Source organism: Balaenoptera acutorostrata, chromosome 9 (genome assembly GCF_949987535.1).
Source record: "Balaenoptera acutorostrata chromosome 9, mBalAcu1.1, whole genome shotgun sequence".
Taxonomy (NCBI): Eukaryota; Metazoa; Chordata; class Mammalia; order Artiodactyla; family Balaenopteridae; genus Balaenoptera; species Balaenoptera acutorostrata.
The window spans coordinates 32,363,368-32,435,456 of NC_080072.1; positions in this window are offsets into that span (position 1 = coordinate 32,363,368).

Genomic DNA, 72,089 nt, shown 5'->3' on the forward strand with positions numbered 1-72,089 from the left:
AGAAAATATCACAAGCTATGTCAGTGGCTTTGTATGTTGTGACCATGATAGATTGGAGATTAAAATACTTCATCTCCCACTTTTGGGATATTTACCCTATAAATATCCAAGATCCTACATACCTTGGAAGGGGAAGAGTTTCCCAAAATGATAGATAAAGAAGTACACAGACCTGTGGGATATGGGTGCAGCATATTGACAATGGATATTGATAATGGGGAAGGGTTGAATTTAGAACTAATTTAATTTTTAGAAAATAAAGTTACTGCTTCTTGCACACTTTGAGTTTGTCACCAATGGCATGTGCCATAGGAGAGAGATGGGGATATTGATGAAGGGCATCCAACTTAGCACCCAGAGTCAGGCTGGTTGTTACCAAAGACATCCTGGGGAAATGACCCAGAGTCATTCGTATGCAATGCTATTCTGTCTGTCAATATGTCTGTAAAACAGTCCATAATTTTAGGCAAATTGTTTTACTGACAATAGTGCAAACGAGGAGTAAATTCCTGATTATGTGCTACTTCTAATTTTAAATATTGTTGGAAAGGCTTTATCTGATAATGTTTTACTTGAGCTACATTCATAATAACAGTCTTGAATATAATAAGCCGTTCTACTAAATCAGTGAAAATACATTTCATGTTTTCTCATCTTCAGCAGGAGATTGTGACCTCCTTGAGTGCAAGTCTCTAGAGTTTTAAATTTTAACTTACTTATTTTTGCATTGCAAGGAACAGTGCCTAACACTAGTGGGTGATTGGCAAAACCACAAAAGGAGAAGAAGAGCAATCAATATTAATAGAGCAATCAATATTAAGAGGCAGAGAGAGATAGAAGAAAGAGCTACAGGTGATGGAAAAGGGTGATAGTAGAGAAAGAAAAGGAGAAGAAGGTCAAGGTAGGCGGCAAGAAGAAAAAGAAGAGGAAGGAAGGTGAGAAAAGAAATGCGAGGATTTGCCAGGGAGAAGGAAACAGGGAACAGGCCAAAGTGGTTAGTCAATTTCTCCAATTTCCCCATCAGATCAGAATAGGTTGTGGCTTCCAGGCCCCTTCAATATACACTTCCGTCTTTCTTGGAAAGAGCGACCCTACTTAGTGAGCAATTTCGTAAAGCTTGGCCATCCACCAGTTTTTCTTCACTGACAAGTCTGGAGCCTTTAAGTGTAGAGTACACAAGATTTTGAGGAATGTTCTTACTTCCCCTCTGGTTGTTTTAATATTGGACAAGGTTGTGTTGTGTTCAAGCGGAGAGAAGTGCTTAAGCTTTTGTGCTTCTTGCACAGAGCTGAGCCCAGGTGTTCTAACTGGAAGCGTCTTCCAATGATATCATGATTATCATTGAAGTGTATTAAAAATATGGCAGGTTTTCTCTTCCTGGAAGTGTGAAAGTAAGCTTTTCTTGTTGCTTCCTGGGAAGAATGTTTTTTCTCTAAACACATTATTGATTTTTCTCTGTTTCTCCAACATAAACCCAAACAATTGTATCTTGTTTACTTTTCTCTTTTCATTGTCATCATTCGTGCCAGCAGGAAATCTCAACAAATTGTGCTGCTCAAGCAGCTGCCACCAGGCTAACAGACATCGCCATCACCAGGCACTGGCAAAGTCACTATGGAAACAAAAGAGGAGAAAAGATAGGTATCTACTGGAAGAATGCAGAGGAGTAGCCAGAAACTGCCATTGGCCAGATGTGCTGAATAGTGTCTTGGAGATGAAATATATACCACTTTACAGCTACTGCATGTTAGTGCATTAAGTTTCCTTAGAAATGAACAGCAGTGCTTTTTAGGTTAGGCACCTTTACAAAAGCTTCTTTTCTGTATAAATGATTTTTCTCAGAGTTAAAATTGTTCATTTCAATCCCAAGACTGAAAAATGTTAAGTTTTGGTATCCAAATACGTATTCTCTACCCTTTGCCTTCTTACACAGGGAATACTGAACTTGTAACAATTTTTCTAATCAACAAGGATCAGTCCTCTGGGCCTACATTCTTGTATTTGATGGTGATAAAAGCTTGTGTTGCACTGCAGTTTTCTGTCTTCTTCTTCTATGTTAAATAATAAACAGTCATTTTCAAATGCCTCTCTCTTTTTTTCTCTCTCTCTCTGAATCTCTCTCTCCTTCTCTCTCTCTCTCAGACTTTTCTACTCTTAGGCTTATTCTATAAGCCTTTCAAGGTGTATGGTTTTGGTGCTTGAGCTTTCTGATGGCTATTTCATGAGGTAAAGGGGGCATTTTTTGCTTAATTTAAAGGCATATTTGGAGGATTGAATTTGCTAGAAATATGGCCTGAGGAAAATGGAACATTGCTTTATCAAAATTCACACATTCCTTCTTAACCACTGCAAGAAACTCTCCAAATAGTCATTTGTTACTTTTAATCACACAGGGTCTTTATAGTATGAACTACTCATCGAACCACTTTTTTAACTTTCTGCCAAATTACTATTTTGTGCAGGTACAAACTGTTCATCCTAGAAAAACACACTGGTCAAGTCCTGAGTGACTGTGTGTGTGTGCGTGTGTGTGTGTGAGAGAGAGAGATGAGAGTTTGTCTCTCAATCTATTCTGCTCTTTTTTAAAAAAGACAAGTTTTGCACAAATAAATTGAAGTCATTAGGATGTTTTTGACTTAAACTTATTCTTTTAAGGCCTCCATTTGGAAATAACAGGGAATAGAACAAATTGTGCTTTTGTATTAAGTATAGAATGAATGCCTTCTATATACCAGTTACAGACATTCTGTCAACCAAGGCTGATGTTTAGCAGGAAGAGATTGGAATTATATTCACTGCAAGCTGAATTTCTGTCATTCATCATTGGTCATCCATGACTTTATCCTGAGACTCAGTTGATTCTGTCCCATGAACACAAGTAATTATAGCTATAGAATTCATAGGGTTACCATATTCACAGTCTCTTAACATCAGCTTTTTAATATATTGACTATGGCTAAACAGTAGTTTAAAAAATATCTTCTTGTGTTACAAATGTCTCACATGACATTCCCTACTCAGCCATGTTGCAGCAGAACATGATACTCAACTGCCATGTGTGTTTCCAGTATAAGGCCACTGTACCTTGGCTCCAATTTGACCAAATTCAGCTGCTTCCAGGACACTGTATGACAACTTGGAGAGAGTCTATAATCAGCGGAAGATTTTTGTGGCTTGCAAATGCGCCCCAAATTGCCAATAATGAATATTCCATAAGCAAGAAGGCTTTTTTTACTTCCAAATGCTATTAGGGAAGCAAAGATTTCTGTCAAAAAATACTTATTTTGCTAAATACTTTTGAACTTAGCAAATGACTTTAGAGATGAAGCAGAAAGACTCCAAGCATGAGTGCTATTTACATCCAAAGTGGGATTTTCATGTACAAGCTGACTTCAGATGAAACCCTCAAAATCATACTCATCTTCCAAAAGAGATGAGAAATACGATCATATTTTCCAAAGGCTCAATCTCTAGGTGCAATCAATTTTGTTTATATTACTGGAAGATTCTATTTATAAAAGATTGGAAGCGTTCCTGCCAGTGACTAGGAAATAAATTGTTCACTGTTTGGAAGACGATCGACTTTCTCAGGTGGCTAGATGATTTTAGTATGCTTTGGGGTTTTGTTGAAAAAGTAGAACTGCATTAAACAATTTGATTTCAAACAGATATGTTTGGAACATTTTAGAGCTGAATGGGCCTTTGAGAGTATCTAGTTAAGAGGCATGATTTTAAAGATGAGAAAACCAAAGCCTAGACGTGAAAAAAATGTATCCAGATTTATGCTATAAATTAGGTTGATCTAACTCTTCTGAGTTTCAGTCCCTCAAGTATTCCATCACATTAACGTATCATCATTTTTTCCACATTTTTAATCAGTCAGTTATTTAGGACATGCTGTATACAAGACACTATGGAAGGTTCTGGAGATACAAAGATGTATAAAAGAATTTCTGTATTCAGGGAGCTAAATGATGCAGTGAGGGCAAAAGAACAACTACAAAACCAATAGCATATTTTAAAAAGTTGTTATATTCAATGTACTATGAGAACATGGAGTAAAGTATGAATACCTTGATAGCGGAGGTAAGAGGGGTTAATAAAGGCCAAGAAGGGGGTTTAAGAAATAAGTCTTAAAGCCTCATTAGGATAGAGGAGAGAGGAGAGCAGGTGCTGAGAATATGGTGCATTTGAAGGACAGCAAGTGATTTAGTGTACAATGGGATCAAAAGGAGATGAAGCTGATATGATAGACAGAGGTCAAATAGTGAAAGGCTATGTATATTATATAATGGTTTGAACTCCACCACTAGCTTACAGGAAGATACTGAAAGATTAAAGTCAGGGCATTATGTGATACTATTTGCAATTTAGAATCACAGAGATATCAGGGTAGAGATTATATCGGAGAATAAAAAGACCAGAGGCAAGGAGAACATATCGGAAGCAAGAGCAGCAGGGGGGCAAGAAGCAGTGATGGTATGAACATCATGATAGTGACAATGAAGAGGACAGAAATGCAGGGATGGATCTGACAGGTCTTCATAATTGATTGGATATGGGAAGTCAAGTTGGAAGAATTGGGGATAATGCTTAGATTTCTGTCTCAGGCTCCAGGTGGATTAGTATCTTTTACCATGATGGGAACTCCAAAAAGAGAAACAGGTTTGTGATGGGAATTTAAGGCATGTTGCATTTGAGATGCTACAGTGTACCCTGATGGAGTCATTCAGTGCATCTGTGGTTCTAGAGGTCTATTGGGGCTAGAGTTAAAGATTTAGGAGTGATTAATTCTCCCAACCATAATAGCTACACAAGGAGTTCTGCTGTAATAGAATTTGACAGAATGAGCAAGTATATCCCACCTAAGTTATCAAGAAAACTTCGTGGGCCTCATTGTTCTTTCTTCATTCTTTTCCTTCTTCCATTTATTTTTTTCTTTAAAAAATTACTTTGACTCTGGAGCCATAAGCTTGAATTTTGGGCAACAGCTCTTCCAATGTTCCAGCCTCGTAATTCTGTTCAAGTTCTATACGGTCTGAGAAAATTAGGTTTCTCTTCTGTAAAAAGTCAATGATCTTCCACAGGGTTGAAGTAACTCTAAAATGAAGTAATGAATGTGAAGGGATTTTGAAATGAAATGTAGTATGGAAGGTTTTGTATTATTTTGATGATGAAAAAGCCATGGCTCCAGTGAGATTTCATAACCTGAGGCTATAAAAGTGCATGTGCATGTAGGCTTGTGCACACACAAACACACACTGTGTATTGCTGTCTTTTCACTGTGTTGGGCACTATCCTTGTTAAGGTCTTTACTATCTTCCATTTGGATTGCTACAGATTCCTATTCTTTCTTCTTCCTGTTTGTGATTCTCTCTCCTAGTGTCCTACATGCTGCAATAATTTCAAGACTGCTTTTCTTTTAGTATTTTCAGCTTACTATTTAGTAACCTGCTAGATCTTGGTCAAGTCACTTTAGCTCTTGAAACCACAGTTTATTCTTCTTTAAAATGTGGTTAATAACACTTAACCCCACAGAGATGTAAGAAGTGAAGATCATGTATATGAAAGACCTTCACAAAATACAAATCATCATATATTTATATATTTTATTCTTAAATATTCTATCATGTCACTTCCATAAAATTTTAAAAAACCTTTTTCGGGCTTCCCTGGTGGCGCAGTGGTTGAGAATCTGCCTGCCAATGCAGGGGACACGGGTTCAAGCCCTGGTCTGGGAAGATCCCACATGCCGCGGAGCGGCTGGGCCCGTGGGCCACAATTGCTGAGCCTGCGCGTCTGGAGCCTGTGCTCCGCAACAAGAGAGGCCGCGATAGTGAGAGGCCCGCGCACCGCGATGAAGAATGGCCCCCGCTTGCCGCAACTGGAGAAAGCCCTCGCACAGAAACGAAGACCCAACACAGCCATAAATAAATAAATAAATAAATAAAATATTTAAAAAAAACAAAAAAAACAAAAAAAAACCTTTTTCTACAGCATCAAGATTCAACTCATCTTTTTAGTTTTGAACAGCCACTTTTCTGATTCCAGAAGAGCTTCCTGATGCTATATTCACGATCCTCTCTGATTCAGCGCCTCCCCTCGCTATGCTCTGATCCTCACCCTTTTGAAGCCTGTGACCGCATTGCTATGGTAACGCTCGTCTTAAAAAATACTCCCCATTCTTCTTTAGCTACCTCCCCCTTCCTTTGCTTACTTTCAGAGCACAACTCCTCAGGTATCTCTATTAGCTCTCTAAACTTTTTTGCCTTCTACTCTTTCCACAGCATTTGACAGGGTTACTCACTTGTTCCTTCCTGAGACACCTTTCTTGCTTGAAATCTATGAATCTGGAATCTCTTGGTTCTTCTTATGATACAATCACTGCTCCTTCTTAGTCTCCATTGTTAATGTCCTTCTAATCTCCTGGTTGTGTAAACATTGGAGTGTCTCAGAGCTCAATGTTTGAATGTCTTCCTTATCTCATGCACTCCCCAGGTGAGCTCATTCTGTTCCATGACATTAATTACCACTTATATGCTAATAAATCAAACATTTACCTCCAGCCCCAACGTGTCCTTTAAACTCAAGACTCACCTATTCACTTTCCGTCTAAACATCCACATTTAGACGTCTGATAGTGATCTCAAACTTAATATGTCTAAAGCCTAATTTTTAATTTTTCTCTCCTCCAAACCTGTTCCTTTCTCAGTCGTCCTCATCTCAGTAATTGCAAACACTATCCCTTCACTTCATCAGGTCAAAATTCCTTAAAGTTATACTAGATCTCTCTCATCTTTTATACACCACATCAAGTCTGTGTTAGTTTCATGAGGCTGCTGTTAACAGATTACCTCAAACTTAGTACCTGAAGACAACAGAAATTTATTCTTTCACAGTTCTGGAGACCAGAAGTCCAAAATCTGTTTCAGTGAGCCCAAATCAAGATTTCAGAGGCTCTAGGCTAGATCGAATCTGTTCCTTGCCTCTTCCAACATCTGGTGGCTCCTGGCACTCCTTGACTTGTGGCTGCATCCCTCTGGTCTCTGCCTCCATGGTCACATTTCCTCCTCTTCTTTTTTGTACCTATTGCAGGTCCCTCTACCTCTCATCGCACTTATAATTGCACTTAGGCCCACCTGGATAATCCAGGATTATCACCTTAGCTCAAAGTCTTTAACTTAATTTTACCTGCAAAGACCCTTTTTCCAAATAAGGTAACATTTCCAGGTTCCAGAAATTAGGACCTGATATTTTGGTGTGGCCATTATTCAGCCTACTGCAATATCCATCAACAAATCCTAACAGTTCTGTTTTCAAAATATATCCAGAATCTAACCATTTCTCACCACTTCCGCAGCCACTACCCAAGTCCATCACCTCTCACCTGGATTATCACCTAGCTGGTCGTCCTGCTACAGAGTTTATCCTCTTCAGTTAATTGTCAAAGCAGCAGCCAGGAAAATCCTTTAAAAACTTCAGTCAGATCGTGTCACTGTTTCTGCTCATAACATTCCAAGAATTTCCACTTCCTCAGAATAAGATTCAAAGTTTTAACTGGGCTTTACCAGGCTCTCTTTAATCTGGTCTCCTACCACCTCTCTGACTCATCTTTTATTACTAATTATTTTCTAGGTTACTCAGTGAAAAACATGCTAGTCTCCTTGAAGTCATCAGGTGTGTTCCCACCTCAGGCATATTAGTCTGCCAGGAAGGCTCCTCTTTAAATTATCTTCATGTTTTCCTCCTTCGGTTTATTCAAGTTCTTACTCAAGTACCATATTTTCATAGTGACTTTCCCTGACCACTTAGTATGGAAAGCAACCCTTTTCCCTGTATCACTTTCAATCCCTAAATGTGCTTTATTTTTTCTCTTTGAAACGCTTATCACCTGTAACACACATATCATATGTTTATTTATTTACTGTCATTTTCCCACAATACAGTGTAAGGTTCCTCAACTGGAATATAGTCAGCACTCAAATTTTTTAAAAGGGGCTAGAAGACACTACGATACAATTGCAATATATAAAATAAGATACTTAAGTATACCCTGCTGATAATGAAGAACAGCATTTATTTCCTTTTTAACCTATACCAGGGGATAAGCTATGCATATTTAACAGAATGCTGTCATGAGATTCTTTTGTTTTCGTATTGACTGATACCCCAAAGTCTGAGAACAGTACAAGAAGTTCTAAGTGCCCTCACATTCCTGAGTGAGGTGTTGATCACCTATGCAGATCAGCAAAGGTCATAGTTGAGAATCAGTTTTGTGATTCTCAGTTCAACAAATTTCTCAATAATACTTCAAATGTTGGAAGGTGGGAGAGGCCCTTTTTAGAAATAATTTCTATGGAGAAAGTTGTTGAAGTTGAGTAATGTTCTACTTTGCCCAACCTAATCCCATACCTCCCACATGAAGTTGAATGTGGTGGGCTGTTTATCTTTCATTTCAAGCCAAGTGAGAATGGCTTCAAAAGAACCAGGCAAGGAGTTTGACCTGTATCCTGGAGTTTGTGGGGTATGGAGACTACTGGTAGCCTGGTGCCCAGAATACTCTAAAGGTAATAGATTATAGCTTTCTAGTATCTTAGAATAGCTGTATTGCATAATAACTTTACTTCTACCCATAGTAAATCCAAGATATATATTTTTTATTTTATCTTATCTTATCTTATTTTATTTTTTTGGCCGTGCCATGCATCATGCAGGATCTTAGTTCCCCGACCAGGGATTGAACTCGTGCCCCTTGCTCTGGGAGCACAGCGTCTTAACCACTGGACCGCCAGGGAAGTCCCAAGATGTATATTTTACTGATGATTCATTTTATTGATGGTTCTACAGATGGAGCCAACTTGGGGTCATTTTGAATTCTTCTCCAAGGAAAAACTAGAGGGGAAACAGAACCCCTATCCCTGCCTAAGCTGAAAAAAACCCCTCACCCCTTGCTGCTGTTTTATTTTTGGGGCTTCCACAAGAGTTTATGGAATAATTTTGTATGGCTTGAAACACCAGCTTGAAATCCACTGATCTTTTGGTGCAGAAAAACAAAAATAATCACTGCACAGTGTGATAAATATTATATATTCTGTTTAGAAGGTGAGAACACCAGCAAAGAAGTGGAAACAATGAACTCTTCCTGAAGAGGACTGGCAGGGTGTTTTTAAAGAAGTAAGCTTTGAACTGAGTTTTGAAGGAAGAGAGAGGCAGAGAGAGGAGAGGGACATTCTGAGTAGAAGCAACACTGTGTGTAAAGGCTCAGAGGAAAGAAAGAAGATGTAAAATTCACAGAAGAGTCAGAAGTGTAAGACTTCTGTATGGGTGTGGGTTTGAGAGAGTGGTAAGAGATGAGGTTAAGAAGAAGCTCCCTGGAAAAGGTCACAGATGAACATGCCATAAATCAAATTTTTCTCATAGTTAAGCTCTGGAGTATATTCACTGGTACTATTGCATTAGCCTTCTAAAGTGTCTCCCCTCATTTACTCCTAATGCTTTCTAATCCATCTATGCAAATACAATAAATGACATCTTTTTGCTTAAATCAAGCTTGTTATAATCCTCAGGATGAAGTAGTAAAATCCTTAACATGGTTTACAATGTCCTGCTTGGTCTCACTTCTGCCCACTGCTCCAACCTCATGCATCTCATGCTGCTCTCCATTCCCTGCACTCCTCTCACAGTGATGCCTTCTTTCATTTCCTTTAATGCGTCATGCCACAGGGCTTATATTGTTCCTTGCACCTGGAATGCACTTTCTTTGGCTCTTTCTTCCTCCTTGACCCTTGACACCTAAAGTGACTGCTGCATTCTATCTCTTACCAGCATCATTGCCTCTTCACAATGGCACCTCCAGAAAAAATCAAATGCCCAGAACATATAGTCTCACTGCATCATGTACATTTCTCATAGTTGCCCTTGTGCATTATCTGTGCAATTTCTGTAAACTCCCTCAGGAAAATTAACATGTGTTTTCCTGCTTGCCATTGCATCTTTAGTGCCCAATGCTCAGGCTCTAGGACCCTTACACATAGTAGGTATTTAATAAATATCTCTTGAATTAATTAGGTATTCAGTTATGTAGAAGATAAACATGGATAATGATTTTTGACTCTTTAAAACAAAAAATATGAAGTGATAGCTATTGATTAATCTAATATGTACACCCAAATCTAACTCTAGCATTTAGTATCTACATTTAAAATTTTTCTATTCTCCTTATGCATGAGGAAAAACATGAAACTGTCTCTGAAGTAATTTTTATGAATCAGAATTGAATGCATTGCAAAATATGTAACAGAGATGATCTGCTGTGACAATAAAAATAAATACTTCCACTATGACTTTGAGCAATTGCAGATGTTTTGGTGTGGCATTTTAATAAAAATGTCTTCTAAATTACCACTGTCAAAAAAATTTGCTTTATATAAAGCTCTGGTATATGTTATACGTGAAGCATACAAAAGAAAACTGCAAGGTTTACAATGGCAAAATTTCTAAATAAAATATCACATATGGTTTGAGTAATTGAATCAGAGTTTTTATTTCAAAACCTGAACATAATGTTAAGAGCCAAGCCATCTTCTCTAAATGAGGGAAAATGCCATCACTTAGTGATAATTTTTATTATTTTGTGGAATTTAAATATGTGACTGTTTTAGTCCCATAATGGTTTTAGTTCCAACAGTATAACATCTATTTGTAACTTCTTCTCCAGACCTATAAAGGATCCATAAAGTGAAAATAGAACAAACTGAGGCAAAGTGAGACTTTGTTTTATGATTCTTTATTCATGTAGTCAACAAGCACAATAAAATTCCTTTAATCAGATTAGTCTAAAGAGTAAACAATTGAGATTCAGCCATCTAATTAACTGACATTCCCTCTTCCTACCCCCAGTGTAGGCCGGAGCAGTGCCTCTAGAAACGTATTTTGCATACTAATCACCATGGAATCTTGTTAAAATGCAGATTATGATTCAGTTAGTCTGCAGAGAAGCCAAAGCTACTGCATTTCTAACAAGCTCCTAGGTGGCTTAAATGTTGCTAGTCCTGAGACCACATTTTGAGTAGTTAAGAGCTAGAGTCCTGAGACCACAGGGTCACAGAAGACTAGAGTGCTGGCTTTTTACTGGAGCTCTGAGTTCTGCTGGATGGGCTGGATGGCACTAACTGTTTGTGTTGGAGAGGTGAGATCACCTTGTACCATGTTGTTTTCTGTTCTTTCAAACTTGAACCTACCACTGGCTGATAGCCCTGGTTTTATTAATGGTACCATCATTCTCCCAGTTATAAATGCTTGAGAGTTGTCAGTTATCTCTGACTGTTCCTTCAGCCTTTTTCTCCATCTCCTAGGTTCAATCATATGGGAAAGCAGATTGCTAACCCAGCCCTGTGCCTGCCCCTCCTGTCGCCTGTCCCCATTGTTCATCTTCGTCAACATTTACTGAGAACTTGCAATAGGGGCATTATATGCATGATGCATTTTAAACCTTAAAACAACCACGAGTCAGGTATTTAAAAAAATTAAAATACATTTTTTTTTAAAACATCTTTATTGAAGTATAATTGCTTCACAATGGTGTGTTAGTTTCTGCTTTATAACAAAGTGAATCAGCTACAGATATACACACGTTCCCATATCTCCTCCCTCCCGCATCTCCCTCCCTCCCACCCTCCCCATCCCACCCCCCCAGGTGGTCACAAAGCACCGTGCTGATCTCCCTGTGCTATGCGGCTGCTTCCCACTAGCTATCTATTTTACATTTGGTAGTGTATATATGTCCATGACACTCTCTCATCCTGTCACATCTCACCCCTCCCCCTCCCCATTAAAATACATTTATTACTGAGGAAACTGAGGCTGAAAGCACAATTTGTCAATTCACATTAGTAATAAGGAGTGAAGCAGAGATGTCAATCCAGTCTCTGTCTGATTATAAATATTGCTCCTAACCAGTGCTTTCCCACTCATCTCTCTTCCTTTGAGTCTACATTAATTTTTACTAGGATCTCAGCAGATTTATTACTGCTTACCATAACCTTAACTAGTATGCTACAGGTACATGACCTTAAAGATGTTATAAGCATTTAAGTCATTGAATCTATTATACACTCTAGTGCCAGTTTCTTCCCAGCGCTCATTTCTGATGATGTCTTTATTGCCTCCCAAATGTCTCAGTTGCATTTGAGCTCCTACACCATATAGTCACACTGTACCCTCCTTCTCTAAATTTCCACCTTTGCCCAATTTAGATACATCCAAACCTCAATGCCTTTTACCAGGACTGTCCTTCCCCATCTCAATATATTAATCATATCACAGAGTCAGGGCTAAAATATTAAATATCATCTTCTTTATGAAGTAGTTTTTGGCTTTTGGACTAAAAACATTCTTTAACTTATGTAGTATATGTAGCACTTTATACTTACGTTTGGCTCTTATTACATAAGAGGCAATGAGAGGGTCATGATTTAACTTCTAGTTAATAACCTGAATTCAAGTCAGAACACTATTAAACCAAAACAACTCTTAGGGCCACTGTATTAAACTGTGTCGATGAGGAAGAGAGTAGGTGCTAAACCCAGTCTAAATCTGAGTCTAGCAATCTTTCTCATTTGGACTTCCATGAAAAAATCAAGCTCTATGCTCTAAGGCATCCATTGTATTCAATAAACTAACATATCTGCTGTGCATCTAGAATGGTACCATGCATGTACCATTCTTGGGAGAACTGAGAAAAGAGTCATTGAAATCATTTTTGGTGTTTTGTTGTTCAGATGAGGAACTCTGTTTGAGACAGGTTGGGAGGAAGAGAGACACTTTTGTAATGTATACACCTGGAAGGGGCACTTTTTTGTAATTTGCATAAGGGCGCTGTAGGTGCAAGCGAAGGACTTGGATACTAGAACAATTTATAAGCTTACCTACTGTAAAAACTCAACAGATTATTATTATTGGTATTTCCTCTGGTAAAATGTAAGTTCCTTGAGACAGAGGCCATGTTGTGCTCATTTTGACATGTGCCTTGCCGTCACTCCCTCTGTCCCTTTACTTGTATTCAAATACCTCATTCATACCCAATCCTTCATAACAAGTTTTTTGCAATTTCCTCTGGTTTAAAGAAGTTTGGTCTTGCTACATCTGTGTTTTGTCCTTAAGGGATTATAAATTCTTTTTTTTTTTTTTTAATTTATTTTTGGCTGTGTTGGGTTTTCGTTGCTGCATGCGGACTTTCTCTAGTTGTGGCGAGCAGGGGCTACTCTTTGTTGTGGTGTGCGGGCTTCTCATTGCGGTAGCTTCTCTTGTTGCGGAACACAGGCTCTAGGCACGCAGGCTTCAGTAGTTGTCGTACGCAGGCTTAGTTCCACCACGGCATGTGGGATCTTCCTGGACCAGGGCTCGAACCCGTGTCCTCTGCATTGGCAGGTGGATTCTTAACCACTGCACCACCAGGGAAGTCCCTGGGGATTATAAATTCTTTTTTGAAATTAGATAGGACAGAAGGAAAAGAAGAGGAAAGGTAGGCAGGAAACAATTATACTGATTGAAAAAATATTGCTGTCTGTGTTTAATTTCTACTGTAGACTTCCCCTGCAAAAGGGATTGGAGGGCACTGCCCTATGGCACTTGGGCACTAAGCTTTAGGAGCTTTGGGCAGCTTCTCATGTTTCTCCTCATGGAGTAATGGGACTGTTACAAAGCTCCCCACTTTCACATGGGTACTGGGATTTGTAAAGAATTATTAATAGGTGTGATCCCAATGGACTGAGAACTAGAATTAGCTTATTTCTTCTTTTTCTGGGGCTCAATGCTGGATATTCTTATACCACACTGGGCATGGGGGAGGATGATTCTTAACAATAACAAATATTTTTCGCTAATCTTGTTGATGGGTATCAATCTGGATTTAATTTAAAAATAAAAAAATTGGGACATTCTTATGTTGACCTGAAACAAACAGACTGTCAGATATTTCTCCAGCAAAGATGGGTTTATGCAGGATCAGCAGAGAATTGTAATTCGAGGTCTGCAATCACGGTGAGCCACACACACATATCCCACAGGGCAAGGGAAGGAGAACTCTTTTATAGAGGGGGAAACAGAAGTTGGAAGTAAACAGTCTGGCTTTTCATTGGCTGAGTTGTTGCCAGGATGGGAGACTTTCCTCTTCTTTTTGGGCTCTGCTATTGTCTCAGAGCATGAGAGCTCTTCTTTCTGGTCTCCCGACTCTATTTAATTGAGGTTTCTGTTTATTAATTTTTAATTCCATATATTTTAGAATAATTTATACATATTTTGCAAGAAAAAAGGAAGGGAGCAAGCAAAGGAGGCTGAGTTGCATTTATATCTCTTGTAATGCCTCAAATTGCTTGCAAAATAAATAACATAAATTAATTGGTTCATCATTTTAGAAGCCCCTACAGATCTCTTGTTTTAGGTTTACTCCCTTCTTTTGGACAAAAAAGCCAAAGACAACACTACTACCTGACTCATTGTCCAGAAATGCTGTAATTTCTCATGTAGCTGCACACAGAAAAAGCCCCACTTAGAAAACCAGTAGTGCTTAGTTCTGCTCTCTTTCTACTCTGAATCTACTCTTTCTTGCTCACTCCTTGGCTGGCTCTTCTCTCCACTGCTGCCTCCAGTTTTGTCTGCTTCTGATCCTATGATTTTGAAAACTCATTCAAAATTCACTCTCCAGTGCAGGTTCCTAATTAGGACTGATATCTGTATTCATCCTAACTGCTATTTTCTGCATCCCTGTAAGTTTTGGGTAAAAGACTCTACCAGCCTTTGCTCCTCAGGACCCCACAACAGGATGGGTCTATGGTTAGAGGAAAGGTATTTATTTAATGACCGTAGTGTTTCTTATTTTCCTCCAGATTGTTTTTCTTGGTACAGATACCCATCCCAATGTTAACAGATCTGCATTTTTGAAAACTAGCAGTATAGAGAAGAAACATTTGGGTAGCCAACTGAAAGTTTGCTCTCAACCAGAAAGCTTAGGAATCATCTATCATGAATTATACTTTTAAGGGAACACTCTCTCTCCCACTATTTTTTCGTCAATTCTAATATTAAAATGTCCTATACCAGAATTTCCTCTGCTGTGATTCTCTGAGAGACTAACAGTAATTTCTGGTTGAAACCATTTGCTAATATCACTATTTTTTATGATAGTCCATCATTCTTTGTTGATAAGCCAAATTGCCATAGGAATCACCTTCGTTCTGAATCTGAACTTCTGTCACTTTTACCCACTGATTCTAGTTCTATATTCCGAAGCAATTTCTTCTTTCCTATGGTATCGCTTCAGATGGTTGAAGAAAGTTATAGTTCTTCCCCTTATGTTAGCCAGGATACAATGTTTCAGTCCTTTCTACTGTTCCTCATATAACTGCTTTTTCAAATTTGAGACTAAAATTATTGCCTTCCAGTTACAGGTTCTAGAAGTGGTCTTACTTGGGTTGGATCCCAGCTCTGGTATCTACTGTCTGTGTAATCTCAGGCAAGTTGTTCAATGTTCTAGTGTCTGTTTCCTCATCTGTACAATGGGACTAGAGATAATACTACCTAATAGATTTCATGGGAATTAACTGAGAATGTATGTAAAATGTTTGTACCTGTTAAAAAATCAATGCAATGTGTGAGGTATAGTTTAGACAAGTTCAGGAATAAAAATGGAAATATCACTTCTTCTCTTGTAGAAATGTTATTTCTATCCAAGAAATAAAGACTCCATTGGCTAATTTAGGTATTTCACTATATTATTAGATTATATTGTTCTTGTAATAAACTGAATGTCCTACAAAGAACTCCTTTGGGATCTCAAGACTTCCTCAAACTATAGTTGAACAATGAACATTTAGAACCAAACTGCGTGACTCTATAGTTGACATTTTTTTGGTCCAATGTTTCAGAGTTTTGAAACCTAAAATATTTACTATCTTTCTTGATTACAGCTAGCCACTTAACTAATACTAGCTCATAGTTTTGCTTAATGTGTTTCTTTAATGTTCCTTAACTATAAATTGAGACACCAGAAACTTTTAAAAGGACGGTTTCCCCTGCCCCACCTTGGAGTCCCTGAGAAGGCTTATCACTGTAGAACTTATGCATAGCAGATGCAAGTTTATTGGCTGTTGAATTTCCCCTGTTACAAAGCATTTTTTAAAAGTATGAGTAATGTGCTTTCTAATCAACAAGAAGTAGTATTTTTCCAAATGGTGATGCTATTTGAAATCATCAGTCATTTTCAACTGGTCAAAACATCTGTGTTCTACAACTGCTGGAGTCAACTTGACTGGTGTCCCACAGCTTTATGTTACAGTCCACTGCAGGTATTACTGTTAGCAGTTTTTAAATAGGGAGTTATAAAAACAATGACCTATTTCTGTTGTCTAGGTGTTCTTTCCCACATGACTCCATCAAGGAAGGCTGAGATTCAAGCTGTCCCAACCTGCATAATTTATTTACTTGAGGCCTATTTTCACTGTTAAGAAGCCAAATCCCTCAGGCAACCTTGCCAAAGTACTGTTCCACTCATTCTTTCTAATCCCCAAGGCCTTCGTTCTAACATTGGCTTCCCTTAGTAACAAAAAGCTCCTATTTGTGAGATAGTGTTTTCCATGAACAGAAGTTGAATCCTCACAGAGAATTGTCCCTTTTCAAGTTGTTCGCTTTCTGTTTATATCTCCAATGCTCATGACTTGATACTTGAATTAAGCCTTCAAACATATTTGTTGGGTTCAAATGACTATATGGATTGTGTTCCTGAGAAAATGACATCTTTCTTGGTCAAATGTTTCTAAATGTCAAAAAATATTGAAGATCGGAAGGGTACTTTTCGGTCTAATTACTTCTATACTAGCCTTTTGGAGAGTGGAAGCAGGGGGCTGGGAGTCAGATCCCTAAATCCTAATTTTAAAAAAGTATAAGATTATAATTAAAAATTATTTTATATGGTAGATCATATGTTAACTCATATTTTTTTCCATTATGACAAGGCATGAAGGTAATAGAAGAAGAAACTGGGTGAAAGTTAGAAGACCCAGGGTGTAGTGCTGGCTAAAGTATGGTTTTGTGACCTTGATCTAATGAATTTTCCACTCTGGACTACAAATTCCTCATAGAAGGAAGAGGAATCTGGACTCAGATAAATTCTATAGGTCTTCCCAGCTTCAATACTTTAGAAAATATAGGCTGAGGCCTCACCTTGAATGAGTACAGCGCACCGAGTATAATGACTGAGAAAAGAAGAAACAGGAAATAAATTTGGGGGCATGGAAATGTTTCTAGAGCCTGAAGATCAGGAATGGAGGAGCAGAAGAAAGAAGTAGGTTGTGTAAAACACAGTTCAGTTTTGCCTGAGGCATCTATTTTCATATAACAAAAGAGAGAAATTTTATGCTTAGAGACATGGGGAGAGGGTATGTCACCAAACTTGCCCTCTTACCTTTCTATTTTATCTTATTTTCCACCCATGGAAACTGTGATTTCTGTACTTGAACAGTAAGACACATCCAGATAATCAGGGACTAAAATATAATATAGGTGTAATTCTGGAGGCGTAGTGAGTGTTCTGTGGTGCACTTGATTTCGAGCACTGCAAAGACCGTGGAATGGGCTGGTACAAGTTGTCCCATGATTTAAGGGAACATATGGATAATTCAGAGGCATCATGTTTTTACTGCCAAGAGAAGCCCTGCTAAATGTCTTTCTTATGCCACATGGTATAAAAGAAATGATGGACTAGGGTGGCTTGAGAAATCGTAGGAAATGTTCACATACCAGTTTTATGGTAGAAGGCAAAGAAATGTAGCACATTTAGTTTGAAGGGTTTTTTTTTTTTTAATTTTATTTTTATTTAGTTGTTATTTATATCCAAATTTCTTATAACTCCCTCTCCAATCACCAAAACCATCCAAATCCTACGAAAAATTATGATTGGGGCATTATCAGGAGAGATGGGAAGAGTGAAGACTAAAAATGTGTCTTCTTTTAGGCTTTATCTGGTACTATATCATCCTTGTGTGGGCTCTTGTCATCCTGGGACATTTTACACTTGTCTATGAAAACTACAAAAGGCTCCAGTTCTAGCATACCTAACATCCTTTTACCAAATACATAACTTACATTTAAATGTATTCAAATAAGTTTCCTCCATTCTGTCCTTCATTGGATGAAAGATATTAGATTATTTAACATCTACATAACAAAAAGGATCCTGATTTGACTTTTTAAAATATCTTAAAACAAAAGGAATTAAAGTGCATCATTAAATGGCCCTTTCCATGGAGAAGAAAAAACAGAACCATGGAGAGCTTTATAATATCTAACTATAATATTGAAGGAAGGAGGAACTTTGTGAATGTGTTTTGGGAAGTTCCATTGATTTTTATTTATTTATTTATTTATTTATTTATTTATTACTGTGTTGAGTCTTCGTTTCTGTGCGAGGGCTTTCTCTAGTTGCGGCAAGTGGGGACCACTCCTCATCGCGGTGCGCGGGCCTCTCACCATCGCGGCCTCTCTTGTTGCGGAGCACAGGCTCCAGACGCGCAGGCTCAGTAATTGTGGCTCACGGGCCCAGTTGCTCCGTGGCATGTGGGATCTTCCCAGACCAGGGCTCGAACCCGTGTCCCCTGCATTGGCAGGCAGATTCTCAACCACTGCGCCACCAGGGAAGCCCCAAGTTCCATTGATTTTTAGAACTTTGACCCTTTGTGTTTCTTTCAGCTCAATTTCAATTCCATAAGATTCTTTAAGCCTATTAAAATTATACTTTTTTATATTTGAAGGCAATCATTGATGAAAATTTGAGTTGGGTTCTTGAGTTGGGTTCATCATTTCAGGAATAATGACAAAGTTTTATTAGGTTGGCTTCCTAAGAATCTGTTCATTCCAAAAAATCTATAAGATATTATAAATCCCATAATCCTACAGACATTGGAAAGCATTACTACAATTGTGAATCTCAAATTATCTGTGAACATGATGATTTGATAATCCTGGGGCTCACTGAGTTTACTATATATTACACTAATTGTACTCTATTTCCTTAGTCATCATTTTAGGCAGATTGGCTCAACTGTGACAAGTGTATGTATATGTGCTGGGGCATAATACAAAACTCGAATCAATCCAATCTGATTGGTAGGAGTAATTGTCAAACATGTTAAGGATCATTGAGCTTCACTAACCAGCTCCTGCTCTAAAGTTTTTACTTTTCAATTCGTTGCTACTCCAAGGACCATGTTTTGAGTATCAAGAGCGTTGGCAAAGTCCAACAGGTGACTTTGATCTCCCTTCACCTGAAGCTGAGCAAGTGTCAGCTGCAATCTGTCAGCTTTTGCCAGCCTGGTAGCTTGGGAGATGGTAAAGCAGAGAGGGCTCCTTCTGATGGCATTTGTGTGGCCCAGGTCACACGTGTAGAGACCTCTGTGCTTCTTGCCAATGAAAGGGCTGATGCCACTTAGGGCACCTGAACCGTTCTACCTGAGATCCACTGATCAGGCAAATAAAGTCAGCAAACAGAGAGAGAAAGAACAAACAAGACACAGAACAGATGGCTCCCAGAGGAATGATACTGCAAGAGAAGTTAGACAACTTTTTTTTTTTATGTAAAAGATCACATATAAGGAGTCAAATACAAAAAAAAAATCCTTAATCTTTTTATTTATAAACATGACTTGGGAACTAAAAAAGCACCTAGTCAAGTAGAAGAAAAGGGGGGTCATAGCTGAGACCTTAGTTAGGGCTTGGAATAAATACAGGTACCCCCCCCCTTTTTCTGAAAGTTCATGTTACCACCACTTTGCTTTCGCAAAAGATCTACATTAGTACCTGTTTTCTCTAACCAAAAGAAATTCAAAGGGAATATTCACTTTTATGAAAAAAGCAGTTACTATACTAATGTAGGTCTTTCATAGAAACAAAGTGCCATAAAGCGAACTTTCGGAAAGTGGGGGGATACTCTTCATTTCATGCCATGTCTGCCTATGAAAGATTTCATAGGAACTTTCTACTTTCTATAAAAACATAGCAAGAGATGGACATTATTAAGGAAAGGAGTTTTGGAGAATGGAGCCAGGATATCCAGCCTGTTAAAATAATCAGTTTTCCAAAGGAGAAAACAAAATAATTGGAGAAAAACAACAAATAAATCAACAATTTATTATGAAAATGGAAAAGTACCCACTGAATTTTAGATAGTGGTGATGAGAGAAGATAGAAAAAATCAAATCAGCATCTGATTCTCGTATGAAACACCGGAAGCTAGAAACTGGTGGAGTAGCAGGTACAGAATAGTTAGTTAGCAAAAAGGACAGCAACCCAAGTATAACATTTAATTGTATGGATAAGAAAAAAATATGTCAATATATTCAAGATATCAAAGAATACTTACCACTCATCTATCCCACTTGAAGGAATATTTATGTAGGAACTCCAAACAAAAAGCAAATAAATCAGAATTGAGACTTCGAGACAGTGGAATATGGGTTGAAAAGAGAACAAGGGTGATAAGTTTTGCAATCACTGTAGTCAAAATCTAAGTGGATAGTCAGAGTGACTGGGAATGTGGAATTTAAGCACAGAGTAAAACTTATTGAACTAGAAGAGATAGATGGCAGAGGAAATCCTAATTTTGTCTCAAGCTAAAAGTACTAAAAGAACAGCAAGCTCAAGAGTTTGAGGAGGCAAATGAAGGGAGATAAGTAAATGCCTTTTACAGATTTCAGGGAGTGGGGGAATGTGGGGAAGGAAACGTCTTAAATGGTCTAGCTGTGTTGGGGAAAGAGACAACTCACAGATGAAATAGAATATCTTGATCAAGGGAATAGCCTCCGTCATTTAAAAAAATTAAATATGTGTCTGGTTATTGTGTTCAGAAAAAGAAGTTAACTATAAATCAAAGTAAGAGTTCACTGGAAATCCCAAATTACAGGAAGAAATGAGTAGCCATTTGACCTAACCAGTAGAAATAAGATAAACAAGAGTATAAAGGTGAATAAAACAAGTGAAACAAAACAAAACTAGAAATAGATTGATTTACCTAGAAGTAGTGATCATGGGTCTAACTTATCATGGTAATAGTAGAGTCTAGTACATAGTATACACTCAAGAAATATTTATTGCTCGAGTAAACAAATGATAAGTATGAGATCCTCCTTCTTGGTCAGATTAGTAACATTACAGGTTGATAGCATTTTTATTTTATTTATTTATTTATTTTTAAATTTAATTAATTAATTTTGGCTGCGTTGGGTCTTTGTTGCTGCGCGAGGGCTTTCTCTAGCTGCGGCAAGCGGGGGCTACTCTTCATTGTGGTGCGCAGGCTTCTCATTGTGGTTGCAGAGCATGGGCTTTAGGTGCGTGGGCTTCAGTAGTTGTGGCTTGTGGGCTCTAGAGCACAAGCTTAGTAGTTGCGGCGCACGGGCTTAGTTGCTCCGTGACATGTGGGATCTTCCCGGACCAGGGCTCAAACCCGTGTCCCCTGCATTGGCAGGCGGATTCCTAACCACTGCGCCACCAGGTAAGTCCCTTGACAGCATTTTAAATAAAAACTCCTAAATGAAAAATACGATTATTCAGTGGAAGCTATTTCCACTGGCCACCCTTTCCCGTGGTCTCCATGCTTAGCACTAAACAACATCTGTGAAATTGCTATAAAAAGATGTGTTGGAACAGGAATTCCAGATACCCAAACTGGGTGGAGTTGCAACACTTCATTTTTTGCATTCTGATGCTGGTATTCCATCGCCCCCAATTTTCTAAATGGGCATCAGAGGCCTTGGAGTCGAATAGATTAGAATTCAAATTAGCACAGGGATTCTTTGCTAGTTGGGTGGTCTTGAGCAAGTCAGTTAACCTCTTTGGGCCTCAATTTGATTGTAATAGTTATGACAATGATGAAGGCGATGATGATAATTTTTTAAAAGTGTATAAGTTATTGGTCATGTTGTGACATGCCCTGTGCCAAACACCCCCAGTTACTTGCTTCCTTATACAGCCTGACTTCTTTCAGCTGTGTTTCCTCATAATATCAATACATATCAGTTATCAAGTATCAACCATAACTGGCAGATACTCTCCAGGCATGGACCAGTTCTGAATCACTCTAATCCACTCACTACTGCTCTTATTCAACTCAGTTGACATAAATTTTGCTCTTTTTTCTCTATTTTCCAGTCTGATTTGCCATAGGAATTCTGTGTTCTTTTGTCTTCTGGCTGCAATATTCTAAATATTAATTTTAAATTAAAAAATAAAAAGTTGAATTTCTTTTTCAGAAAAACAAAAATGAAGGTAAAGATATTCTTAACATCAGAATTTTTACATATCAAAATATTATTAATATTTTATATCCTTAACTTTTACTCTGCATTGTCATTTTTAATGATTGTCTAGTTTTCCATTTATTAATCAATCATTATTTATTTTATCAGTCTTATTTTAGAAGCTATTTAGAAGCTATATCTGATTTTTGCTCTTTTAGCAATCCTACGCTGTTGTGGCTCTAGAGCTTTCTGTCCATCAACAGTTATTGCCTTGGGAAAAATCACTGAGATGATGAAGGCTTGGATAGATAATTCCAAAATAAACTTAGAAAGATATTAATTTCTTCTTCCACTAGCAGAATACAAGATTTCATATTTATCCACATCCTACTAAGACTGGATATTTATATTTTAACACATCTGCCAATATTATGGATGAAAATGGCATTTAATAATGACATTTATTTGAGATGAAATATTTTAATATATTTATTATTCATTTATATTTCTTCTCCTGTGATTTATCTGTGGTTTCATTGAATCATTTATCTATTATGGTATTCTTTTTGAATATGGATATGAAACAGTTTTTTGGAAGTATAGTTGATGTACAGTAATATTATGTAAGTTACAGGTGTACAATATTGTAATTCACAATTTTTAAAGGTTAAACTACATTTATAGTTATTATTAAATATTGCCTATATTCCCCATGTTGTACAATACATTTTTGAGTCTATCTTACATCTTATACCCAACAGATTGTACCTTCCACTCCCCTACCCCTAAGTTGTCCCTCCCCCCATTCCCCCTGGTAACCACTAGTTTGTTCTCTATATCTATTAGTCTGCTTCTTTTGGGTTATATTCCCTAGTTTGTTGTATTTTTTAGATTCCACATATAAGTGATATCATACAGCATTTGTCTTTCTTTGTTTGACTCATTGCATTTAGCATAACGCCCTCCAAGTCCATCCATGTTGCTGCAAATGGCAAAATTTCATCCTTTTTAATGGCTGAGTAGTATTCCTTTGTGTGTATATACTACATCTTTTTTCTTTAACATCTTTATTGGAGTATAATTGCTTTACATTGTTGTGTTAGTTTCTGCTGTGTAACAAAGTGAATCAGCTATATGTATACATATATCCCCATATCCCATCCCTCTTACATCTCCCTCCCACTCTCCCTATCCCACCCCTCTATGTGGTCACAAAACACTGAGCTGGTCTCCCTGTGCTATGCAGTTGCTTCCCACTAGCTATCTATTTTACATTTGGTAATGTATATAGGTCCATGCCACTCTCTCACTTTGTCTCAGCTTACCCTTCCCCCTACAGTGTCCTCGAGTCTATTCTCTACGTCTGTGTCTTTATTCCTGTGCTGCCCCTAGGTTCTTCAGAACTTTTTTTTTTTTTTTTAGATTCTATATATATGTGTTAGCATATGGTATTTGTTTTTATCTTTCTGACTTACTTCACTCTGTATGACAGACTCTAGGCCCACCAATCTCACTACAAATAACTCATTTCATTTCTTTTTATGGCTGAGTAATATTCCATTGTATATATGTGCCACATCTTCTTTATCCATTCATCTGTTGATGGATATGTAGGTTGCTTCCATGTCCTGGCTATTGTAAATAGTTCTGCAGTGAACATTGTAGTACATGACACTTTTTGAATTATGGTTTTCTCAGGGTATTTAACCAGTAGTGGGATTGCTGGGTTGTATGATAGTTCTATTTTTAGTTTTTTAAGGAAGCTCCATACTCTTCTCCATAGTGGCTATATCAATTTACATTCCCACCAACAGTGCAAGAGGGTTCCCTTTTCTCCACACTCTCTCCAGCATTTATTGTTTGTAGATTTTTTGATGATGGCCATTCTGAACAGTGTGAGGTGATAACACATTGTAGTTTTGATTTGCATTTCTGTGATGATTACTGATTTTGAGCATCTTTTCATGCGTTTCTGGCAATCTGTATATCTTCTTTGGAGAAATGTCTATTTAGGTCTTCTGCCCATTTTTGGATTGGGTTGTTTCTTTTTTTGATATTGAGCTGCATGAGCTGTTTATATATTTTGGAGATTAATCCTTTGTCAGTTGCTTCGTTTGCAAATATTTACCCCCATTCTGAGGGTTGTCCTTTCGTCTTGTTTATGTTTTCCTTTGCTGTGCAAAAGCTTTTACGTTTCATTAGGTCCCATTTGTTTATTTTTGGTTTTATTTCCATTTCTCTAGGAGCTGGGTCAAAAAGGATAATGCTGTGATTTATGTCATAGAGTGTTCTGCCTATGTTTTCCTCTAAGAGTTTCATAGTGTCTGGCCTTACACTTAGGTCTTTAATGTATTTTGAGTTTATTTTTGTGTATGGTGCTAGGGAGTGTTCTGATTTCATTCTTTTACATGTAGCTGTCCAGTTTTCCCAGCACAACTTATTGAAGAGACTGTCTTTTCTCCACTGTATATTCTTGCATCCTTTATCAAAAATAAGGTGACCATATGTGTGTAGGTTTATCTCCAGCTTTCTATCCTGTTCCATTGATCTATATTTCTGTTTTTGTGCCAGTACCATACTGTCTTGATTACCGTAACTTTGTTGTATTACTTAAGTCCGGAGCCTGATTTCTCCAGCTATGTTTTTCTTTCTCAAGATTGCTTTGGCTATTCGGGGTCTTTTGTGTTTCCATACAAATTGTGAAATTTTTTGTTCTAATTCTGTGAAAAATGCCATTGGTTGTTTGATAGGGGTTGCACTGAACTTGTAGATTGCTTTGGGTATTATAGTCATTTTCTGAACGTTGATTCTTCTAATCCAAGGACATGGTATATCTCTCCATCTGTTTGTATCATCTTTAATTTCTTTCATCATTGTCTTATAGTTTTCTGCATACACGTCTTTTGTCTCCTTAGGTAGGTTTATTCCTAGATATTTTATTCTTTTTGTTGCAATGGTAAATGGAAGTGTTTCCTTAATATCTCTTTCAGATTTTTCATCATTAGTGTATAGGTATGCAAGATATTTCTGTGCATTAATTTTGCATCAGGCTACTTTACCAAATTCATTGATTAGCTCTAGTAGTTTTCTTGTAGCATCTTTAGGATCCTCTATGTATAGTATCATGTCATCTGCAAGCAGTGACAGCTTTATTTCTTCTTTTCCAATTTGGATTCCTTTTATTTCTTTTTCTTCTCTGATTGCTGTGGCTAAAACTTTCAAAACTATGTTGAATAATAGTGGTGAGAGTGGACAACCTTGTCTTGTTCCTGATCTTAGAGGAAATGGTTTCAGTCTTTCACCATTGAGAACAATGTTGGCTGCGGGTTTGTCATATGTGGACTTTATTATGTTGAGGTAAGTTCCCTCTTTGCCTACTTTCTGAAGTGTTTTTATCATAAATGAGTGTTGAATTTTGTCAAAAGCTCTTTCTGCATATATTGAGATGATCATATTGTTTTTCTTCTTCAGTTTGTTAATGTTTTATCACATCTATTGATTTGCGTATATTGAAGAATCATTGCATTCCTGGGGTAAACCCCACTAGATCATGATGTATTATACTTTTAATGTGCTGTTGGATTCTGTTTGCTATTATTTTGTTGAGGATTTTTGCATCTATGTTCATCAGTGATATTGGCCGGTAGTTTTCTTTCTTTGTGACATATTTGTCTGGTATTGGTATCAGGGTGATGGTGGCCTTGTAGAATGAGTTTGGGAGTGTTCCTCCCTCTGCTGTATTTTGGAAGAGTTTGAGAAGGATAGGTGTTAGCTATTCTCTAACTGTTTGATAGAACTTGCCTGTGAAGCCATCTGTTCCTGGGTTTTTGTTTGTTGGAAGATTTTTAATCACAGTCTCAATTTCAGTGCTTGTGATTGGTCCATTTATATTATCCATTTCTTCCTGGTTCAGTCTCGGAAGGTTGTGCTTTTCTAAGAATTTGTCCATTTCTTCCAGGTTGTCCATTTTATTGGCATGTAGTTGCTTGTAGTAATCTGTCATGATCCTTTGTATTTCTGCAGTGTCAGTTGTTACTTCTCCTTTTTCATTTCTAATTCTGTTGATTTGAGTCTTCTTCATTTTTTTCTTTTCTTTTTTTTTTTTTTTTTTAAAGATTTATTTTTTTTTTTATTGATTAATTGATTGATTGATTGATTGCTATGTTGGGTCTTCGTTTCTGTGCTAGGGCCTTCTCCAGTTGTGGCAAGCGGGGGCCACTCCTCATCACGGTGCGCGGGCCTCTCACCATCGCGGCCCCTCCTGTTGCGGAGCACAGCTCCAGACGCGCAGGCTCAGTAATTGTGGCTCACGGGCCCAGCCGCTCTGCGGCATGTGGGATCTTCCCAGGCCAGGGCTCGAACCCGCGTCCTCTGCATTAGCAGGCAGACTCCCAACCACTGCGCCACCAGGGAAGCCCCATTTTTTTCTTGATGAGTCTGGTTAAGGGTTTATTAATTTTGTTTATCTTCTCAAAGAACAAGTGTTTAGTTTTATTGATTTTTGCTATTATTTCCTTCAGTTCTTTTTCATTTATTTCTGATCTGATCTTTACGATTTCTTTCCTTCTGTTAACTTTCAGGTTTCTTTGTTCTTCTTTCTCTAATTGCTTTACGTGTAAGTTTAGGTTGTTTATTTGTGATGTTTCTTGTTCCTTGAGGTAGGATTGTATTGCTAAAAACTTCCCTCTTATAGCTGCTTTTGCTACATCCCATAGGTTTGGGTCCTCTTGTTTTCATTGTCATTTATTTCTGGTATTTTTTGATTTCCTCTTTGATATCTTCAGTGATCTCTTGGTTATTTAGTAGTGTACTGTTTAACCTCCGTGTGTTTGTATTTTTTACAGATTTTTTTCCTGTAATTGATATCTAGTCTCATAGCGTTGTGGTCAGAAAAGATACTTGATACGATTTCCGTTTTCTAAAATTTACCAAGGCTTGATTTGTGACCCAAAATATGATCTATCCAGGAGAATGTTCCATGAGCACTTGAGAAGAAAGTGTATTCTGTTGTTTTTGGATGGAATGTCTTATAAATATCAATTAAGTCCATCTTGTTTAATGTGTCATTTAAAGCTTGTGTTTCCTTATTTATTTTCATTTTGGATGATCTGTCCATCGGAGAAAGTGGGGTGTTAAAATCCCCTACTATGATTGTGTTGCTGTCAATTTCCCCTTTTATGGCTGTTAGCATTTGCCTTATGTATTGAGGTGCTCCTATGTTAGGTCCATAAATATTTACAATTGTTATATCTTCTTCTTGGATTGATCCTTTGATCTTTATGTAGTGTCCTTCTTTGTCTCTTGTAATAGTCTTTATTTTAAAGTCTATTTTGTCTGAAATGAGAATTTCTACTCCAGCTTTCTTTTGATTTCCATTTGCATGGAATATCTTTTTCTATCCCCTCACTTTCATTCTGTATGTGTCCCTAGGTTGAAGTGGGTCTCTTGTAGACAGCATATATACAGGTTTTGTTTTTGTATCCATTCAGCCAGTCTAAGTCTTTTGGCTGGAGCATTTAATCCATTTACATTTAAGGTAATTATCGATATGTATGTTTCTATTACCATTTTCTTAATTGTTTTGGGTTTGTTATTGTAGGTCTTTTTCTTTTCTTGTGTTTCCTGCCTAGAGAAGTTCCTTTAGCATTTGTTGTAAAGCTGGTTTGGTGGTGCTAAATTCTCTTTGCTTTGCTTGTCTGTAAAACTTTTAATTTAATTTAATTTAATTCCATCGACTCTGAATGAGATCCTTGCTGGGTAGAGTAACCTTGGTTGTAGGTTTTTCCCTTTCATCACTTTAAATATATCCTGCCACTTCCTTCTGGCTTGCAAAGTTTCTGCTGAAAGATCAGCTGTCAACCTTATGGGGATTCCCTTTTATGTTATTTATTGCTTTTTGTCTTGGTATTTTTAATATTTTTTCTTTGTATCTAATTTTTGATAATTTGATTAATATGTATCTTGGTGTGTTTCTCTTTGGATTTATCCTGTATGGGACTCTCTGTGCTTCCTGGACTTGACTGACTATTTCCTTTCCCATATTTGGGAAGTTTTCAACTATAATCTCTTCAAATATTTTCTCAGTCCCTTTCTTTTTCTCTTCTTCTTCTGGGACCCCTGTAATTCAAATGTTGGTTCTTTAATGCTGTTGTCTGAGAAGTCTCTGAGACTGTCCTCAATTCTTTTCGTTATTTTTTGTTTATTCTGCTCTGTGGCAGTTATTTCCACTATTTTATCTTCCAGGTCACTTATCCGTTCTTCTGCCTCAGTTATTCTGCTATTGATTCCTTCTAGAGAATTTTCAATTTCATTTTTTGTGTTGTTCATCATTGTTTGTTTGCTCTTTAGTTCTTGTAGGTCTTTGTTAAACATTTCTTGTATTTTCTCCATTCTATTTCCAAGATTTTAGATCATCTTTACTACCATTACTCTGAATTCTTTTTCAGGTAGACTGCTTATTTCCTCTTCATTTGTTTGGTCTGGTGGGTTTTTACCTTGCTCCTTCATCTGCTGTCTATTTCCCTCTCTTCTCATTTGGCTTAACTTACTGTGTTTGGGGTCTCCTTTTCCCAAGCTGCAGTTTCGTAGTTCCTGTTGTTTTTGTTGTCTGCCCCCCTTGGGTAAGGTTGGTTCAGTGGGTTGTGTAGGCTTCCTGGTGGAGGGGACTGGTGCCTGTATTCTGGTGGATGAGGTTGGATCTCGTCTTTCTGGTGGACAGGACCATGTTCGGTGGTGTGTTTTGGGGTGTCTGTGAGCTTATTATGATTTTAGGCAGCCTCTCTGCTAATGGGTAGGGTTGTGCTCCTGTCTTTCTAGTTGTTTGGCATGGGGTGCCCAGCACTGAAGCTTTCTGGTCATTGAGTGGAGCTGAGTCTTTGCATTGAGATGGAGATCTCTGGGGGAGCTCTTGCTGATTGATATTACATGGGGCTGGGAAGCCTCTGGTGCTCCGATGTCCTGAACTTGGCTCTCCCACCTCAGAGGATCAGGCTTAACACCTGGCTGGAGCACCAAAACCCTGTCAGCCACATCACATTTACTCACAAACCAGAATGGAAGATTCTTTTTGACAGGGATTATCCTTGTTTATGTAGTGCCTATTACAATGCCTGGTCCATTGCAGAAACTCAATGTGTAATCGGGAAGGACAAATCTGACTCCATACTGGATCCGTTTCTTTTACTTTTCTATATTACATCTTCTTTATCTATTTATCTGATGATGGACACTTATGTTGTAAAGGAGATCTTTATACATTTATGATACTAGTCTCTCATGACTCATTTAAAAATAATTTTCACACTTTGTCATTTGCTTTTAATGTTTTTCTCCCAACTTTTTCTGTTATGATAAGTTGAGATTTATAGAGTAGTTGCAAAAATAATACAGAGAACTCCCATATGCCCTATATCAGCTTCCCCTTTGTTATTTTAATAACCACAGAACAGTAATCAAAACCAAGAACTTAACTTTGGTACAATTCCATTAAAGTACACAATTTATTTGGATTTTATCCACTTTCAGTAAGTGTTATTTTTCATTCTGGGATTCCACATTGCACTTTGTTATCATATCTCTTTGGTCCCTTCCTGTCTGTGGCAGTCCCCCTGTCATTCCTTGTCTTTCACGACCTTTACACTTTTGAAGATTATGCCTTTAACTTTTAAATGTTATTTATAGATATTCTTAAGTTTTTATAAATGTTTATGTTAAAACATTAATATCCCTCTTTGTGGTTTCTACCTTTGGTGCCAGATATAAAACACTTAGAAAGTCATGCCCTGCCACAAGATATAAATATTTAATAACATCTTATAGCACTTTTATTGTTTCATTAAAAATACATTTAATTTTATTCTTCCTGGAATTTGTTTTGTTATAGACCATGAGGTAGCAATATAATCTGCTCATTTGTCCCCAGATATCCAGACATTTGTCCCAATGCTATGTATTAAAAAATCCATCTCTTATATAAAATTTTAATGTGCCTTTGTGATTGGTCTATTTTTCTTTTCCTTTACCATTCCCAGACTGTTTTAATTTGTATACTTAATACTGTATTTTAATACTGCTATGTTCTATTGAAAAATGTACTGTACTGTCTATTTTGCTTATTTTTTTCTTCTAGATCAATTTCAGATCTTATCAAGTTCTAAATATTTCCTATTGATGTTTTTGTTATGACTTTCTAAAATGTATAGCTTTATAGAGGACTTTACATTTATTACATATCTTGAAGTTAGTTTTCAGTTATGTGTAAATCTTTCTAATTGTTCAAATCTGGAATTTTTCTCTTATTTTTTATTGTTTTCATTTTAGTGATAATTTTTAAAAGCATTTATTAACTTTTATACCTACTACACACATAGGATTAGAATGAAGACTCACTGGTCAATCCTAAACCACTTCAAACTGCCAATCAATTTAGTAAAAAAAAAACAAAAACAAATAAACTTGTACAATACTCTACAGACAAAAAAATAAAAATAAAAAGCCTTTGGTGGTAGATATTAATTCATTCTGTTGGGATATTTTTAGTTGACATTTTATTTCACATAACAAGTTGTTTTGAAAATTGTTAGCAATAAAACACCAAAAACATGACCTGCTTTGTGATATACATAAATTTTGTCAAAACTATGTTGTGTTCTTACCATATGATTTTATACAGTCATGACAATTATGTTTCAAAAAAGTTAATAGCCATGGAAACGCTTATGACATAACATTGTATGTCTTAGTAGTTGATAAGAAAGAAAAATTGCAATTCCAGTGAAATAATTGAGAAACACCTTTGGATTTAGCTGAACAGGACCCACTCAGAAGCAGCAGTTGCAAAAAAGGCTTTCATCTAATGTATAAAAATATCAAAATACTGAAAACAAATATTTGTAAGGTAGGCCTTTACTAGGCTATACTATGAAGTAATGATTATAATAAAACTTGTGCACTTCCCCTGCCCACACAGACACACATACAGATTAAAAGCTGTAGGGTTGGTTAGAGGTGATAATTCTAACAGACTGTATAATGCACAAAATCAAAAAGCAGGATCAGCGTAGTCGGATAATATGTGTAGGTAGAATCTTTTTGGTAAACACACCCAAGACTTGTTCTCCACTTCTAAATCTTCACTCATCATCTTCTACCCCAAATCAAACCCTCTCTTTAGGTTGGCAAAATAAAATAGTAGCTCTTGGAAGAATAAGAAATCAGAATCAGAATAAGAAAAAAAGATAGTAGAAAAATAAATAGAAATTCACTATGTTTAGCACTTTTAAATGGTTTTAATATAAGTGTATTGTTGGCTTTATGATTATAATAACGTGAGGATTTTGTCTGAGGGAAAAGATGATTAAAATATTTAGAATAATCTAGTATATTTAATTTGCATATTTTGTGACTAGGAGAGTTGATTGGATTTGTAGTCAAGGGATAAATATTGGAAAAGCCTAATGTGTTAAATGAATATTATTGGTTGTGCGAGTGGCATGTATATATTTAGTAAAATGTTTATTTTTATTAATTAATACATTGGATGTTAACAAAGGTCATATAATACTGGATTGCTTTCTATTCATATAAACCATTCAAGTACCAAAGGATTCATTAATACACTATAATTTGCTTTCAACTAATTTTTTTTAAAATATTTATTTATTTATTTGGTTGCACCGGGTCTTATTTACTTATTTATTTTTATATTTATTTTTGGCTGTGTTGGGTCTTCGTCTCTGTGCGAGGGCTTTCTCCAGTTGCGGCAAGCGGGGGCCACTCATCATCGCGGTGCGCGGGCCTCTTCACTATCGCGGCCTTTCTTGTTGTGGAGCACAGGCTCCAGACGCGCAGGCTCAGCAGTTGTGGCTCACGGGCCCAGCCGCTCCGCGGCACGTGGGATCCTCCCAGACCAGGGCTCGAACCCGCGTCCCCTGCATTAGCAGGCAGATTCTCAACCACTGCGCCACCAGGGAAGCCCTCAACTAATTTTTTTAAATGTAGAGGGAAAATTTTTTTTGTATAGGAAAATGACTGAAAGTACACTGAAATGTTTATAGCAGATATTTATGGCAAATAAGAGTAATTGTTATTTTTAAATATTGTTTTGTAACTTCTAAAAGTTCTACAACAATTGTATTTATCAGTCAATTTGAGCTGGATTATGCTATAATAAAAAACAACCATAATGGTTAATTTTACCTGTCAACTTGGCTACATTATGGTGCCCAGCTGTTTGGCCAAATACTACTCCAGATGTTGCTATGAAGATATTTTGTAGATGTAATTAATATTTGCAATCAGTTGAATCTAAGTAAAGCAGATTATCCTCCATAATGTGGCAGATCTCATCCAATCAATTAAAGTTTCCTGGAGAAGCAAAAACTGAGGTTTCCTGGAGAATATGGAATTCTACCTCACCACTCATATAGAAATCCTGCCTGAGTTTCCACCCTGCTGGCCTGCCGTATAGATTTTGACCCAAGACTCTAATATCAACTCTTACCTCAATCTCCAACCTGCCAGCCTGCACTTCAGATTTTGGACTTGCGAGACTCCACAACTGTATGAGCCAATTCCTTAAAATAGTTTTTTTCCATATACATCCTATTGGCTCTGTTTCTTTGGAGAACCCTGACTTATACAACAACCACAAAATCCAAGTTGTGTAAAACCACAAGAATTTATTTCTGCATTCTGCTCTCTGACCACTGTGGGCTATCTATCTAGGAATGCTGCTTCCACGTTGTTGCCATGCTTCTCTGGTAGGTAGGCTGACAAAACAGCTAATACCTATAATTTTCCCAGGCTCTGTGGCAGAGGGAAAACATGGTGTGGCCAAGATCTGCTAGCCCCTTAGAGCTTCAGCCTTGGTAGGTATCACTTCAACACAATTTTCACTGGCAAAAGGAAGTCATCTGGCCACATCCAAGGCCCATGGAGGAAAGTGCCCTCCAGCCCTTGAACCAAATTGTGAACAGCCCTAATACCGACCACAATGTGTTAATAAAATCAGAAAATTTCTTATACAAGTACATTTAACAAAATTGCCAAATTTGGTTGAACCAGTGATTTTGTGGAATATGAAGATATTTGAAACTGTATCTCTTAACTACCACTGTGTCTAGTTGTAGGATCCCAAGTGGCTTGACATCAAAATCCTTTGGAAGAATCTCCTTTCCAATACTTCCTTTTTTCTCCTAGGGTTCCCTCAGCAACAGATAGCTAAAGAGAAGGGAGGCTTCTTTGGCCTTCCAGCCTTCTGGAACAAAAAGAGGAAGATTTTTTCCATGTCCTCTCTCTTACCATAAGGAAAAGCAGAAGATATAAGAAAAAATAATATAAATGTTGAAACACACCTTATGCTGCAAAGCTAGGATAGGGCCAGAAGGAGTGCTAGGTTGTGCTTCAGGAATGTGTTTTGATTTTCTTCTCCAGGTGTTCTAGGGAATGAAAAGAGTATAAATGCACGTTCCCAGAAAGAATTGATGTTCCTGTGGATAAATCAAGGTCATTCAATAATTTAAAGAGGAAAAGGAATGGATACAAATATTAAAAACAAAGCAGAATCAGGGATTTAGAGGCAGTGTTATGGCCTCCAAACAAGGGCACAAAAGAAGCAAAGGGGATCTGATTTGAGCTGACTAGCGCGATTAAAAACCCAGTGTCTGTGGCTTGTTTTTCTCATTCCTAGCTATATGGTATAATGGGTGCTTGAAGTTGGATTAAACTTTTGAGTCTAGTGTGGCTTTGTCAATTAATTTCTAAGATGCTTCCTTTCTAGGTGCTTCTATCCTTGGGCACAGAATTAGCCAGAACTCTTGTTTGCAAGTTGGAAAAATAATTCCCTCAAACTGGGACTTGATTGCTTCACATAACCAAAAGGTCCAGGGCTATGCCAGCTTCTAGTATGGCTGGAAATAGGGCATGATTTGAGGCTTCAATGGATTTCTTACCCCCTTTTTGCTCTGCTTTCCTCTGTGCTGACTTAATTTTCAGCTAGTCTGTTTCCTTGTATCATGAATGTGGCTGACAGCAGTTCCAGACTTGCACCCTAATATCACACAAACTCCAGTGGAAAGAGAGCACACCTTTTCTAACAGTTCTAGAAAAAAGACCTAGAATGGCATCTCAGCTCAACATTAACAGCGATGGGTCACATGCCACTTTAGAATGTAAGCTCTGTGAGAGGAGGGAACTCTCCTGGACATCTCATAGGTGTTCAGTAAAGATCGTCGAGTTAGTTTATTTGATGGTGCCAATCCCTGGAACTAAGGGTGGGATAGCCCAATTCAAACCCCATTACCTGAAAGGAGGGACCTAATGGACTCCTTCATTTCTCCTCTTGGGTATACCCATCAATGGCACTCTTCTCGTGTCTATCACTGCAGAAGGGTTTTCCTTGTTTTTGAAATTCATATGAGTGAAATCATACAGTATAAATATTCTTTCAGTCTGATTTCTTTCTTTCAACATTTGTCTCTGAGATTCACCTGTGCATATATATGTACACATATGATAAAACAAATATAAAATGGTATGATATGATATAATACAAATGTGAATATGTATGTGTGATTTTATTGCTGTGTAGTATTTCATTATATGAATATTACACCATGATCCTTTATTCATTTTACTGTTGATGTGTTTGGGATGTTTTCAGTTTCTGGTGATTATGACTAAAGCTGCTGTGAATATTCTTGTTGATGTCTTTTAGTGGATATAAAACTACATTTTTTAGGTATATTCAGGAGAAGAATTGTAGGACCTCCATAGAGCATAGAGAGGTTTAGTTTTAGAAGCTACTGACAAATGTTCTCAAGTGGTTGTACCAATTTATATTCCTGCCTTCAGTGTGTGTGTGTGTGTGTGTTCTAGTTGGTCTACATCCTTCCCCAAATCTGGTATTGTCAACCTTTTACATTTTAGCCATTCTGGAAGGTATGTAGTGCTATCTATTCGTGATTTTAACTTGCTTTCCCTGATGCCTATCTATTGAGCATCTTTTTATATGTTTATTGGCCATTTGGATATCCTCTTTTATAAAGTGCCTGTTTAAGTTGTCTTCACTATTTATTTATTTGTTTATTTAATAAATTTATTTATTTATTTATGGCTGCGTTGGGTCGTCGTTGCTGCGCGTGGGCTTTTCTTTTTAGTTGCAGCGATCGGGGGCTACTCTTCGTTGTGGTGTGACTGGACTCTCCTTAAGGTGGCTTCTCTTGCTGCGGAGCATGGGGTCTAGGTGTGTGGGCTTCAGTACTTGTGGTACACGGGCTTAGTTGCTCTGCAGCATGTGGGATCTTCTGGACCTGGACTCAAACCCGTGTCCCCTGCATTGGCAGACGGATTCTTAACCACTGCGCCACCGGGGAAGCCCTATCTTCACATTTTAAATTTGGATTTATCTGTCTTTTTCCTATTAATTTGTAGAAATTTGTTGTATATCCTAGGATATGAGTATGTTTCAGTTATTTTTTGCTATCTGAAAAACTACCCTAAATCTCAGCGACTTAAAACAAAGTTTTGGTTTGCTCACAACTCTGTGGATGAGGTATTTTATAATCATTTATCTGGGAAGTCTGTACCTGATCCCCAGCTGTGGTGTCTGGGGATGGAGTATTTACTTCCAAGATGGCTTCTTTACTCATCCATCTGAAACCTCTGTCTTCTGATTTTTCCCAGATGGTGATCTGAGGTTGGTGCACTTCTTACATTGTTGCTGTCTTCCTAGAGACAGAAAGCAGAGCTGCCAAGTGTGTTAAGAGCTTTTACAGAAATTGGCACAGCATCAGTTCTGCCTTATTCTATTGCTCAAAGAGTCATGGGGTTGGGCCAGATTCAGGGAAGTTTGACAAATAGATTCTGACTCTTTACGGAGCAGCAAGGTCACGTGGCAGATGAGCATGTATGACAGGAGATATTGTGGACATCTTTGGAAAATACAAGTCTTTTCAGGAAAGGCTTTTTGAATAAAAATTAAAACATGTCTTATTGCATGTGACCAAATCAGTAAATTGTTTGACTATATATCATTATAACACTTGAAAGTTACATATATTGAGCCTAATCACTCATACTTGGTCCTCACTGGCTATTTCCTTTCTTCTTCCATTCCTTCCTCCCTCCCTTCCTTACTTCCTCTCTTCCTTCCTTCCTTCCTTCCTTCCTTCTTTCCCTCCTTCCTCTGTTCTGGCTGCTATAACAGAATACCATAGACTGAGTAGTTTATAATAATAAAAATTTATTTCTCATAGTTCAGAAGCTGAAAAGTCCAAGATCAAGGTGCCAGCAGATTCAGTGGCTGGTGAGGGCCTGCTTCTTGGTTTATAGACAGCTGTATTTTTGCTGTGTCCTCACATGGAAGAAAAGGTGAGGGAGCTCTCTGGGCTCTCTTTGATAAGGACACTAGCCCCATTCATTGGGGCTCCACCCCTCACCTTGATGACCTAATCGTCTTTCAAAGGCTCCACCTCCCAATACCATCACATTGAGGGTTAGGATTTCAATATATGAACGTTAGTGGGACATAAATATTCAGTACACTGCTTTTTCTTTTCTTTCTTTGCTTGTTTCCACTGTCCAACTTCTAAAACTCTTATGTACAATTTTTGATAAACTTTCTTGGGAAAATCCAGAAGCCTAGGGCTAATTGAAAATAAGCACGGCCTCATCATCATTCCCAACCTCAAGCAGCACATCTTTTTCTCAAAAAAAAAAAAACACAGAGAAAGGCTCACAGCCTACATCTACTTTTTAAAGGAATTTTAATCTTTCTTATTCATCTGAGTCATTGCACTACTCCCTTGTTAATTTTGAAATTTTCATGGTTCATTTGGAGGGTAGAAGGTACAAGTAGCTATATAGTCATGGTCTAATTCCAAACTTAAGACTTTTTGGTTGTTATTTACTTTTGAAACGAATACTAAATGCTACCATATGTATTAGAAAAAATGATTTCAATTTCAATATCAATATCAAAATTCATAATTTAGAATAATGGATTGAGGGGAAAATGTCAAGATTTGTATTAGTTTTTTAAGTTTTTCAAATATACTTCATCTCATTAAATGTCATAAAAACCCCATGAGGTTGGCATTATTATTATTCTCTTTCATATAAGGAAACAGAATGAATGACGGTCATTAACTGGATTCAAGTCACACAGCTAGTAGATGACTATTTAGGAAAACAACATTTCTGACCCCTTACCTTTTTCACTACACTAAATATTCTGCATTAAAATACAATATGAAACTGGCACTACAATGACAGGAAACTCCATTCTTTTCAGTAAAAATGTGTGATGGAAATGCACATTTATTGTCACATAATGACAATAAAACATTAGGTTCTCTATCATATTCAGTAAGAATTATAATTCAAAGTGTTAATTCTGCAACCCTGAATGTTCCTCAGTCATCAAATAAATATTTAATTATTACCTGATTAAACCAGAAGCCTTAATTGAAAATTACAATGTGTCAAGTCCTATGGTCGGCCCTATGAGAACTCAAACGCATCAACCACATTGTCCCTGCCTTCAAAACACATAAATCTAATTCGGGAGACCAGAATGTCTGCTCAAAACGATTAAATAATATTTATGTGGCTTCGGTTGAGTGGGAACATTATGTCAACCATTTTGCAGATCATCAAAATGTGGACAATAGTGAGACTCAGGATAAGAAATGTCTTATCAGTGCTGGACCCATAAATGTTCAAATGTGTCTATGAAAACAATTAATAGTATTGATAATCTTCCAAGACTGACCCGACTGCCCACTTGGTCACTAAATGAGGATAACCGATTTGATGTCTAGAAGAAGACACAAATTGGAAAGAAGGCCAGTCCTTCCTTTTTAGAGACTGAGAAGTAGAGACATTCTTTATGAAAGGGTGGTGATAGGCATGTTTTCAGGAAAACCTGGGTTAAGGGAAAACCTGGGTTTGATTGGGCATTGAGTTTGCAATGGGTAAAAACTTCATTTAGAGTAAAAAGAGTATTCTCTCCTTCTCCATGGGATGGGGGGGGGGGGTTCTCTAGGATATGCTTCTCAAATCCATAAGTGAATGAAATGCTGCTGGAGATCTTGTTTAAAGAAAGATTCAGATTCAGTAGATTTGGTGTGGGACCTGAGATTTTGAACTTTTAAAAATTTCCGGTTGCTGTTGGTCCATTCACCACACGTTGAGGAGCAAGAACCTAGGGCACAAAAAAGAAACATATGAGGGAAAAGGTTCAGGAAATTCAGGTGAGGAAGCAGGTGTAGGTTGTTTTGGAAAGTGGGCACAGAGAGACATGTAGCTGTGCGAGTTTCGTGTGGAATGAAGCATCCAGGTGGGAGGTAAGATAGAGAGTATAAGGAAGAGCAGAGGTGGATTAGCTGTGAATCTAATGATGTTCAGCTTTGGGGACTCTCACTTGATAAAGCTGACATAGTAAGACATTTTTAAGCATCATTGCTTAAGGCTGCTATCTCTTTCCATTCTCACGTCCACTGTTTCTTGTCTGGTGATGCCAGTGTGACTCTGGGTATTTTGGGGATCTAACTAAAGGGAAATTGAGTCAAGGATACATTTAGTGGCTGCAGTCACCTCTGTGTATACTTAAGTTACTGCTCGCCATCTCAGTGTAGCAGTGACTTGAAGGAATAATCCTAACTCCCAGGATACCATCTCACGCAGTGGTGAGGCTAAATGGTGCAGGTGCCATGTGATGATACGAACTTTCCTAATGCACCTGGGCAATGGAAGACTGGAGGTAGTGGAGGAGAAACAAGCTTAGAAATGAATGGAACCAGAATCTAGTCTGAGGAAATTTTTTAAATTGTCAACTATAATATTTAATGCTGCATAGTCAGCTCTTAATAACATCTAATTCAATTGAAGTTCTCTCCTATTGGGAATGTTTTCAATAATGTAGCATATAAAATTATTAATGCCTCATACAATGAAATTATTTTTCATAGTGTACTGTATGCAATCAATAGAAATTATCCTGATACTGAAAAGTATATTGTGACAATTTTTTCTCATTACATTTAAAGCAGTAATTTATTAAGAAGAGATACATTTTGAATATAAGTAATGAATAGGCTACAATTTTGATAAATAATTAAATTAACAAACTGGAATGAATCATATGAATTCATTGGAAAAAGAAGTGGATACCCATTATTTTGAAATGAAATACTAACATGGACAAAAACACATAAAACTTACACTACAACAGTACAGTGGAAACATCTAGAACAAACTGGTTAAAGATTATCGTTAATTTAAAAGTTCTAATGCCATTTACTGACCAAGAAAATTTGAACTTCCACAAAATTTGAGAGTGCACATGTGAAAAAATATATGTTTTTTTCCCAAATTTGACAGTCATCTTAAACATTTACATGAAATTAGCAATAACTGCTTAGAAACTGAAAGAAACTTCTCTGAAATATCAATAATAATAAAAAACACACAGACAAGTTTTGATCCACAATGAGAGAAGAAAGTTTGGCTTATCTTTCTATTCTCTCTCCAGAAAATTATATCAGAAAATTATCATATTGTTTGTCATATTATTATTATTTTATTATTGTCATATGAAGAGGCATTCAAAGCGTATACAGGCCAAGAACTACAAGACAAAATATAAAGATACATCCGGCAGGTAACAAAAATCTTATAGTTCTGGAGTTTTTGATATTTATGATATACACCAGCTTTGTAATTTATTTTGATTTCTTTTCTCATCTAAATAAATAATCTGGTCCTTGGTTGGGGAGAGAGACCAGAGGTGCTGGGGGATTCTTTCACATGTAACAGTGGGGAGGGATAAAACATGGAAGGACAGATCCTCTGAGAAGCAAAGCAGGGGTGAGCAGGGCTATGCTCCCATAGTGATGTTTGGATACACACAGAGGCACATATGCTCCCACAGGCACACTAAACCTCAAGGTTCTAAATGAAATATCTACAGGTAGTGCTCAGAGTCTCTCTTCTTGAGTTTTAATACTTTGGGAGACAATAACTGAACAGTTCAGAGCTTACTTTTTGGGTCATAGTTGTGGGATCCTAATTGAGTTCTTACATGGGTCCTCGGACAAACTGATTAGCTTTGTAAGGCATCATTTTCCATATTGGTAAAATAGGGATCATAGTGTGGTTTTCATGTCTTCTTGGCTCTCATCGTATTATCTGGGATGCTTGGTATAATCACTCAGTTGTCTCCCGTGGGAAAAGAAACAGAGAAGGTCCTGGGAGAAGTATGAAAGTTCAAAGGCAAGTAGTCTCCCTTTATCTTAGTAATATCTTAGGAAGATTTGCAGCAGGCAGACTTGAAAAAGCAAAAAAACCCAAAAAAGTATGTTTGTGTTAAAATTAAATACAGACCCAGGGCTATCAGTTTGAAAACTAGGGGTAACTTTTGAGAAAATAACTCAAAATAATGTAAAATTTTGGGACACTAGCACTAATTATAAATCAGCCATAAATTTACTAGGTAGAATGTGAAAATTAATTATTATATGATTTTTTTTTGTCTTTTGAACATGTATTATCTCTACCTATATAGATAGTTTGGACTTTGATTTAAGGTAGGCTTGATCTTGAATTTTAACTCTATTACTCCTAGGCTTCTGTGGTTGATAGGTGATGCACAGATGTGCTTCCCATTTTCTAGAAGCTGGCAGTGGTATCAATATCTCTAAGTGAACGCTTACTATCCCAGGCACTGTGCTAAGGGCTTGTGATATTATCTCATTTAATAATTTTAATAACCCTATTTGGTTGACTCTGCTATTATCACTATTTTATAGATAAGGCATTTAAGGCACAGAAAAGCCAGAAACTTGCCCAAGGTTAAAAAATAACTAGCAGGTGAAAGTTAGGATTTGACTGCAGAAATTCTGATTCCAGAGCACATACTATAGATCATCTAAAATGGTCACCATTTTAGACTTGGAGGGAAAGAAAGAATATGAAGAAAACAATGTAACAAAAGCAAGAAGACATATTATGCAGCACCACTTTGTGGCCTCATCCTTAAAACTCTTCACTTTTTGCAAAGGCAGAAAAGACCACCGAAGCCTGGTCTGAACTGGGGACGGCTTCATGAAGGAAGTGACTCAAACTGATGGCTGCAGGAAGAACCAGCATTTAGGTAACCAATTAAAACAACCAGATAACATGATGTGTTACCACTTTTGGAGCCAGACCTCAGTGGTGAAAAGAAACAAAACCTTGCCCTAGCAAATATTTTGACCCAAGTTAGAGAAAACCAGTAGAAGTAAGCCCAAACAAGACGCTGACGTTTCCTCCTGCCTTAAAAGAAATGGAATGTCCTGATTCAAGTCATAAATCTTGCTAGTGAATCTCTCAAGAGTATTAGCAATAGATTATTGCATGTGCGTATTTAAGGGACAAATGACTATTTCTCCCTCAATGGAAAGTCATTTCAAAATCATACAGTAAGCAACAGAAGAATCTGAGTCAGTTTGTGCCAAATCAAACTTCAAGGACTGTCTCTGCAAAGTTTACCTGGATTTTCCCTGGCAGAAAATCTGTTATTGAAATATGTGGGCCTGGTTGTACAAGAAGGAGTTAGACCAGTTCTGGGGAAATCATGACTCATGGTAATTCAGTCCTCATGTGATCTTGGCAGAGATCAAGAACGACTTTACAACAGCTGGGGAATCTGCAGGGGATACCTCTGTGAATGGTCGATGATGAACGGCCGACGGGACCATGGGGCTTTGATTTAGTTGAAAGGGTTCTAACTGACATAGTATACCTGTGAATATGGCTCTGTATTTTGGGGAATAGCAACAAATGTTTTTCATTCTTTGGTCCCAGAACATCTAGTTATATTTATTGAGTGGATAACTGAAACAAGATGACCCTGGCATCTCAAAGCATTGTTGAATTTCTGAGATTTTTTTTTTTTCAAATCACAGGGCCAAACCATCACTTCGTTTTGAGCTCCTAATGAGCTGAGGATAATATTTAGCCTGACATTGATCTTTAAGTATAAAAGCTTAAATCATCTGAGTTCATGTTAACTCTGCAGTCATGCCAAGTGCTGCCACCTTCTTGAGATACCTTAGGCTCCAATGAGGAGTAATTTCGGTAGCACAGTGGCACTAGGGATGAATGGTTTTGCTTTTTAACTACATGATTGGGCTCCTAAGACTAGAATTTAGAATATAGAATTGTTATTCATATACGTCTGGCTAGGAATAGCTTCATAAAAGTGTGGTCCTTGACTCACAGAATTTTGGGACCTTAGAATTTCAAGTCCAATTTTTTCCATTGCTATTTCTCTCTACCTAGGGTGATAGTTGAAATATTTAACAACTAGGATGGCTAGACACTGACCAATGAGAAACAAAAAGCATTTGTTTGTTGAATGACAACACTACCTATTTCATAAAGGTAAGGGCAGATTAAATGAGGAAGCATTTGTAGTATCCAGATGATAGTAGGTACTCAGTATATACACAATACATATTTATTAATTTATTTGATTTCATCACATCACTGTATTCTTTCTCAATGTGTATTCCTATCTATTGCTGAATTTTCAGTAGGTTCTCTCCCTCCCTCTGTCTCTCTCTCTTTGGGGGGATTTCAATAAACTAGTTTATGGTTTCAATAAACTGACATACAGGGCCTTCCTTGGTGGCACAGTGGTTAAGAATCCACCTGCCAATGCAGGGGACACGGGTTCGAGCCCTGGTCCAGGAACATCTCACATGCTGTGGAGCAACTAAGCCCGTGTGCCACAACTACTGAGCCTGCACACTCTAGGGCCTGTGCTCTGCAACGAGAGAAGCCACCGCAATGAGAAATCCGCACAACGCAATGAAGAGTAGCCCCCACTAGCTGCAACTAGGGAAAGCCCTCGTGCAGCAACGAAGACACAACACAGCCAAAAATAAAAATAAATAAAATAAATAATTAAAAAAAAACACCTGACATCCATTTGTTTAAGCTGCTACCTGTAAATACCTATAGCATAGATTTTACCACTCAGTCAACTAACGTTAAACTCTTACTCTTGGCTCTAGTATTTCCTAGACTTTGTGAAAAATAAAATAATTAGATATAGTGATGTCCAAAGTAAAACTTACATGTATAGTTGGTGTAACACTTTCTAAACTATGTACTGCAGAATATTAGTGGGTTTTCAAGGTGTTCATGGGCCAATAAATTGAAGATACTCTGGTTAAACATTTTTTTTAAATTATAGGACTTCACTGACATTTTAATATCTCATGACTGCTGTGAAAATTTAAAGGCAACCATAAAATTATATCATGCAGTGTTTCTCAAACTGATGTGACCTTGGGACACTTATTTTTATTAGAATACTTACTCACATTTATTAGGACACTAGTATTCCACAGAACTGATTCTGCGAAATGATTTAAGGGCTGAGAATCAAAAACACCTGGGCACTCATCATTTGTCTGCCACCAAGCAACTGTATGAAATTAGGCAAGTTGCTTAAACTTTTCTGTGCCTCTATTTTCCCAACTTTTAAATGGTAATAATAAGACCAATACCACCATCATCTAACTACCATATAGAAAAGGAAGTAGGAAGACAAATGTGAAAGTAATTTTGAAAAGTCTCATCGGTATACAATTGCATACCCTCGTAAGTCAACTAGAAGAAAATAATGAAAGACAATTTATAGAATCATATTGGAAACTACTTAATTGTGTGATACTGTTGGATCATTTCCTGTGATGATCATGAAAATCTTACAAACATTGCTTTTCATTAAAAATTGAAAACAATAGCTATAAATTGTCAATCAAGGATAATAATGATTCTAAATTTATCAAAGTCTGAATACAAATGACTCTGTTTTCTGCACTATTACTCTAGCAACTTGATAGAAAGCCCTCGGAAGCAGATGGCTCATAGTTGCTAAATAGTTTCACATGAAATTGTACTCATGAAGAAACAAGCAGCATGATGTAATTTTTGGACTGTCTTCATAAAACAGAGTTAATGTGTTTCACTTAATTCCCAATACATGTTCAATTATAGGATTTTTTTCTATCAAAAGATATGTAATAGTTTAAAAAAATCTTTTTAGAATCATCAAATAAGACCAAAATAATTATGCATCAGTCCTTTGATATGTATGTGGAAACATGTATTGGACGAACAGTTTCAGGAGAACAGAAATTTCTCTTTTAGTATGTCACAGGGAAAGTGGTTATCTTTGTTATCATGTGTTGAATGATTCCCAAAGACATTACTGGTGTTTTGACTTGGGTTTTTAATTGCTTTTGTGGTTTTCATAGACTGCTGTCACAGCCAACAAGGAAAACCAGTATAAAGATGGTGTACTGTCCCCCAAAAAGTGCAAAAAAGGAAAGGACACAAAGAAGGCTAATGGGAAGGGTCAGGGATACTCAGTGACTAAAATGAACGTGATGAGAGTTGGCAATTCAGCCTTGTTCTTCTTCTGTGCTACAAAAGGCAATGCTAGTCTGTGAGAAGAAGTCGGAATGCTGCATTCAGGTTTAAGATGTGTTAGATAAGAATCTTTGCTTTCTCACTTTCAAGCTGTATGATTTGGGGGCAAGTTACATGGTGCTTAAACCCTAGTTTTCTCTCCTGTATTATGGGGATATTATTATTTACCTCAGAGGTTGAAAGAAGTGTTCAATAAAAAAACCAAATCTATAACAGTGACTGGTGTACAGTAGGCACTCAATATGCATTTCAGAACATGAGTTGTGAAGAGAAACCCTTTCACCAATTGATGGTAGCAATATTCCCATTATTTCTAACAGTCACTTTATATGTACCATTTTAATGAGAAACCAGGCCCTTTGAAGTCCCTGGGAACAACAGAAAAAGAATATAGGAGAGCAGTGCTTACTATGGATAATCCAAACACTTCCCTTGCACACGTGGGACCTTCAGATTAGATCTGGAAACTCTCTGTGAGGTTCTACCTTTGGAGACCACCCAGAAGCTCCAGCTGGAGCACACTGTGGCTCATTTTCCCTGGATTAGGAGCCAAGAGGAACCTATTACACACCTGCTCTGCTCTCTGTCCTGAATACCCAGTCTCTTTATAGTATAGCTCTAAGAAATGGACCCAAAGTCCGAGCCACATGTTTTGAAGATTATTTTTGTGAGCTTTCTCCTGACTCTAGTCAGGGATTCCTGGCCCTCTTAATTGTATCTGAATCACTTTCTTAAATTCTGTTTACAAGCAATGTCTCCTGAAATATTTTTCATTAAATTGACCAACCCAGAAATTAATATGTGCTTTCATGGTGTGAAAAGAATCCAAATCTTTGCTATTTGACACATTAAAGATTCTACCCTTTGACACAGGTTTGTATTCAGTAAACTGCTATTCCACTGGTTTATTGAAGACTGTAACACCTCAGAGATAACAGTCAGATGGTAGTCTCATGCAATGATTCACATTCAGACGACTATGAAGTGCTACAGATCTGAGTTCAAATTGCAGATTCACTAGTTACTATTTCTATGATACTGAACAAGACACTTGACTTCTCTCAATGTCACTTTTCTTTTTTTTAAGTTTTTGGCTGCACCCCATGGCATGTGGGATCTTAGTTCCCTGACCAGGGATTGAACCCATGCCTCCTGCATTGGAAGGCAGAGTCTTAACCACTGGACCATCGGGGAAGTCCCAATGTCACTTTCCTAATCAATAACATGAAGATAATAGTGTCTGTCATAGGACTGTTGTGAAGTTTAAATGAGAAAATACATAGAGAGTGTAAAGAATAATGCCTTGGTCATAGTTAGTCTTCAACCCCTGTTACCTATTCTTATAATAATTATATTTTTATTAGCCTGTCACATCAGTAAAACAAAGGATGTTGCAGCCACCAAGCCATCACATTACAGCCGCCCAGACAGTGAACCCTGAAAGAACTCAGGATGGAGACAAACAAGCTGCTCACTGCCAAGCCTTCAGCCACTGCAGTCACTGCCAAGCCTTCAGCCACTGCAGTCACTGCCAACTGTGCACATTGAGGGGATTCAGGATGGAGAGAAGCAGGATATGACCCCAGAGAGCTGAGGTGCATTTCAAAGGAATGATTTCAGTGAACCCAGTCTCTTGCATCTTCCCACACATAGAAAAGTACTAAATTCCTTAACTTGAGGTATCTGGTTTTCTTTAATTAACAGTAACCTTTTGATGTTCAGACTACCTGGTCTTTGTTGCAAAAACTCCTATATTTACTAGATCCCCCCACCCCCACCCCTTGCCTCTTTGGAGCAGTCTCTCAGAGTTATCTGAGATGCTATGTCCCAGGCTTGAAGTCCTCAGAATGTCCACCGAATAAAACATAATTCTCAAGAAGAAAATTATATTTTTATTAAAAATAAAACATAGGGAGATAGTCAAATGTAACGTTGCTTTTTGATAAATTGAATTAGGGAAAGAAGAAGGTGCAGTTTAAACTAGAAAGCAACTAATGAAGAATTTATTTTGGGAAAACAGATTCAGTTTTGGAAAAGAATTCAGAAGATGCAAATTAGTATATAATGGGAAATAGCCAGCTATTTCCCCAAAGAGTTTTCTACTTTTCCTTTGTATCGTCAATATATGAAAAAAAAATTTCTAAGTAGAGGATTGTTCTTTAACTCAGCTACTAGATGTATTTTGCTAACCAAATTATATCAAAGATAGTTTAGATTTGCATTTTGTTGTAGTTTTTAGGTTAAGAATGACTTCAGTGACTTTTTAGCATCCTTTTTTCTTACATTTATGTACAAGATTTTTAAAAAATTATTTGTTATTTCTCATGACTAAAGAAAATTATACTTTCTACTGGTGAAATGTGGGAAGTAAAATGAGGTGGCTATTTTACTTTTTCTAGATTTATTGAATTTATTAACATAATCAGAAAATCTTTAACTCAGTTTCTTATTTAGTAGATTTTTTTCAAAATATGAGGAGTCTGAAGTTAAACTTTGGTCTAGTGCTAAACTGAAAATACCTGTTAGTGCAGCTGAAATGCCACTTTTATAAACTTTTGTTCTTTATTGCAACTGAAAATGACAAATTCAATAAAACTTGTTAGATTCTCTCATAGTTTCTTTCTTCAAACCCCACCATTATTTAACTAAATGTAAAAGTTCATAAATAACAATATAATACTTTCAAGTTTTCCATGGTTAAGCTACACTGTAGATACATGATCCCATAATCACAATTCCTGAATCTCTAATTATATAATGGCTATGGTTAGTGGAATGGAGACTAAAACAATTTTTTACAATACAATTTAGAAATAGAATGATTTCATAGATATTTAGTGTTGCAATATATCCAAGGATAAAGAAAGCTATTTGGATATTATGTACTGAAAATAAGACCTTATCTAATATATTCGGATTACTGGAAATTAATTTTTCTGTACCTAATTTGCTTTAATCTTCCAGTTTGCTGTATTTAGATACAGAGACAATTAAGTTTCTAATTTTGCTGAAACTGCTCTTGTGTGACAATCACAGTCACCTCAGACCAACTTAGACCAATGTTAAATCCATAGGCTTTAGTTTAGCTTTGTTTTAATTTATTTATTTATTTATTTATTTTTGGCTGCGTCGGGTCTTCATTGCTGTGCACGGTCTTTCTCTAGTTGTGGCGAGCGGGGGCTACTCTTCGTTGCGGTGCGTGGGTTTTTCATTGTGGTGGCTTCTCTTGTTGTGGAGCACGGGCTCTAGGCGCACGAGCTTCAGTAGTTGTGGCATGTGGGCTCAGTAGTTGTGGCTCGCTGGCTCTAGAGAACAGGCTCAGTAGTTGTGGCATGCGAGCTCAGTTGCTCCATGGCATGTGGGATCTTCCTGGACCAGGGCTCGAACCCGTGTCCCCTGCTTTGGCAGGCGGTTTCTTAACCACTTCACCACAAATACAGTAAATCTAATTAACAAATTAGTCTCAGGGAAGATAATCATATTTAAAATAGATACGTATTTTCCAGACCAATCAGAATGTTTTCCATCTAAGGACTATTGAAAAATATTTTGAAGGCTCGTTTCCAAACATCTGTAACGTGTTTTTTGTTAAAATCTCCTAGTTCTCTATGGCTATTCTCTATATTTTACAATCTTGTAAGAAATCCCTAATTTAGCAGCAAGATATTACTGGAGGTCATTTTTTTAGGGGAACCAAAGACCTGCATTTTAAACCCAGTCTGGCACACAGTCTCTCATTGACCCTGGGCAATATGACAAGTCTCTCTGGAACTTGGTTTCTTCAACCGTGAAATTAAAGACATAGTCTATAATCTCCTGTTTAGGGTACCAGTATTCATTAATAGGGCTCCAAAAATAAAGGCCTTATTTGGATCTGTTTTTTTTCCCATGGATGAAATAGATGATTAATTATTTAGTTCACAGAAAGGACTCTGGGACAAACAGTATTTCTCCTTATAGTCTTAGGGACTAAAAGTTCCGTAAGGACATCAGCTGATCAAAGCATATCATTTTCTGAAAGGATTCATTAGTTAATTAGAATTTTAGCAGGTATGAGTTCTCTGATTAAGCTATCTCCTCTCTTTGTCCCCTAGGATGAGTTTGGGACCCTGAAGTCCCCAATATATTTTGATGGTAAATAGAGACTCAGGATATGAGGCATTGACAGGCTGGTGACAGGCCTAGTGATGTTTGGGGAAATGGAATTTAATAAGAAATGTTATTGAAAAGAAGTGGAAATGGCAAGATAATCCAGTTCTTTCAAAATTTTGCATGCTACTAACTCTTTTCCAATCTAGGAGAAAAGTCAGCAAGGGTGCATGGTACTTTTGAGGGAAAGCCTCTGAGCAGATCAGATTAAGAAAAGTGAACTAGGAATTTTGCAAACACTAAGCTTATCTCAGCGAACTTCAAAGCAAGAAAGTTACACTTAACCTTAATTAGGTAAATTATTTGTCTCCAAAATAAAGTCACATCATTCTGTCCCTGTTTTCTATTTTCAGCCCTAGTTAATATATCTCTTTGAACTCTCTTGAATACATTTTATTTTCAAATTGCATGAAATTGTGTTGAAGAAACTTCCCACTACATGCTTTCTTCCAACTGGCTTCCTTGTAAAGCAAACAGCCTGTTTTACCTTAAATGACTGTAATAGTAAATGCCTGGTTGACTTTGAAGTCCAGCCGGGTTGTATGAGAAGGTAGCAATTATCCTCCAACTGAAAAGGGGTCTTACTGTTTTCTTTTCTTAACCCTCCATGGACATAGTATTTATGAACCATTGATAGAAATCTCAAGATTATTTTCAATCTTTCTTGCTTTGCCAAACATATTCACATTATAGTATTAACCAGGCATTCTGGAATCAGGGAACTCATTAAACTTTTAGGATTTAATTCTCTCCATTTATATTTTCATTTCCTATCCATCATCTACGACTAATTTCTAAATTCACCTATAAACCAGACCGGAAAGCAAACTGAAAACTGGAGTTTCTGTTCACTGGAAAAGTTTTCCCAAGAAAATATGACTTGCCTTTAATTACTCCAGCATTGCTATTATTTAACTTTTATTGGGGAAAAAAAATCTCAGTAAGGTAAAATCCCATCATCACCCAAAAGCTGTTTTGCTTAAATACAAGTGTCAAGGTTAAATTGGTCTATTATAGTTTATTGGCTTTCCTTAATGGTTGATTTGAGTAATTCAGCAAGGATTATTTGCCCTAAATTACATTATATACGAAGTTTCTAAAATTTACCAGTTGGTTATATTCTAAGTTTCTTTTTACACATACAACAAACTCAACCAGTAATTTACACTGGAGAAAATGAATAGTAATAGACTGTTAAAGCTAAGAATAACATCCAACTGTTTAAAGGATAAAATTTTATAGAAAGCAATTTATATTAAGTTTATAAAAGGCAATTTCAAAACTCTATTATAAAATAATTCCATTTTTGTAAATAACATACATACAAAACATTTGAATAATAAGATTAGAGTGGTTTTAATTTTGGTTTTGTATTCTAAAATGTCCGCATTACAAATGCATCAGTTTTGTAGTAAAATAATTTAAATTTTCTTTTAAAACCTAAGTAAGGTCATTACAATTGTTGTGAATTTTTTCAGCTATTTCATATTTCGTTATATATAGTATAATCTTAAATAAATTAAGCAAATAGATCAAGGAGCAAAAATAGTAATTTATACATATAAACCAAAATAGTATTTATTATTTCTGTAACTTCCTAAAATGCACCATTGCATTTATTTCTCTATATTTTTTTCTTACACTTTAAACATTTCAAATTCTTCACACATATGTTTGACATCAATACCTTTATCACCACCAGGAAAGGCTAAATGATCAACAGTGCTGGTCTTTTGACTATGTGAATGATGTTTCCCCTTAGACTTTTATTTAGATGAATTAAGTTGTAGCTCTACATAAGTTTGGCCAAATGTTTTCCCCACTGATCATGATCAAGATGGCTATCCCCACAGGTATGTGTCATAGGGAAACAATCTTCTCAGAACAGATCTTTCTTCTACTGATGAAGCTTTAATCAAGTCATTGTCATTTCATGTACTTGTATCTCATGAAATTCTTGTGTCAACTAACTTGGGTTTCATACTTCTTTTCAAAAGAGTGTTGCATTTGAATTTCAATGAAAATTTATTCCTTTTTAAAAAAAAATGTTTTATTTGGAAATAATTTCAAACATGTAGAAATGTTTCAAGAATAAAAATAGTACCTTGAATATCCAAATGCCCTTTACCTAAATTCACCTATGTTAACATTTTGCCCCATTTGCTTTATCATTTTCTCTCTCTTTTCCCCCATATGAGCCTAGGTTGCATGTGTCATGTCCATTTACTCTTACATACTTTAGTGTATATATCATAAGGATAAAAATAATCCCTTACATAGCCACAGAATAGTTATCAACTTCAGTAAATTTAACTTTGATATACTGCTTTTTTATCTATAGTATGAATTTCAATTTTGTTAATTAGCTCAAAAAAGATCTTCATACACACTGATTTATGGTATCTCAATGTTAGGACACTGACCCTCATTCATTGAGGAAAATTATCATAAATACAATCAGACGAAACTTTCCATGATATCTACAATGAAGATGTTGTCCACTGTATTTTAAGGTGTTTCCTTTATGAGGATCCATAGCAGAAACTTGAGTCGAGTCTTACCACCAGAAATAGATGTGTGCCTCTTGAATACCCATGGTCATTGAGCATGCTTTCATGTTTACCTTGGCTATCAAGAAATCTAAAGCCAGAATTAGGTGGCAATTCTTCAAGAATGCATGGTGGGGGGGCAAAGTCAAGATGGCCTACTAGAAGGACGCAGAATTCGCATCTCCTCATGACTATGTCACCTACCAGGCACCGGTGGGGGACCATGGACAAGGGGATGGGAGGAACCCCCAGTGACTGGGTAGGATGTGGGGCATGGAGGGAGTGAAGGGGAGGAGAAGTGGAGGTGGGAAAGGACTGGTACCCCTGAGGGGAGGCTGAGGGAAGGGAAAGGATCCCACACCCAAAGGGGGAACTCAGGGAACCATTGGGAGGGCAGAGAATCAAAAGGGAGTGTGGCCAGGTTTCCCCTGCCCACTTGGACCCCCAGGAACCTGTTGAGATCCCGGGCCTGACCCTCTGCCCACCTAGGTCCCTCCAGCTGCACGGGTCCTGAGGGGGTGCGAGGGAGGGAAGGGGGAGCAAAAGTAAAAGCCAGACCTCCAGAACAGGCACCCCTGAGGGGGGGTGGCTAAGGGAGGGAAGGAGTTCCTACTCTCAGTGGGACACACCCACAGTTAGGGGTCCAATGGCAACAGGGGAGACCCTGGGGGAGATGGTGGGGGAGTGGTGGGGAGGAACGTAAGGGAAAAAGGCCAGTGCTTTTCCTCTCCACTTAGGCACCGGGGAGCCTGCTGGGCTCTTGGGCCTAACCCTCTGCCCTTGGAGCCTCCGTCCTGTTGTGCAGAGCCCAAGCCCCACCCCTATACCCCACCCAGAGCCCTACCTCTACATTCGGAGACCCCCTCTGTGACCCCCTCCAATAAAATGGGCCTAAACCCCACCCACACACCCTCACTCAGGGCCCTACCTCCAGTCACTGGAACTCCACATTCCAGAGGCCCTCCTTTCAATGTGCTGCCTTTCCCCTTCCACGCAGGTCCTAAGCAGAGGCTGTGCCCCATGCTCGAATGTCACCCCACACCCAAATAGCCAAAACAATCTTGAGAATGAAAAACGGACTGGAGGAATCAGGCTCCTGGACTTCAGACTATACTAAAAAACTACAGTAATCAAGACAGTATGGTACTGGCACAAAAACAGAAATATAGATCAATGGAACAGGTAGAAAGCCCAGAGATAAACCCACACACACAAGGTCACCTTATCTTTGATAAAGGAGGCAAGAATATACAATGGAGAAAAGACAGCCTCTTCAATAAGTGGTGCTGGGAAAACTGGACAGCTACATGTAAAAGAATGAAATTAGAACACTCTCTAACACCATACACAAAAATAAACTCAAAATGGATTAAAGACCTAAATGTAAGGCCAGACACCATCAAACTCTTAGAGGAAAACATAGGCAGAACACTCTATGACATAAATCACAGCAAGATTCTTTTTGACCCACCTCCTAGAGAAATGGGAAAAAAATAAACAAATGGGACCTAATGAAACTTAAAAGCTTTTGCACAGCAAAGGAAACCATAAACAAGATGAAAAGACAATCCTCAGAAAGGGAGAAAATATTTATAAATGAAGCAACTGACAAAGGATTAATCTCCAAAATTTACAAGCAGCTCATGCAGCTCAATATCAAAAAAAAACCAACAATGCAATCCAAAAATTAGGCAGAAGACCTTAATAGACATTTCTCCTAAGAAGATATACAGATTGCCAACAAACACATGAAAGGATGCTCAACATCACTAATCATTAGAGAAATGCAAATCAAAACTACAATGAGTTGTCACCTCACACCAGTCAGAATGTCCATCATCAAAATATCTACAAACAATGAATGCTGGAGAGGGTGTGGAGAAAAGGGAACCCTCTTACACTATTGGTGGGAATGTAAATTGATTCAGCCACTATAGAGAACAGTATGGAGGCTCCTTAAAAAACTAAAAATAGAACTACCAAACGATCCAGCAATCCCATTATTGGGCATATACCCTGAGAAAACCATAATTCAAAAGGAGTCACATGCCACAATGTTCACTGCAGCTCTATTTGCATTAGCCAGGACATGGGAGCAACCTAAGTGTCCACTGAGAGATGAATGGATAAAGAAGATGTGGCACATATATACAATGGAATATTACTCAGCCATAAAAAGAGATGAAATTGAATTATTTGTAGTGAAGTGGTTGGACCTAGAGACCATCATACAGAATGAAGTAAGTCAAAAAGAGAAAAACAAATACCGTATGCTAACACATATATATGGAATCTAAAAAAAAACCAAAATGGTTCTGATGAACCTAGGGGCAGGACAGGAATAAAGATGCAGATGTAGAAAATGGACTTGAGGACACGGGGAGGGGGAAGAGTAAGCTGGGACAAAGTAAGAAAGTGGCATGGACATATATACACTACCAAATGTAAAATAGATAGTTAGTGGGAAGCAGCTGCATAGCACAGGGAGATCAGCTTGGTGCTTTGTGTCCACCTAGAGGGGTGGGATAGGGAGGGTAGGAGGAGGACACAAGAGGGAAGAGATATGGAGATATATGTACATGTTTAGCTGATTCACTTTGTTATACAGCGGCAACTAACACACCATTGTAAAGCAATTATATTTCAATAAAGATGTTAAAAATAAAATAAAAGAAAAAAGTAAAATAAAAGAAAAGAAAGAAAAAAAAGCCTGCTTTAATTCCTTCCAGATCAAAGGCCAGGTATAAATAACCAAATAAATGGAATGAACACATATATACATTCATACATACATCCATAATGGACAAAAAAAAATCATATATATCTATATAGATATAGGTATAGATATAGATATAGATATATAATGTTGTAATTAAAGACAAATAAAATGCCTCTAACCATATGTTTGTTGGTAGCATCTCCTCACATGCCCCTTTTTCTCACTCAGCTTCTTATATTTTCATCAGAGAATCAGGCACTGAAATCACATCCTCTCAGAAGGCTATCCCTCTGATCCTCTTACCAATCTCAGAATTCCTAGCAATCTATGCAGAGTCTAATCATGGCAAAGCATGGTAGATCATTGCCAACTTCACCAAGACACGTACAGGTGACACTTAGAAGTAAAGACATATCAAATACCCTGGACAGCTTGATAGTAAAGAAGGTTTTGTAGCTTTCATGCTGCTAGATTTAATCCATTTTCATATTCCAGACCCCTTTTGGTTCCTGGCATCGTTCATATCCTAAGCTACTCCACGAAGGCTGAAGTCACACATGTGAGCCAACTTCAGGAACAGGAGAATGCTTTCAGTCTTCCATAACAATGGCTTTTGTTCTCCTTTTTTATTTTGAAAACCTTTTTGGTCAAAACCCTAAATGGAGCTGATTCAATTCAGAACACTTTGGCAGTAAAAAACCAGAGACTGCTGGGTCGGACATAAAAATGTGATATTTAGAGAACATTTTCTTGAGATTTCTTTTTTTAAAAACTCATCTTCTTACAAGTCAGGGTGTTGTTTCATGTGTGGGAAGCCCCATGCCAACCTATACCGAGTTGTCTCTAATGGGCAGCACAGGGGCTTTGAATGGTTTCATTGATCCCTCACTTGGAAATGTATTTGATAGTTTAGAAAATACAGCCACACTCATGACCTTGCCTGATCTTCACAGTAACCCAGTGAGATAATCACAACATGGATTATGATGTTTATTTTATAGATGAGGAAATTGTGGCCCAGTGAGTTTAAAGCTGTCCAAGATCAGAAAAAATCTGCCTGCGTTCTATTTGTTCTATTGCAAACCCCAAACCAAACTTACCACTTACCCATTTCACTGGTGGCATACCCATGCTTTCAGTCTTCCAGGATAAATAGCTTAGATTAATCGTCAACTTTTCCTTCTCTGGAACTTTCTACACTCTGTGAAGAAGCCAAGCTCTGCTGTCTTTGGTCTGAAATGTCCCTGCCATCTGTTCCTTCCTTCTGTCGCTTCATCACCCTCTGACTGCTATTGCTGTGTTACCGTGGACCTAAATTCTAGTAACCATTTTCCAACTGGTCAGCCTGCTACCAGCTTCTTTCTGATTCTAATACAAATCTGTTACCAGAGTGCCCTGTCTCTCTAACGTATATAAACAATCATGATCCTTCCTGCTTTAGAATCTACAGTAGATTTATACTGCAAGTGAAAAGTTCAGATTGCTCAAGCTGTGAAGCAGAGACCTCAACGGTATTACCAACTTCATTTATAATTTTATTTTCTACTACAATATGCACTCCCAACCTGTAACTTGTATTACAGCTGTCGACTGAAAAAAAAATGCACAACCTAAAAGTTGAGAATTATATTTTATTCAGTGGACATACTGAGGACTTAAGCCTGGGACACAGCCTCTCAGATAGCTCTGAGGGACTGTTCCAATGAGGTAAGGGAGGGGCCAGAGTATGTAGGTTTTTGCACAATAAACAAACAAACAAACAAAAAACTCCAGGTAGTTGGAACATCAAAACATTACTGTTAATTAAAGAAAACCAGACATCTCCAGTTAATGAATTTAGCCCTCTTCTGTGTATGGAAAGATGCAAGAATCTAGACTTACTGAAATCATTCCTTTGATATACACCTTAACTATCTAGGGACAATATCCTGTTTTTCTCCATCCTGAATCCCCACAGCGTGCATAGCTGGGGGTGGTGCAGTGGCTGGTGGCTTGATGGCCACAACATCCTTTGTTCAATGATATGGTAAGCGGCTTTCTTCATGCACGCAACCACCATATTCTACTTGCTATTCTCCAAAAGAACTATTCATTCTTCAGCTTCTGGGTCTTTACTCAAGCTACTCACGCCATTCTCAAAACTCATCCTTAAGAATTTAGCTCAAACATTCCTCCTGCATGAAAAGCTCTTTTACTTCTCCAGCTGGAATTCATCTCCTTCTTCCACATACTCCTATGACTTTTGGTTCAACTTCTATTCTAACATACTGGAATCCAATCTTTTAATACTTATTTCTGTGTGTCTGTCTCCTATACCAGACTCTAAATTCTGCAAGGGCAAGGGTCAATTCTTTTCTCTTTGTCATTCCCTACATCTATTTCATTAGATTTCTATTTCATCTATCACATTAGTAAGCATCCAATCAATGTTTGCCAAGTTAAATTACTTGAGGTCCTCAGGACTTTGGGTTAAGGTATTATCTCCATTTTTATTAAAATGAGGATGTCACCTGAACGTAGCAACACATTGACCAAGTACATCCATTTTTCTCTAACTATGGTTAAGTTATCAGAACAACAAAAGGCAGAGCAATGTTCTTTTTTTATTGAGGTATAGTTGACTTAAAAATATAATATTAGTTTCAGGCATACAACAAAATGATTTGATATTTTTATAGATTATACTCCATATAAAGTTATTATAAAACATTGCCTATATTCCTTGTGCTGTATATTACATCCTTATAACTTATTTATTTTATACTTAGTAGTTTGTACCTCTTAATCCCTTTCACCTAACTTGCCCCTCCCTCTGCCCCTCTCTCCACCAGTAACCACTCATTTGTTCTCAATGTTCTGAGAGGCTGGGAGAGGAAAGAGGTAAATTAGGAATAGGAAGGTTTTGTACCCATAGTAGTTTTGCATAGGTCAGTATGAAGGAAGATGGCTACTAAAGGGATACACAAGCTTACAGGGAAAACCTGATGGGCAGTAAAAGGGTAGAAGGTAAGGAAAGAAGGAAGCTAGAATTTTAGTAAGTGCCAATCCTGCACCCAGAGACTTCAGCATAGGTTTATCTTTAACCCTCCCTCACACTAGCCACAAAAAAGATCTTCTTATGCCAACTATTAACTTATTTAAAAATACACAGATTGAGACTCAAAGAGGTTTAGTGAATTCGAACCCACATACATCTGATTCTAAAGCCTATTGTGTTCTCTGCCATGTTGACTTGGATAAGATGGATGTTTGGGGGGTACAGAGGGGATTAATAGAGGTGCTAAAAAAGATACAAATGGGGGATGAATGATCAGATGTTAATGGGAAATTTCTATTTTATGATTTTGCCTCTGGTTTACTTTTTTGAAGAACAAAGGGAAATATATTCTGACAGGAAAAATAGACTTCAGATCAGATTTCAAGCTCATGTCTCATTTAGCCTCTGCCCTTCTCATTTCCAGTTGTACATTCTGCAGCTTGTCCTGCATCTGGGGAAAAAGCGGGGAGATGGACATAGGGAGAGAGCTGGCTTTTTATATAATCTCTTTTATGGAATGAAGTATGGTATGAAAGCTGGTCTTGCATTTTTTAGACCATAAATCAGAGTGGGGCATGCTGTCTTGGCAAAAACCAGTAGCAATGTGCTAAGTGTTTATTGCCAAAAGCAATAGCATCGTGACAGCAGATAATTATGAACAGTACTAGAGAGCAGTACTGGGAAAAGATAGCTCAGAGAAGAAGGGAGCGGGGGCTCTGACCGAAACCAGTCTGATTCCCAAACCCTTGCTTCCGATCCACACTTAAGCTCAATACACTTCTTTTCCTTAAAGAGCAAGGGGTTTGTCTGGAGTGAAAGAAACCCTTGAGAACCATCTGGAACCAGGAATGAAATGATGATCAAGGGTGATCAGCAGGGTTTGTGGTTGTTGTTGTTTTTTTCATGCTAAGCCCAAAGCACCTTTATGCCCCCAGACCTGTAAGAAGTGTTGGTATTCCATATGGGCTCCTGAGTGCCCTGTTATTTAGGATCTTTCATCCAATTTTCGTTCGTGATTTTCAGTGGACACATTTTATGAGGTGCGATAGCTGGATCTTTCTGTCACTTTCTCTTGTCTGGAGTCGACTTATGAATGAGGGCAATTCAACCTCCACAGCATGGTTGGGAGGAAAAAAAATAAATCTAATGAATTCAGGCTGTGAGGGAAAACCCTGCTCTGGGTCTGTCTTTCATGGGGAAGGAAGAAGAAAGGAGGCAGTCAGGCTGTTACCTGGCAGTGTCTGGAAGCAGGGTGTCGTCTGGACGTAGGGTTTCCTGCTGGAATGAAAGAGGCCCTCTGTTACGTAAGCCCTGGCTGGCCTTGCTCTGTAGGCAAAGACACTGTCTGAAGGCCACACCCCAGTCCTGCTTTGAGGAGCCTTTGCCCTGGCACTTCAAGACTTTGTTCATCTCAACAAAACACTCCTGTTTATAAGGTTTTGTTTTATCTGAACCTGTGCACTTCTGTGAGCAAATTTCTCCAAGAGTTAATGAGGCATAGCTACTATAAGAATATTGTGTTGACTTAGCCTCATCAGGGGTTTCACTCTTATAGCAAGTGAGCGGTCTGCATAAATCATGACTAACCATTTGATCTTCAGGAAAAAAAAATTATTCAGGGAGGATCAAGATCTTTCTTTAAAAGCAATACCTATTTCCTTGTTATTACACTTTTGACTGTAACACTACACTTTCCTTGATGACCTGAGATCATAGTTAAATGTATTGATTTATTGATTTATTGCATGGTGTGATATGATTTGTTTAGGCAGAGGTGGGAGGCAAAATATTTAGCAGTGGTACATAGTGGAACTAACCAATTAGAATAGGTGCTGGCCATGAATAACCCATGTGGTCTAATTAGTGAGCCCTTGGAGATGGTCAGTCCTGTTCTTAGGGGGTCAGTGCCCTCAAACTAAGTACCCCTAGCCAACTGGCTTTTATCAAGTATCTACTTTTTTTTTTTTTTTTGGCTAATTTAATCCTCAAATGACATGATATAGGTAAAATCGTTTACATTTTACTTAGGAAAAAGGGTTCAGAAAGGCCAAGCAACTTGCTTAACATCACACCACAAGTAAGAGGCAAAGCCAACATTTGAATACTGCTTATTTGTCTGACATCAATGTCATCTACAACAGACCATCTCATTCATTCCTCTTGTCCCTAATTGTCTTACTCATGCCTCTTGTCTGCTATAGAGAAACTACACAGTCAAGCTTATTAAAATGCTAGTCTCAGCTGAGCACCGCATAGTCCTCTCTCCTCTGTTATTTCAGTAAACAATTTATTGAATGCCTACAATGTGCCAAGCACAGAAAAATCAAATGGTCCATACAATGAACAAGCGATGCCAAATGTGAGGCAAATGTGAGTGATGCAGCCTCTCCTACGAAGCAGAATTGTTGTCCTTTGGCCTAATGGAGACCCTTTAGATTTTATTTCCAATTTTGTGTTTAGTGGATGAGAGAGTTGGGAAGCTAACTTTGGATAAGCAGGTTATTGATTCCTGCCCACCTGCCTGATTCCCTTCAACCTAAAACACTCAGTTAAGTAGAATGTGCTGGACTTCCCTTGTGGTGCAGTGGTTAAGAATACGCCTGTCAATGCAGGGGAAACAGGTTCGAGCCCTGGTCCAGGAAGATCCCACATGCCATGGAGCAACTAAGCCCGTGCGCCACAACTACTGAGCCTGCACTCTAGAGCCCGCAAGCCACAACTACTGAAACCTGTGTGCCACAACTACTGAAGCCTGCACGCCTAGAGCCTGTGCTCTGCAACAAGAGAAGCCACTGCAATGAGAAGCCCTCGCACCACAACGAAGTGTAGCCCCCGCTCATCGCAACTAGAGAAAGCCCACACACAGCAACAGAAGACCCAAAGCAGCCAAAAATAAATAAATAAATAAATTTATTTGTTTAAAAAAAAAAAGAAAGAATAATGTGCTGAGCAATCCATATCCATTGGTACCAGTACAGGTGAGAGGAAAATCTCTCTCTTGGTCTTAATTCATTTCGTGTATATTTATTGAGTGCCTACTATGCGTCAGACCCTCTTATGGGAACCAGTCTTAATGTTTGTTTCGGGTTTAACCATGTTACTCAATCACTGTTCTATTTGAAGCAGCACTTGTACTTTCGTATTTCATATGCCTGCTCGAAGACTTTTCCCCAGTTATAGCCAAGAGCAACATGAAGTCTTTGAAACAGAGTTTACAGCCTTGTTTTTCTATTACTAATACAGAATGCTGTTCTCATCATAGGTCTGATTTGAATATTGACGTGGTGACACTTTGGAATGTTTTCTCAGAGTGCCATCAGTGAAAAGGAAGCAACAATGACAAAAAAGCACAAAGTGTTCAGAACAAGTAGATTCTTTCCAGAAAAGTCTACATAAAGGAATTCACTTCCTTCAGTGCTCTAAAAAGCAAGTATTTGGCATCATAGGACAGGTCTGGGTATTTTTTGGAAAAAAAAATATTATTGGGGAAACCTGGGAAGAATGTGAGGCTGACCCCTTACCCCTCCTCTTAAGTCTTCAGTGGGTCCTCAGCATCTTTTGGGTAGACACAATCTCCTTAGCATGGCATACAAGGCCTTTACGATTCAATAACTCTTCTTTCAGAGTCAGTTCAAGAATCACCTCTTCCGAGAAAACTTTCTGGATATCCCTGTCTTAATAAAACTTGCTGGTCCTTCTTTGTCTTCTTACTTTATTATTCAATAACATGTATCATGCTGAATTTCAGTATTGATCCAGCATTTAGGCTGCACAGTCAGATTGTCTGGGATTGAAACCTGACTTCCACACTTAATTGCCTGACTTTCAGCAAATTTCTTAACATCTTTGAATGTTTGGATCAAAGATGTTAAGAGATTTCTCTATTCTTATGCAGTTTCCTTATCAGTAGAATGGAATAATAATAATAATAATAGTATCTTTCTAACAGGTTTATTATGAGGATTAAATGAAATAATAGGGATAAAGTGGCTAGCATAGTACTTGACATATAGATCACAACAAATCTTACACCTTACTATTATTGCATGCCTATTTTTCATACTAGACAGTGAACTCAAGTGCAAAATCTGTGTTATTTATATTTAGTGTCTGATGATGTTTTTATTTAATTCATGGATAAAAGCTTCATAGGATAGGGTATGATTCATTATGGGCTATGTTAGAAAAACACTAAACAATAACAAAATAAGAAAAAACAATACAAGTTCATATCTTGGTTCTGTAAAATTTCAAACACATCTGTCTGATCATCAGGTATCTCTCCTCAAAACCGTAATACAGAAACCCAGGATGCTTCCATCATGTGGCTCTCCCATCTACAACACATGGCTTCCAATATCTTTATGCCCATCTGCTTCAAACAGCAAAAGGGGAAAAAGGCAAGAGAAAGCACACTTTCTTCTTGATCACCTTGCCCCAGAAATAAAATACCTCACTTCTGCTGACATTCCACTATAAAAACCATTCTTGGTCCCACAACTTTATGCCATGGAATAGGTGGGCAATTAGCCATTTCTAATAGGTCTTAAAGAGTATTTAAGAATTTGATGGGTAAAATATGACAGGGAAGGGTGTTCCAGGGTGAAGATGAGTGATGAAGGAAGGAAAGTTTAGGATTAGAGAAACATTTCACGTTTCAACAGAAATACAGGATACCTGCTAGAGAGTACAGGAGATAAGAGTGGGAGGTTGGGCTCAGTATCCACACCTCATTATGAATGTTTGCTCGGCATCACACTCAGCCTGGGACTCCATATTCCAAAGCGTGGCTTCCCATACTGACTTCAACTCCAGTGTGAAATTAGAAAGTGTGAAAATGCCTGAGCTAATTGCGACCATTTTAAGCAGGGTTGCCAGATTTTGCAAATAAAAATATAGGACACCCAATGAAATTTGAATTTCAGATTTAAAAAAACCCTGTTTTAAAACTATAAGTGAGTCTCATAAAATATTTGGGGCATGTTTATACTAAAAATATTTGCTGCTTATCTAAAATTCAAATTTAACTGGGCATCCTGTATGTTATCTGACAACTCTAAGTTTAAGGACAAGAAAAGATGTCTAAAATATTTTCCTCTTGGTTGGAATTATAATTCTCTGTACTTTAGAAAAACATTTTCGGGATTATCTCTTTCCCAGTCTTACTTTATCTTTTTTGTTCTTTACCAAAATATCATCTTCTGCTAACAATCACTCTTTCAAGTTGCCTTGAAAGGTAAGAAAGAGAGGTGCTTTATGAGGAATCATTGTTGGTTCTAAGGGTAATCAGCCCATTAAATAAGACTGAAAATAGGGACTACAAATTCTATGGACAGTTATTTTCTATAGCATCTGCACTTTTAAGAGCTGGGGCTGAATGCTGGTCACAAAGCTATAGTTCATTGGCTAGATCATCACCACGGCTATAGTCCATCAAATAGATCAATTTGTTAATGATGCAAACAATTTTCCTGGGAAGGTTCTGATTTTCTCCCAGACCAGGCTGTACCTCGAATACAAGTCAGTTATCTTGTAAATATAAAGTGATAGTAAAACAGTAGTACAGTAAGAGTAACTAACAGTAGTAGCATCTTTACTGATCACTTGCTATAAGACAGCCTCTTACACAATTATTTCATATGAATTATCTCATTTCATCTGAATAAGATAAACTTTGTAACAGAGAGGTTAACTAACTTACTCAAGTCTAAACAACTAGTAAATGAAAAAGCCCGGGTCAGGGGTTAAGGATTGATGTTAGCTAGCAGGTAGTAGTATCTCCCCACTGGAACAATGACTTAAAGCATCAACTCTTCCACATTGAAGCACAGTCTTGGAGTGAGTCAATTGACTCAGGTTCAAATATTGCCTTGTCACTTCCTAACTGGTAGTTTGGTAGCCTGTTTAATATTTCAGTACTTTAGTTTGACCTATAAAAGGAAATTAGGATAGCTATTTTTTAGGGTTATAGTTTAAAAGAGAGTTATTTTTATGCAAATAACTTGACATAACATAGACTCTCAATAAGTGGTAATCGATATTGTTATTATGAATATATACTTTCATCCAAACTGGTTTGCACAGATTTTTCTTATCTTATAGAAGTAAGGTCCTGATGTTCACATGTAGATAAAATAGAAAAAACAACTCTCTACGATTTCTCTCTTACTCTTCTATTACTGCAATAGATTGTATGTGTTTTAAACAAATATAGATTTATAGCAACAGATATCACTGTGAAAACTAAGAAATAAAGGAAACAAAGAGCTAAGCACTTTTCAATGCTTGTTTGTTCACAAACATCATTATATCCTTTAATTTTGTTTTCTAATGGAACGACTATGTCTATTTTCCCTCATAATGATTCAGGTACTTTTTACTACCAAATAAATTAAAACAGGAATGCCATTTTTGATGAAAAATATGTGAATATTGATTGGAAAAGAAAACACCGAATGCTAAATGCTAAAAACAGTCCCTGTTTTTCCACTTCTAGAGAATTAAACACAGTCTTTTTTATCTTCCCCACAACAATTTCGGTGTTGATACATGAGAAACTTAATAAATGTTTGCTCAATTAATGGTTATCATAACTAGATAATTAATATATGGCATTTATTTCCCATTTTTTTCATAACCATGATACATACATGACCATGCAAGCTCATGGATCCCTTATTGGGAGTTGAACTGGACTCTGTATAAGATTAGATTGTCCCTGCATTCCCCAAACTGAATATCTAAAACTCTACTTCCAACTGACTTAACAATCCTTAGTCAACTAATTGGCTCTGATGTTGGGTATTAAAAAGCAGCCATCATGAGTAGGATATTGTTGATATTTTTTCAGGGATAGAGCTCCTGGAGCGTATGGCAGATTATATTTTCAAAGATGACCATCCCATACACCTGTTTTACAATGCGACATTGATAGACCTCCAAGAAGGGGCAGGGTTTATGCCCTCTCCTGACACTTTGAAACTGAATGAACCATTGTCAGTGCCTCAGCCAATAGTGCATACCAGAAGTGACATTATGTCCTCCCCGCCTGGCTCTGTCTCTCTTTGGACATGCACCTTCAGAACATTGTCAACATGTAAAAAGTCCAGCTACCCTCAAGCCCCCATACTCGAGAGAGCATGTGAAGAGGCCACCCAGAAAGGTGCCCAAGGAGCCCCAGCTGTGCTAGCCTCCAATCCTCCCAGGTCAGGTAACAAAACATGTGAGTGAAGAAGCTCTCAGTCTGATTCCAGTCCCAGCCACTGTTTCATTACACACTCATTAGGGGCCCCCAAGTCAGGAGGCACATATGGGCTGCTTCTGGATTCCTGACCCACAAAATTGTGAGAAGTAATAAATAATTATTATTGTTTTAAAACACAAAGTTTTAGGGTGATTTGTCATGCAACCATAGTAATAGGAGCAGGACAATTGGGAAAAAAGATTTCTTCAGCCAGTTCAATCCAAACTGTCTGACAGATGAGCCATGTCTTAGAACATTCCATCCCTTAATCGAAGTGACCACTGTGATGGGTGGGTAAGGGACATTGTCCAATTTGTGAGGTTTCCGCTGCTTCCTGGGGTTGTAGCTACTGAAGAAGTCTAAGACAGTTCTGTCCTGAAAAACTCATGGTTCTGGAAGAATAAAATATATTATCTTCTTAAGAGCTTTTCCAGTATTTAAAGTTTTATTTCCACATCCTTTTTAGTAAGTGTAAAAATACATTCCAAATCACTCTTTCCCTCAAAGTGGGAAAAGGAGGGGGAAAGGCAGAGGCCATATGTCTCCAAATAAATGTAATTACTGTCTCTGCATTTACCAAGTTCACGCACCTATACTGTGGTGGGCATAGGATGGTGCAGGGAGATTTTCACATCTGGATTGCATCAAATCATATTGGTTGCAGCTTGCAGGCTGCAATTTCTTGCCAATTTTCTTGTTATTAATCCCTTGGTACCATGAAGAAAAAAATATCGTTCTAAACTCTTTATAAACTAGAATTGGGCAATAGCCATGGTGCACAATAGGCAACCCAGACTTGTTACACATTAACAGAGCTCCCCCCTCACTACCATAAGGTGAAAAAAAATATGAGGTCTACACAAATGAAGAGGTAAGCAGGATGGTTTTGCTTCTGGCCAGGCGTGAAGCGAATGAAAACAAAATATGCAAATCCTAAAGGGTCAGACAACAAGAAGCCCCGCACATTCCACCTGTGGAAAAGGTATGGAACAGTTACTGGGTCCATTTGGAACTTCCCCAGAGGGAATGGTTTCTTGAGGTTTTGGTCTGGCAGGGTGGACCCAGTATTGCTGATAGATGATTGTCAGACCTAGAAGTAACGAAAAGAATTGAGGAAGGTTCATGGGGGCAAGTTCTTTTTCCATGTGTTTTACTGGCCGGTAAGTAGAGTCAAAAAAAGAGAAATCATGATTCTCAAACACAATTTGGGCTCTTACATCAAGAGCTGGCATGAACTCTTAAAAAACTAAGGATGGAATTGAAGTGAGGGAGAAATAAAAACTAGGTTGTTCTCTCTACCTCTTGGCTCCAGTGAATAAGCACCTTTGGTTTATAGTTGATGCTTACAAGCCTTTAAAATACCTTTTACCCTAAGCTATTTCTGGACTATACGAGCAGGTATTTTTGAACAAGTTATTACCTGATGCTCCAAATTAGGTTATTCAGTATTTTCCTTTATTCTTAATTTAGAGTCATGGTTAAGAGGATGGATCTTGGGCTTATACTCAGATCATCATTCTTTGACTGCTTGGACAGCCTTCTTAATTTCTCTGTGCCTCAATTTCCCCATCTTTAAAGCTGGGGCAATGTGTGCCTACCCCAGGGTATTTTGTGAGGATTAAGTATAACGAAACATGTAAAGGCCTTAGAGTATTTCCTGGAACTTAGTGTGCAGTAACTTTTACTTATAGTTCTTATATTTTATTATACTCGTCTGACCCATCTATACCTACACACAATTTTCTAGGCTGGCTTTTAGTCTGTTTTCTTACTTTCCTACCTATGGTGTAGTGAATTGACTGTTGTCACTTGTGGCATTTGCTGTCACAAGTCATAGGTAACAACAAACTTTCTCCTGCTTTTCACTTAGCTTGAGATAATTTGCCTGCAGTTAAAAAGTTTTTCTTTTTCACATTCAATCTTACTAATAACGTTTAAGAAAAACAGTTCTTTAAAAAACCAACCAACTAACCACCAACGTCTGGATATGACTGAAGAGATAATTGTTTCTTCATAAGATCCAGAAGGCCAAGGACCATGTCTGTTTCATTCACTATTTTAGGGTACATATAAACTAACAAAAACAGTTTTATTTATTTTATTTATTTATTTATTTATTTTAACAGTTTTATTTTTAATGTTGTTTGCTATGACTAATTCCAGAATAGTCTGGCTCTCTACATTCAGCGTTCCATCAGGAAATAGATGGCTAACTCAAACTCGGTAATTTGAGGAGACATTAATAAATGCACTAATTTGAAAAGTGTAGGCAGGCTTTAGGAAGCCCAACAAGGTCTAGTGCATTCACTTGGACAATAAGAGCTGGAGCTACCCATTGACCTGGAGAGACCAGGACAGAAAAGAGTTACTAGAAGCCAGAGGGAGGGTAGCTGTATGGAGGGAGAGGCCTGGCAGGAGCTGTGGCCTTGCTAGAAGGACACAAGCAACCTGTGAAACACTGGCAGGGAACCAACCAAGGAGATGACTCTCCTACCTCACTGTCTCCCTGTCTCTGGGCTCCTGCCAGCGTCTCCTATTGGCAGAGCAGAACAGGGAGCTAGAGGTTGAGGAACATATGCTATAGTCCCTTAGGTTTAGGCTGCTGGAGCACAGCGTGGGGAGGGAGAAGTACAGAGACTGGATCTGGGGGGCAAATTGAAGACTTCCAGCACTGGATTGAATATGGCCATCTGCCACTGCTATGCTGTGTTTCTTCAAACCCTCTAACCCTAACTTTAGGCACTCAATATCCTTGGTCTGTCCTCCAAGAACTATTCAGTGATCAGGAAGTCACAGCTTCAGTTAGTTCAGCAAATACTCACAGAACAAAGGCAAGCAAAATAAATAACAGCTCTTGTCCTCAGGAACCTCTCACATACCTGGGGAGGAGACAGGCATGCCAGCAAATAATTGCAATTCAACTTAATAGGTACCAGGCAGGATAGAGAGGGTAGTGAGCACTATGGGAAATAAAGAGAGAATGACTTGCTTTTCCTTTTGTCATGAGAGACAGGGGAGTTCAAGAAAAGTTTTATAGATTAGGTAACAATGTGGACCTTGGAGAACAATTAAGCACCATGGTTATTCTTCCCAGGGACCTTATTTTAAGATTTATTTCTAACTCTTATTTTACAAGCTCCCTCTCTTTTTGTGGTAAGCAGATTCTAAGATGGTTTCCAATAATTCTTGCCTACCAGTATTCCTTTTCTTACATAATCCCTGTCCTTGAGTGTAGGCTGGACCTAGTGACTTGCCTCTGATGAACAGAGTATGGCAAAAGTTATGGGAGGTCGCTTCTGAGATTAGATTACAAAAGGACCCTGGCTTCTAGTTTGCTTGGCCTCTCTTTCTCTCTGCCTCACTTTCCATGAGGGAAGCCAGCTTCCATGCTGTAAACGACTCTATGGAAATGCCCACATGGCAAGGAACTGATGTCTGCCAAGACCAAGCACCGCTGAAAACCCAAGGCGTGACAAAGAGCCACGAGTGAGTGCAGAAGTGAATACGCCCCTATTGAGTCTTGAGAAGTGACTGCCACCTCAACTGATACCTGAGTGTAACCTTGTGAGACACCTTGAGCCAGTGCCCCAGTTAAGCTAAGCCTGGGTTCCTGAGCCCCAGAAACCAGTGGATGGTAAATGTATGCTCTTTTAAGCTGCTAGATTTCTGAGTAACTTACGATGCAGCAATAGATAACTAAGAGACTTCTGGATGACATTTCAGACATCATTCATTAGGCAGAAAATGGAAAGGCAAAGCAGAACTTTCCTGAACCTCCAGGATCCGTCACACTGGATCCAAGCATTTCCTACTCTGTCAGTACCTGAGACCAAACCTGAATGGGCTCCATCTTGCCACAGCATGATAGTTATTGATCTTTTTATACGTATTTATAAATCTTTTTAAGATTAAGACTATTTTTTAGAGCACTTTAAGATGCACAGCAAAATTGAGGGGGAGGATTGCATACGCATCCTGTTCCTACCTTTGCATAACCTCCCCCATTATCAACATCCCCCACTAAGGTGGTACGTTTGTTAAGATGGATGAACCTACACTGACACATCATAATCACCCAAAGCCCATAGTTTACGTTACAGTTCATTCTATCCTTCTACCAACTGCAGTAGTCTTTGCCTGTGTCTTGCAGGTGACAGAGTTCTCTTTCTCCTTTAGAGGCTTCATGTGAGAAAAAGTTCTGGGGGAAAAGGTGGGGTTTCTTAACTCTCCTATAGCAGCAGCTGATTACTTCTCGTAGGTCTGCATTACCAAAGGGGCTTCAATCTTTTGCCTGTGCTGCCGTTAATCTTTCTCATTAGTAGAAGTTTATGGAAAAGAGCCTGAGAGTAAATGTCAATTCCCCCTGTGTCTGGGGCCCCAGCTATTTTAGATTGACGCAGGTCACATTTGTGCTTCAAAAATGTGGTAATATTTTAGCTGATTTTTTCTTGGTCACTTATATGGCAAGCACCCCATTTACCCTGTATTCTGCTACAATTTGCATGTATCATCTCTTGTTGGAGGAGTTTGGTCTTCTTTGACATTCAGGTTATTTGACAGTTTTTTACAACCTCAACTCTCTAGTGAGCTCAAGAAAAGTCATGTGGATATAGTTTATTTGAATACTTCTCATTTTGAATTTGGAAGTGTTACTCTTTCTTAGGTAGATAGAGCTTCGTCTTAAGAGGAAGCAGAAATTGAACAATGCTTTCTTTTTTCTTTTTTCAGCGTCATGAAGGCAAGCTGCCATTTATTTTATTTTGCTTTATGACATATATTCAGAACACTGAGAGAGAACTGATCTTCTGATAAATTAGGAAAGCTTTCTATATATCTCAACCCAAGTTTAAAGAATACAGCTTTCAGCCCAGAGATTAACCCACGCACCTATGGTCAACTAATCTATGACAAAGGAGGCAAAGATATACAATGGAGAAAAGACAGTCTCTTCAATAAGTGGTGCTGGGAAAACTGGACAGCCACATGTAAAAGAATGAAATTAGAATACTCCCTAACACCATACACAAAAATAAACTCAAAATGGATTAGAGACCTAAATATAAGACTGGCCACTATAAAACTCTTAGAGGAAAACATAGGAAGAACACTCTTTGACATAAATCACAGCAAGATCTTTTTCGATCCACCTCCTAGAGTAATGGAAATAAAAACAAAAATAAACAAGTGGGACCTCATGAAACTTCAAAGCTTTTGCACAGCAAAGGAAACCATAAACAAGACGAAAAGACAACCCTCAGAATGGGAGAAAATATTTGCAAATGAATCAACGGACAAAGGATTAATCTCCAAAATATATAAACAGCTCATTCAGCTCAATATCAAAGAAACAAACACCCCAATCCAAAAATGGGCAGAAGACCTAAATAGACATTTCTCCAAAGAAGACATACAGACGGCCACGAAGCACATGAAAAGATGCTCAACATCACTAATTATTAGAGAAATGCAAATCAAAACTACAATGAGGTATCACCTCACTCCTGTTAGAATGGGCATCATCAGAAAATCTACAAACAACAAATGCTGGAGAGGGTGTGGAGAAAAGGGAACCCTCTTGCACTGTTGGTGGGAATGTAAATTGATACAGCCACTATGGAGAACAATATGGAGGTTCCTTAAAAAACTAAAAATAGAATTACCATATGACCCAGCAATCCCACTACTGGGCATATACCCAGAGAAACCCGTAATTCAAAAAGACACGTGCACCCGAATGTTCATTGCAGCACTATTTACAATAGCCAGGTCATGGAAGCAACCTAAATGCCCATCAACAGACGAATGGATAAAGAAGTTGTGGTACATATATACGATGGAATATTATTCAGCCATAAAAAGGAACGAAATTGAGTCATTTGTTGAGAAGTGGATGGATCTAGAGACTGTCATACAGAGTGAAGTAAGTCAGAAAGAGAAAAACAAATATCGTATGTTAATGCATGTATGTGGAACGTAGAAAAATGGTACAGATGAGCCAGTTTGCAGGGCAGAAGTTGAGACACAGATGTAGAGAATGGACATATGGACACCAAGGGGGGAAAACTGCGATGAGGTGGGGATGGTGATGTGCTGAATTGGGCGATTGGGATTGACATGTATACACTGATGTGTATAAAACTGATGCCTAATAAGAACCTGCAGTATAAAAAAACAAACAAAACAACTAATACTAAACTTTCATTGGGTTATTTGTATGGAAATATGTTAATATAAATGTTTCAGACATTACATGAAATTTCTAAAAATCTTATATTTGTATTTGTATGGAAATATGTATGGAAATATGTTAATATAAATGTTTCAGACAGTACATGAAATTTCTAAAAATCTTATATTTGTATTTGTATGGAAATATGTATGGAAATATGTTAATATAAATGTTTCAGACATTACATGAAATTTCTAAAAATCTTATATTTGTATTTGTATGGAAATATGTATGGAAATATGTTAATATAAATGTTTCAGACATTATATGAAATTTCTAAAAATCTTATATTTGTATTTGTATGGAAATATGTATGGAAATATGTTAATATAAATGTTTCAGACATTACATGAAATTTCTAAAAATCTTATATTTGTATTTGTATGGAAATATGTATGGAAATATGTTAATATAAATGTTTCAGACATTACAGGAAACGTCTAAAAATCTTATATGTTCTGGTATAATGTTATAAGTAATAATCCTAGTTATTACTTTAAAATGTATATCTCAGAAATAACTATTTTTCTTGTCAACTGCATTATTATGAACTTTCATCAAATCTTTAACCATGGTCATTTTTAAGTCTTTTGTCATTTACAGACAGTTCTGGGTGTACTCTGATGATTTTGCAAATATGTTCCTATAAAAGAGTTTCATCTTCAAGAAATTCATGGAAAAGACTCTGACAAGTACAGGTTTCTGGTAACTGACTGTACTGCTGAACTGAATGAATAAGCATTTTCAGAACTCTAATGAAAAACTGATGAACTCATAAAAGTGCTAACAAAAGATCAAGATGAAAAAAAAGAAATTAATTACATGGGACTGAGTGAACTGATGAGGATGAGTATAATTTTTGTGACTTTCTGTCTGAATTAAAAAAAAAAAAAATCCCACAAGGACTCAGAGGAAAAGAATATACAAATCAATTTTCACTGCAAAGTAAAGGAGCTGTTACAGTGGAGGATTACTGGACTGAATGTCAATGTTATGACATAGTATAAGTGTGTTTCATGTTTGGTAATTGCAATCATTGTTGCTTTTGTTGTGGTCATCCATGTACAATTCTTGGTGTCAGTCTATCTATCTCTTGTAAAAATAAAATACAGTGTGTGTGTGTGGAAAAAAAAAAAAAAAAAAAAAGAATACAGCTTTCAAAAAGCTATTGATATTGAACAAATGTTATTATTTTTAAATTTAATTTTTATTTTACATTAGAGTATAGTTGATTTACAATGTTGTGTTAGTTTCAGGTGTACAGCAAAGTGATTCAGTTATACATATGCATATATCCATTTTTTTTCAGATTCTTTTCCCATATTGTTTATTACAGAGTATTGAGTAGAGTTCTCAGTGCTATACAGTAGATCCTTGTTGATTATCTATTTTACA